This window comes from Entelurus aequoreus, linkage group LG08 (genome assembly GCF_033978785.1).
Source record: "Entelurus aequoreus isolate RoL-2023_Sb linkage group LG08, RoL_Eaeq_v1.1, whole genome shotgun sequence".
Classification (NCBI taxonomy): domain Eukaryota; kingdom Metazoa; phylum Chordata; class Actinopteri; order Syngnathiformes; family Syngnathidae; genus Entelurus; species Entelurus aequoreus.
In genome coordinates, this window is record NC_084738.1 from 41,141,393 (window position 1) to 41,213,481 (window position 72,089).

The window sequence follows — 72,089 nt, forward strand, 5'->3', positions numbered from 1 at the left end:
TTTTCCTTCTGTTCACTACTTTTGTTGTACCTCTCTTTTCGAAATGGGAGTGTTCTGTGCTTTTTATGTTGTGATTATGTAAGGGTTGCGGGGCGTCTTACTGTTTCAACATTCTGTGTGTTTGAGGCTAGCAGTTAGCACTTGGAGTAGCTGTAATGTTGTGAAAAAAAAAGTTTTTTAAGACAACTAGATCCCTTCTTTTGTTATTACATCAACAGATGACACTCCAGACCAGGGGTGCCCGTTACGTCGATCGCGAGCTACCGGTCGATGGTGGAGGGTGTGCCAGTGATCCCATCCAGGCATTAAAAAAATAGACCTAAAAATTAGCTGTAGATCATTTGGTAAAATGACTGTTTTGTTGTTGTAACTTTCGAACACACCACCAGGGTGTGCACATCAGGGAATCAGTTATTACCACTCTCTCATGCAGTGAGAGCAATGTAAAATTGCTGTCCTCCTGAAGTCTTTATTAAAGCCAAGTTATTCCTGCAACTCGGCATGGTTCTTCCTACTGGTAACCACAAACAACAACATGGTGTCAGAGTAGTGGACAAACTTCTCGCCTGTGAGTACTTTTTGTACTAAAATTTGCCGCCGGAGATTTTTTTTCCTGCCGTGCGGTGTACACGCCGATCCCTAATGGCAGACGGGTTTCATCGTCCAGACCCAGTCGTCTTCAACGACAATGTCGCGGAGAACTGGCGCATTTTTGAGCAGGAATATGACATTTTCATTGCTGCTGCTCACTCGGACAAGCCCGCAAAGACCCGTGCATACATCCTATTAAACCTCGCTGGTCCAGAAGCGATCGAGAGGGAGCGCTCGTTTGCGTAAGCGCCAGAGGTGCGTGCCGCCGGCGAGGGCGGTGCTATTCTCGCTCCTGCGGAGTCGCGGGAAGATCCTGAGTACCTGAAGAGGAAGTTCAGAGAAATGTGCAATCCGGGAACGAACAAAACATTGGAAAGGCACAAGTTCCATTCGAGAATTCAAAAGCATGGGGAGAACATGGAATCATTCATCAGTGTTTTGAAGATTAAAGCTAAAACATGTCAATTTGGAGATCTAACTGACGAACTCATATGTGACAAAATTGTGTGTGGCATAACAAACGACTCTCTGAGAAAGACATTATTGAGGGACAGTGAATTGACTCTTGCCAAGGCAATCTCAATCTGCCGCATTCACGAAATGACAGAGGAAAATATCAAAACATTGGCTACACAAGCTACCAATGTTGATGAGATTAAACCCACACAATACAAGCAATTTAAAGGCACACTCCAGAAAATTGCCCAGACTATCACAAAGTGTAACAATTGTGGAGGGAGTCACACAGCAAAAAGGGAAATGTGTCCAGCGTTTGGACAACAATGTCACAACTGCATGAAACAAAATCACTACAAAAAATGCTGCAAGTCAAAGCCACAGAGTCCAAGTTTACCACAAACAAGCGCTATGGACAGTCTGTGCATGATGTGACAATGGATCAACACAGCCAAAGTGAAAATGACACATTCTATGTGGATGGCTTGGAAATTGAAAATTGTGTTGACACCGTAAATCCACAACAAAGAGACCAAGATGAAGGATTTGTCACAGTGTGCATAAATGACGTGCCAACCGAAATTAAAGTGGATACAGGTGCTAAATGCAATGTAATGTCACTGAAGACTTTCAATAGAGTAAACAGCGGCGTGAAACTCGCCAAACAACACAAAAGCACAAATTTGGTTGCTTACGGAGGAGCCAAAATAATCGAGACACAAGGTGAAGCTACACTGACATGCTTTTTAAAGGGACAGCGCCACCTACTGACATTTTTCATAGTGGATAAAAATGTGACATCGCTGTTGGTCTTCCGTGCATGCCTGCGTATGGGGCTAGTCGAGTTGAGTCCCGATGTGCACCATGTCACCACAGAGAACACTGGAGAGTTCAGCACACGGATCCTCACACAATACCAAGATATTTTCAGTGAAGAGCTCGGAGAACTACCAGTTGTTTACACAATGACAGTGGACCCCAATGTGCCGCCTGTTGTTAGGCCGGCCCACCGCATCCCCATAGCGATGCAAGATTGTGTGAAAGCTGAACTTGAACGCATGGAACGCATAGGCGTTATTACTTCAGTCACCGAACCAACAGATTGGGTATCATCCATGGTCGCTGCGCACAAGAAAGGAAAATCGGAAATCAGATTATGCATTAACCCCAAAGATTTAAATGAAGCACTAAAACGGCCCCACCACCCCATGAGAAGTGTGGAGGAGGTAGCAGCACAAATGTCAGGTGCGACAGTGTTTTCGGTGCTAGACGCAAAAAATTCATTCTGGCAGATCCACCTGGAGAAGAAGTCCTCAATGAAGACAACATTCAGTACTCCTTTTGGACGTTACAGATTCCTTCGCATGCCTTTCGGTATTAACTCTGCAAGCGAGGTATTCCAGCGCACAATGGATCAGCTCTTTGCTGGGTATCCATGCTCAGTCATTGTCGATGACATCATCATCGGAGGCCGTGATGTGGCGGAGCACGACGCCAACCTAAAAAAAGTGCTTGAACGTGTGAAGAAATTAAACCTCAAACTCAACTCGCAGAAATACAAGTTTAGACTTGACCAAGTATGCTACGTTGGTCATATCTTCACAAGTAAAGGATTGAAAGCTGACCCCTCCGAAACTGCTGCTATCACAGAGATGCCAGTCCCCACAGATGTCACTTCACTTCAACGTTTCCTGGGAATGGTCAACTATCTTGGCAAGTACATTCCAAACCTCAGTGACATCGCAACGCCACTGAGGAAACTGACTCACAAAGAGACCGCATGGTGCTGGTTCCAGCAACACCAAGATGCTTTCGACCGCCTGAAAGCAAGTCTCTCCTTTCCACCAGTATTGGCCTACTACAATGTCAAAGAGCCAGTCACGCTGACCTGTGACGCGTCATGTTTTGGACTAGGAGCTGCTTGCATGCAAAATGGAAGGCCAGTAGCCTTTGCATCCCGCACCCTTACAGAAACAGAAACTCGATACACTCAAATTGAGACGGAGCTTCTAGCTGTTGTGTTTGCGTGCACCAAGTTCAGAGACTATGTGTATGGCAAGCCCACCATAGTAGAAACTGACCACCAACCATTGGTGACTATCTTGAAGAAACCAATTCACAGTGCCCCTGCCCGTCTTCAGCGGATGCTGCTACGCCTGCAAAGCTATGACATAAGCTTAGTCTACAAAAAAGGAAAGCACATGTACTTAGCTGACACTCTTTCAAGAGCCCCTAATGCAACAGACAGTGAGAGCCCATCTGATAGTGGTTCTTTCGACGTCATGTCGGTGAGCTACATTTCTACAGCCCGCCTGGAAGAGCTCAAGAAACGCACGGAGGAGGAGGAAGTATTGCAGACTCTCAATGCAGTTATCCAGCGTGGATGGCCTGCCAGACAGACTCAGCTGCAGCCTGCCATTGAAGTTTTCTTCCCCTACAGAGACAAACTCACTGTGGAAGATGGTATCGTCATGAAAGGGCAGAAAGCAGTTATTCCCCGGTCACTACAAAAAGAGTACATTAAGATTGTACATAATGGTCACCCAGGCATTGAAGCGACCAAACGCAGAGCAAGAGGTATCATCTTTTGGCCATCAATGTCACGAGACATCACTGAAGAACTACTTTCTTGCACCGTGTGCAACAGCACAAAACCACATCAGTAGAAAGAACCGCTCCATCTCAATCCAGTTCCAGACCTTCCGTGGTCCACAGTTGCTACAGACATTTTTGAATGGCGTGGACAACACTACCAGGTGCTAGTGGATTCCTATTCTGGATGGTTCGAAATCGACCTTCTACAAAACATCACAGCAACAGCTGTAATTTCCAAATTGAAAAGACATTTTTCAGTGCATGGTACACCACATACACTGCTATCTGACAATGCAAGACAGTATAAGTGTGAGCAATTCAGGAAGTTTGCTGAGGAGTGGGACTTCATCCACACCACCAGCAGCCCAGAGTTTCCCCAGTCGAATGGACTCGCGGAAAGAGCTGTCAGGAGTGCCAAGCAACTGATGGAGAAATCCCACCGGGACAAAACTGATGTCTTCCTAAACCTCCTTAACCTCAGAAACATTCCCCGAGATGCAGACCTTGGTTCCCCTGCCGAACGGTTAATGTCAAGACAAACGCGTGCAGCTATCCCAGTGTGTACCAGACTACTACAACCAACAGCAAAAGACTCAAGACAAGTACACGCTCGACTAGTTGACAAGAGAACTACGGTGAAACGTCACTAAGACAAGTCAAGTCGCCCACTGAGTCCCTTGACAGAAGGGCAAGTGATCCGTAAGCAGACTCCTGCTGGACATGACCGACTTGGAATAGTGGAAAAGTCGTGCGAAGAGCCACGTTCCTACATCATCCAATCCGATGGGAGAAGATACAGGAGGAATCGTCGCCACATCCTCCCGGTTCAAGAACGACCACCAATACCGCTCCAGAACGACGAAGCAGACTCTCAGGATGGTAGACATACCATGATGGACTTAGTCCCTCCCACACCACTGAGAGAAGAGACAGTGATTAGGCAAACGGAAAGTGCACCAATTCGACCCAGATTCACGACGCAGACTGACACAGCTTACACAACAAGTGCAGGTCGAGTGTGTAGACCCAATCCAAAGTATGTGCAGTAAGAAAAGAAAAACGTGCGTGTATTTATTTTGAGAGATAGTATTTTTCTACCTGTTCTGTGATGTGTTTAGATATTTCATACAGATAGTTAATTGTTTGTACTCACCCTACACAGTTAAGAATTTTAATCTCAGTTACATATAGAAATTCATTTCACTTATCTGTTTTTGTTTTTTATGAAGGACTCTTAACTAAAAGGGAAGGATGTAGATCATTTGGTAAAATGACTGTTTTGTTGTTGTAACTTTCGAACACACCACCAGGGTGTGCACAACAGGGAATCAGTTATTACCACTCTCTCATGCAGTGCGTATGTAAAATTGCTGTCCTCCTGAAGTCTTTATTAAAGCCAAGTTATTCCTGCAACTCGGCATGGTTCTTCCTACTGGTAACCACAAACAACAACATTAGCCATCATCAATATTCACTAAGACGTCACTTTCGTCTCTTGATTGACATTCACAGCACCCGAGGATCTTGTGAAATGATGCTGGCTGCTGCCAGATCATTATTAAGAAAGGAAGGCAAGAAACACTTTTTATTTACCTGCCGTCAAAACTCTAAAGACCGACTGCACAGTTCCTGTCTTCACAATAAAAGCGCTGCTTCATCCTGCCTGCGCTAACAAAATAAGAGTCTCAGAAAGCTAGCAAGCTACGGAGTTTGCCGCCAATGTATTTCTTGTAAAGTGTTTTAAAACGAGTAACCACAGAACATTATGTGGTTACTTTTTGGTTGGCCAAGCGGACGTGACGACAGGCTGTCCTCACTCAGGTCCGCACGGACCTGGAGGGGGCGTGCCTTAAGTCCGGCTGGAAATCGGGAGAAATTCGGGAGAAAGGTTGTCCCGGGAGATTTTCGGGAGAGGCACTGAAATCCGGGAGTATCCCGGAAAATTCGGGAGGGTTGGCAAGTATGCGCCCCTCTCTCAGCTAGCTAGCTGCTAAGCTAATTAAGCTAGGCTTGTTGTGGCGAAGAGAGCTATGTCCCGAAGGCATCTGCACCCTCACGCTGCGGCCACTTCTCTGAAGACAGCAAGAACTCGACTCGGTGAAAGAAACAAGGTGAGTATGCACTCTTTGTGCACCGTTCTCATGGATAGGTTGGGTCTACTAGAGGACCGTGCCCGCCAACGAGGGCAGAGTAATTTCGTAACTTTAGACGCTGCGGACACATTTGCTAGCGTTAGCTGGAGAAAGCTGACGAGCCCAGGTTATAGCAGCCCTAAGCGGCCTACAAGCCATGGTGAACCGGTTGAGACGCATAATAGATTTTGACCTTTAGCTACTCCTACACCCCAGTCTACCGGGCACCACACCTTAGTCATAGGGAACTCCATCACCCGAAACATACAGCTTAGCAAACCAGCCACAATTAAGTGTATTCCTGGGCCAGAGCACCTGACATTGAAGCTAATATTATGGAGCTAACTTGCAACAGGCCTAGTAAACATGTACGACAGGCTAATCGCACCACTAGCTACGCAAACATAGTTGTACACATTGGCTCCAATGACATTCGGATGAGACAGTCAGAGATTACAAAGAGGAACATAGCTAGGACTTGTAATCTCGCTAGAAAGATGTCCAGGCATCGAGTACTTGTCTCTGGCCCCCCACACAGCAAAAACACTCCGCGGCGGATCCCCCGCGGAGGTATCGCGCTTTCCGGAACGGAACCACGAAACGGAACCGCGAAACGGACCCGCATCGGCGTCCACTTGCTCTCAGGAACGTATCCGCCACGGCGGCGGGTCGTGGATCCGCTCCGCACCCATGATCAAAGCCTTATTTCAGCGGCGGGTGCGCCGTGACGGCGCGCTGCATCCGCTCCGCACCCATGATCAAATCCTAACCTCCCGCCGCGGACCAGCAACGGACTCATAAAAACCCTGGCTCATCTGGCCGTTTTGGACCCCTTTATCTTATTTTCAAAATCCCTTCTGTTCTTGCTGTAGGATAAAATAGGAAACTAAAAAATTCACTAAGCCCTACTACAGCAATATAGGCTCACATATGCATTGCCTTGTATTTTTAAACTAACAATATTGTCAATAGGCAGAAACAGAAAATGGTCAATTCACTCTATAAAGTAAATATATAATATATAAATATATATATAAAAAGTAAATATACGTATATAATCTATTAGGCTACAACTTCAAGGAAACGCTGCTCCATGCACAGCTAACATATCACAAAATTAATAACTGGTGAATGACAAGAAGTCCAATAAAAGGTTGTTTATTTATACATATACATCTCTACTCCTCCTGAGGAGGTGGAAGCGGGACTCGTCTCCTCGTTGCCCGATCCCCCGCCAAGTTGAACCACCTGATGGCGTGTTTGGTGACCTCAGCGTCCGTGGCTGACCTTGTCAACACATTTTTACTCACAGCACCTGTAATCAAACAAGATTACAAGACAGATACGTTTATGTTTATGGTATGTAGCATCCAAAGCCAAGTATGCTTACACAATACAAAATATGTGATAGGTATTAAGGAGATTACATTTGGAAAAAAAACATGACTTAAAGTTACTGGAGGTGGTTAAAATAAGGTGCGTAAACTATGAATTTGTGATCAGGGTATAGGTGTGCAAGACATCCAAAATGTTCAAACAATATCGTTATTTGGTTCCTTGATCAGAGTACTTGTTTGGCTCTGTTGGATGACGGCGGCGGGGGGTTGGGGGTGGGGGGCATAAATAAATATCCATGACCCAACTTTGGGAGGTTGACATTGTTTTCTCATGATATTTATACTATCATTCTATGTTTGTATTCGTGTAGGCCAGGGGTGTCCAAAGTGCGGCCCGGGGGCCATTTGCGGCCTGCAGGTCATTTTTTAACAGCCCCAGGGCACATTTTTAAAAAATACGATCAAAATAAATAAAAAACATTAAAAGTGGTATTTAAAGACCAAACAGGTGAAATGTAACAAGAAAATGTAGCAATGTTTACTCTAATCACACAAAGCTGCCATGTAGGCTGTTTCTTTCTTTAAAAAATAATAATGAATCAAAATCAATGTCATTATGAATTATTGACCTATTCAAGGCTTAAGAAGTTTACCTTCGCAATCAGCTGGTCTTGGCTGCGCTTCATATGTTCCAGCAGGCTAAGGATCTGGGTTACCTCAGGCGCTGTTGACAAACAGCAGTATAAAATTAACATGTTTTAGTGTTTATCCTCATTACTCATAATCCTGACATTAGCTATTGACCTTAGTTAATGACAAAAGTTATTGACAAAGTTTGAAGAAAATATGTGATTGCTTGTGAATTTGAATTTTTTCCAAAATTTGTGGCACAGAATGACCATCCGGTATTTGTCAGTTATTGCTCACCAGAGCAGGAAATGTTGTCGGCCATTCTCCCCCCTCGCCATGTTGGCCTGTAGGCCAGGCTGGATCCAGGCTCCTGTGTCTGCCACATGTTGAGGGCTGCTGGTGAGGGGGGTGGAGGGAGTCGAAGAGGGACTGCCGTTCCTAGTGAGGTGGGCATTGTGAGAGAGCCATCAGTTAACCATGACTGGTAATACCCAAGGGGCCTATCTATACACTAATATTTCAGAGATCAGTCCCTACCTTGTGTAACTCTCTGCATGTTTAATGCAGGTGCTGGTGAAGGCATATGAATGTGTCCTTCCCCATTGTGAGGTGCTAAGGGAGATAAATTGGTATTAAATGATTGTGATCTGTTAACCATGGTTACTGGATGCTGAGATATTATTTCAGAGATCAGTCTTTACCTAGAAAGTTATCTCCAGTTGAGGAGTCGAGTTGACAAGTACTCATGACTCTTGCTGGCACTCGGTGAGACGGTGGAGCTGGGAGAAGGGATACAAGGAGAGGGGAATATCTTTATCACTAAGAATGTTAACCATATCTTTAATATTAATGTGGTGGTTTCGTTTTTTTTTATGTTAAGAGATTATTCCTTACTCTGCCTGTGCAATTGGCTTGCCAACCCCAGAGATGTGAGGTCACTATTTCCCGGGTCTTCTTCGCTATCATCTGAGTCCCCGAGACGATGGCTGTTGGGTAACCATATCATTAGGATTATTGCAATACCAAAATTGCCAAATATACATATAGTACAAGCATCTCTGGTCTATTTTTGAATGCTACCGGAAATAACCTTCCTATTACTGTAGAAACATGACAAAAACAAGACGGAACACACTTACACTGGCTTCCTGTTCCTTTTTTCTGGCAGCTCCTCGTTCTCTGCCTCAGATTGCAGGTCTGAGGTGTCGCAGCCCTTTCCATATTGTTGCATTATTTTTAATGCGTCTTTGTAGTTGTCTAAAATTGAATATGTTAAAATGAACATGAGTTTCCAATTAGCTGTAGAGCTGAACAGAATATTATTATTATTGATGATGATAAATCAGGTCTCTCTCTTACAAGAGACCTGGTCAGAACATAGACACAATAGGTTATTCCAAGCATAAAGAGAAGCAACTATGACGTTATTTTTAAACAAAAAGATTATGAATTTGCATACCACAAGTTCGGACAACAGAAACGTCAAATCTTGGCCAGTTTGGCTCATGCTGCTCCTCATTTAAAGCGGCCCTTTCAATTCTGTCTGTGTTTTTATAGCTGGTCCAGAAACCAATCCTATCATCATACGATCCACTTGGGACAACCGCAATGTCCCTGTTCATTATAAATTTAATCAGATGAAAAGGCACCCTTAATGTAGAAAGAAAGAAAAGGGGTATTTATTCATCGTCAAAGGAACAACGTGGACAAAAGCATGCACAGGTAAGATGAGCTGAGATTTTACCTAAATGGTGCCCCAAGGTGGTAAGAACTATAAGAAAGGTAAAAGTACAGGTCATAATAGTCAGAACTTCAGCTCAATCGTAAAGTAGGGTTTGAAATTATGGGTGTAGTGTATACAGAGATCAGTCCCTACCTTGTGTAACTCTCTGCATGTTTAATGCAGGTGCTGGTGAAGGCATATGAATACATCCTTCCCCATGGTGAGGTGCTAAGGGAGATAAATTGGTATTAAATGGTTGTGATCTGTTAACCATGGTTACTGGATGCTGAGATATTATTTTGGAGATCAGTCTTTACCTAGAAAGTTATCTCCAGTTGAGGAGTCGAGTTGACAAGTACTCATGACTCTTGCTGGCACTCGGCGAGACGGTGGAGCTGGGAGAAGGGATACAAGGAGAGGGGAATATCTTTAGCACTAAGAATGTTAACCATATCTTTAATATTAATGTGGTGGTTTCGTCTACAACGCTAAATATATCCTGTGGTGTACCTCAGGGATCAATATAGGACCTAAATTATTCAATGTCTAGATAAATGACATTTGTAAAGTTACAAAAGATTTATAGTTAGTATTATTTGCGGATGATACAACAGCGTTTTGTTCAGGAGAGAACACACAGAAGATAATACAAATAATAACAGAAGAAATTAACAAATTAAAAAGATGTTTTGACAAAAACAGACTATCTTTGAATCTCAGTAAAACTAAAATAATGCTATTTGGTAACAGTAGAAAAGAAAGTCAAACACAAATACAAATAGACGGAATAGAAATTGAAAGAGTAAATGAAACCAAATTTCTAGGTATAATGATTGATGATAAATTGAACTGGAAATCTCAAGTAAAAAATATACAACATAAAGTAGCAAGAAACACGTCAATAATGAATAAAGCAAAACATGTTCTAGACAAAAAATCACTTCATATTCTCTACTGTTCACTAGTGTTACATATCTGAGTTATTGTGTAGAAATATGGGGAAATAATTACAAAAGTACACTTCATTCATTAACGGTGTTACAAAAAAGATCAGTTAGAATAATATATAATGTTGGATATAGACAACACACAAATCCTTTATTTATTGAATCAAAGATACTGAAATTCCACGACATAGTGAATTTGCAAACAGCTAAAATTATAAACAAAGCAAACTATAACCTGCTACCCAAGAATATACAACAATTCTTCTCAAAAAAAGAGGAGAAAAATAATCTTAGAGAGAAATGTAATTTAAAACATTCGTACGCACGTACAACACTTAAGACCTTCAGTATATCAGTATGTGGAATTAAATTATGGAATGGATTAAGCAAAGCAATCAAACAATGTACTGATATGATCAATTATTTATGCTTACATGTGGAAATAATAATAGTAAATAAAATAATAATAATAAAAAAAGGTAAATAAAGCATAAAATAGTCTCTAATAAATTAATTAAATAAAAAACAGTATATAAAATATATACATCAGCAAATAACAAAAATATAGATCAACAAAAAGGATCCTTAATATGTGCAGCAATTTTTCCCACTCACATCACCTCATTTTATATTTTTTTTCTACAATTAACTACGCCAAAAAACACATAATAGACATACCTTTTTTTTTTTATTGGAAACAAAAACAACAGGGCGTCACACACAGCTAGTCCACAGTAAACAGGATCTCGAGTTCCACTAAAGAACAAAGAAAAAAATAATACACACTCATATTAATAGCAAAGAACGGCTGTTTCCACTCCGTTAACGTTACGTTGTTGACTAACGAATTAAGTAACGTTAGCGACCTGGGCCTAAACAACACTGACAATAAAGTAATACGCTGTCGTTTCAACCAGTTGGAAATATGTGGAATATCGTAGCATGTAACCTACACACATTCACAGCCTCTAACAAAAGATGGCCTAAGTTAACTGTATTGAACTTTTGAAACGTTCATACTCACCGGCTTCACGCGGGAAACTTTCAAATTCTGGAACACAAAACACAGATAAAAGACAATTTTACAATAGCACGGCGAAAAAATGACCGTCGTTGTGTGGGTTTTTTGACGAATAACACTCTTTTCCACTTTTCTTCGCTCTGGCCTCACCTCCCGCGTGCAGCCATTTCGAATTTTCTGGATACGTGACGTCAGACGCACATCCCCATGCAAAGCATTCTGGGAGGCGGCGCTGGAAATAGCCTTTTTTTACAGAATATAAAGTTTTACTGCTAGTCCTAATATCAAACAACGTCATTACAATCATACATAAATGATGATGGAAACACAAAGGCCGATATTTACTGCGAATGTAGCAATAAATCAATAACTCTATACTTACGTTCGTGTTCCAGCAAAGAAAGTCCAGAAATGATGATCTTGGCTCATGCGCGTACACGCTAGTAGGCGCGTCCACGTCTGCGGGTGCAGACATTGCGGCTCAGCGCGCGTAGGCGGAGCCTATAACTCTAGGCGGCGCGCGCCGGTTTAGTTTGTCGCGTCCGCGTATGCGAATCAGACACGAGTCCGCTCAGGATCAGCTGTCTGACCGTACAATTTTCAGAGGCGGAGCTGTATCCTCTAGGCGGAGCCAAAACGAATGTGACAGTAACGCGGGTTGGGCGACTTGAAGGCGGATCCGTATAGGAGTCTTCTGCTGTGTGGGCCCCTGCCTGCGAGAGGCAATGATGAGAGGAATAGCAGATTAGTCTCACTTAACAAGTGGCTGACTAGTTTTTGTAGCGAACAGGGACTAACATTTATTGATGATTGGCCCTCTTTCTGGGGCAAACCGGGCTTGCTGATGAGTTACGGCCATCATCCTGGCTAGGGACATAGATTATTGTTTGAGTCACACTTGACTAACGACACTAGAGCAAGCTCAGACTCAGGCAATTACAGTGTCTGTTAGTCCGGGTGAGGAGTCAGTTAAGCAAGAACTAACCAGCGCCAGGCTGGAAAATTACTGCACACATAGCATTTCTCCTAGAATAATAATTAACTCACATAATGTTGGTTCTATAGTGACTGTGCCAGAGGTGAACATGCATTCTACTGAGGTGGCAAATTAGGAGGCGTTCAATCTATCGCAGCACCAAGCAAATAATCTCAAAATCCCCATCATATCAATTCCTCGATGTGATCGAAATTATTAAGGCGCACTACATAAAATAAACGTAATGTTATTAATATCAGTACTACGGACACCATTAACCAAAATTCCTCAAAACAGCCCACTACCTATAATATAGGCTTTTTAAAGATCAGATCATTGTCTCCCAAAACCTCATTAGAGACAACAATCTTAACGTCATTGGTCTCAGCGAAACCTGGCTAAAACCAGATGAATTTTTCCCGCTTAACGAGGCATCTCCTCCTAACTATACGAGTGCACATATTGCCCGTCCCCTTAAAAGGGGTGGAGGGGTTGCACTAATATTCAATGAAAACCTTAACCTCACCCCTAACCTAAGTAATAAATATAAATAATTTGAGGTGCTTACTATGAGGTCTGTCACACCGCTACGTCTCTATCTGGCTGTTATCTACAGCGCCCCTGGGCCCTATTTGGACTTTATCAGTGAATTTTAAGAGTTTGTTGCTACTCGAGTGACGCACGCAGATAATATAATTGTAATGGAGAATTTTAATATCCATATGAATACACCGTCAGACCCTCCGTGTGTGGCGCGTCAGACTATAATTGATAGCTGTGGTCTTACACAAATAATAAATGAACCCACACATCGCAACAGTAATAAGATAGACCTAGTCCTTGTCCGGGGTGTCACCACCTCCAAAGTTATGGTACTCCCGTATACTAAAGTAATGTCCGATCATTACCTTATAAAATTTGAAGTTCTGACTCATTGTCAACAAGCTGCTAATAATCACTGCTTTAGCAAGCATAACATAAATGCTATCAAAATTTCGACTCTTGCTGGCCAACTGCCTTTGGTAATGGCACCATTCCCAAATTATGTGTGCTCTATTGATAACCTCATTACCAAATTTGATGATGCCCTGCGCAACGCCATTGATAGTATAGCACCGCTAAAGCTTCAGAAGGCCCCTAAAAGGCATACCCCTGAGTTCACAGAAGAAACCAGAGCTCTTAAACTATCATGTAGGAAGCTGGAACGCAAATGGCATTCGACTTAACTTGAGGTTTTCCATCAAGCATCTAATGATAGTTTAATAACTTATAAACGCACGCTTCCCTTAGCTAAAACTAATTACTACTCCAATTTCATCCGCCTCAATAAAAACGATCCTAAATATTTGTTCGGTACAGTTACATCACTCTCCCAACAAGGGACTCCCCCCAGTAGCTCCTACCACTTGGCTGATGACTTTAGTGCTAAATATTAACTTATCACTTTCCACTGGCATTGTTCGCCTAGCATTCAAAAAAGGGGTTATTCATCCTCTGCTCAAAAGACCTAACCTCGATCCTTACCTCATGGTAAACTACTGGCTGGTGTCCCACCTTCCCTTTATCTCGAAAATCCTCAAAAAAAATTGTTGCACAGCAGCTAAATGTATTATTGAACAATTAAACATTAATGAATATAGACACAAAATAAGGCACTCTAATAACAGTTCAATAATACTTAATATAAAATAAAAATACATTAAACACAATCCACATAAAAACAAAACCTTAAAGAGAATACCAATAATATAAAATACAAATTAAAATAGATTATGAACATGCCATCAAAATGGGTTTATTTAAATGAAATCAAAGTTATCTCATGAAGACAATAATTTAAATCTTTATTATAGTCTGAAAAGTTTACCATCCTTTAAAATATTTTATCCTATCAGAGAAATTGGGTTTCACATTGAATAATCTACTTTTATGTATAAAAAAAAAAGCAAGATGGCGCCGTCATGTGTGGCTGGCCGTCTACCGCTCTCAGTCTGGTTTCAGTTTTTGTTGATTTTATCCTACTGCACTAAACAGTTCGAGTCTCTGCTGGTGTATGATCGCCAAGAATTTATGGTTTTTCGACCACCTATCAAAAATAATTTTTCTTTTGATCTTGGTGGTCCAAATGTTTTGCCCCCGTTGCTGTCAGGAATACCAGCTCACCTCTTCCGGGTTCCAGCCCTGAGCTTTCCGCGGAAGCGTCGCCGCGGCACCCGTAGTGGCCGCCGGGTAAAGCAGAGAGTGCTGTTGGCGTGCTCTTCCAGCGCTGCCCGGACGGGAAATGGATTAAGCGGTTCCCTTGTTGCTTGCTGGCCCTCCGTGGATCCATCGGGTTACCCTGTACCGAAAATCGGCCCCGATGAGAGACCCGGGACGCGCCGCGCCCGCACCTGCTCAGCCCGGTGCCGCCAACGTGGGGAATCCCTCCAATTTGAAGTTGCTGTGCCGGGATTCACGGTATGCTGCGACGCCGGTCTTATCTCCTGCCAGTAAACGCCAGATCAGTGGCGAACAAAACGTTTCCACTCAGGGATTTCTTCGAGTCACGCTGTCTGGACTTCATGTGCATAACGGAGACGTGGCTCGGTACCGGTGAGTCCAGTGTTTTCTCCGAACTTCTGCCGGCAGACTGTTGCTATTTTAACTCTCCTCGTGCCTCAGGCCGTGGAGGAGGAACGGCGACACTTTATAAAAATGACTATAAATGTAAGCAATGCTTTCCTTCGTCATTTTTCGCCAGCTTTGAATTGACTTTATTTGAGGAGTGTCGCGCTGACGCGGTGATGTGTGCTGTCATTTACCGCCCGCCCAAATACAATAAGGACTTCATCAATGACTTTTCGGACTTTTTAGCAGGAATTATGCCCCGCTATGATCGTGTCCTCATTGTTGGAGATTTTAATATCCATGTATGCTGTCCCGACAAACCACTGGTGAAGGATTGTTTAAACCTTATGGGTGAGGGCCGACATCCGGGCAACTGAGCTACATACGGGTTCTTCGAGCCATAGCAACCAGACTGGCGTTGAAAACAAACCGTTGCCATTACTCTTTAACCTGTCGACCTACGGTGGCTAAACCCGTCATTCTGCCTCCAAAATGCCGAAAAACTGTGTTGTTTTTGGTTGTGCTAACCACAACTGGAAACAGGGAAAACAAAGGTTGTATTTTGTTCTGCCAAAGCGTGATAAAAGCCCACAGAGACGAGACAAATGGCTCGCAGCTTTACACCGGGAAAACGAGGACGGTTCTCACTGGAGTCCCCCAAAGTCGGCAGGCAGGCAGCATCATGGCGGACAGAGACAGTGGAAGTGAGCAGGGAGGAGCAGCCACGGGCCCAGGCTTCGGTTCCATGCACGCTACAGCAGGAGGGACGGGCTCGGCTTCCGGCCTCCAGCATGAGACGCAGGAGCTGGCGTCCAAGCGAGTTGACATCCAAAACAAACGCTTCTACTTGGACGTCAAGCAGAACGCCAAAGCCCGCTTCTTGAAGATAGCCGAAGTCGGGGCCGGTGGCAACAAGAGCCGCCTCACGCTGTCTATGTCGGTGGCGGTCGAGTTCCGCGACTACTTGGGGGACTTCATTGAACACTACGCCCAGTTGGGTCCCAGCAACCCGTGCATGGTGCAAGATGAGCCGCGGCGGGCCCTGAAAAGCGAGTTCCTAGTGCGGGAGAATCGGAAGTACTACATGGACCTGAAAGAGAACCAGCGGGGACGGTTCTTGAGGATCCGGCAGACCGTGAACAGGGGGCCCGGCTTGGGGTCAGACCATCGCGCTCCCGGGGCAGGGACTTATTGAGTTCCGCGACGCTTTGGCCAAACTTATTGACGATTACGGCGTGGACGAGGATCCCGCGGAGCTGCCGGAGGGCTCGTCGATGACTGTGGACAACAAGCGCTTCTTCTTCAAAGTGGGCTCCAACAAGTACGCCGTGTTCACACAAAGTTGTTGATAACTTCCGCGTCTCTTTCTTAGTAGCGCGCAGGCTAAGCTAACTAGCAAGCTAAGCTAAGCCTGAGAAGCTTTAAAGTTCACTGAGACGAGTCTGACGCAAATAATACATTTTCGTTTTTTCACACGATATGCGAATAAGTAAAAATGCGTAAATGAAGGATTTAACGCCGACTTCCAAGCCACAACGCTCGTTAAATGCTTTTTCTGTCAATGCTGTGTTCGCTGTGAGCTGGTTTGTTTTCAACGAATTCCCGGTTGCTAGTGGATTGGTAGGCGGAAGTGACGTAGGTCCGCCCTCACCCATACGCGCTTCCCGGAAATTTCCCCCTCCATTACTCGACACACGCCTCAAAACCTCGGCCCATTTTGTCCTATCACTAAAAATATGTACATCCATCCATCCATCCATCCATTTTTTACCGCTTGTCCCTTTCGGGGTCGCGAAGGGCGCTGGAGCCTATCTCAGCTGCATTCGGGCGTAAGGCGGGGTACACCTTGGACAAGTCGCCATCTCATCGCAGGGCCAACACAGATAGACAGCATTCACACTCACATTCACACACTAGGGCCGATTGAGTGTTGCCAATCAAAAACCTACTACTCTTAATTATGATTTAATCCTTACCAGAAAAAGGTGAATGAGATAGTCTGCTATTAAGGTGGGAAAAATGTTGAGGTGCTACAAAGGACATTTACAACTCAAGACAAGAGTTATTGAACCTTTGCGGTTGTCTCTTCTAAACAGTGAAGATGGCTAAAGCTTCTGCCAGCTGCTCGGCCAGACTGAAGGTCTGGAATTTTATCAGAATAAAAATAACAGTTCACCGCCGATACCTCCAAAGTCCAACCAGAATTTCGTTACTCCTCTTTACAAAACCCGAGGCGTGTCATTGCATATACTTGTGCTCGAACTCAGACCGGATGTGACGCAATCATCAATATACGCAGGGATGTGGAGACACTCGGTACACGTGTTCGCCGTTTGTGTCTGGCCCCACACATGGACGTGGTCACACGCTTGATCTTGTCCTTTCATATGGTCTACCTGTGTCTAACTTGGACATTTGTGACAATGTGCTTTCAGACCATATGCCTGTCATATTTGAGGCCAGTTTTAACCGCTTGACAGCTGGAGCACGCGCTCCTGCGCGTCTCTGTCGAGTTTTTAACCCTTCCACTGCTGGTCAGTTTATTACTGCTTTTAACCAGGTTTTTTTACCCTTTGACTCTGTTTTTTCTAGCACAGAGTCTGTTTTTTCTGACACTGAGAAACTCAATGTATTGTTTGACTCCACCTGTGACACAGTCTTGAACTCAGTGGCTCCTTTAAAAATCAAAAAGGCCAAAACTAAATCAGAACCCTGGTTTAATGAGAGAAGCCGTGCGATCAGACGTGAGTGCCGCAAAGCTGAACGCAGGTGGAAGAAGGACAAGCTTCAGGTGTCACTCCAGATTTTAAAGGACTGTTGGCATCGATATCAGAGCACAGTAAAAGAGGCAAAAAGAGAACATTTGGCAAACATTATTGCCTCAAATAGTCTTGACCCTCGTGTTTTATTCAAAACCATTGACTCTGTTCTTAATGCCCCTCAGCCTACATGTTTGGAACCCTCCTCTGAATTGTGCAATGCCTTTTTAAAGTATTTTATTGATGAGATTGCCACAACGAGGGCTCTCATCTCTGTTCCGACCTCTGACCCTTCTGTCCCGTTTAACTACTCTGCTGTTTTAATCAGTTTGAGCAAGTGACTCTGCGGCAGTTACAAGAGTTAACTAATCATATGAAGCCCTCAGGTTCCCCCCATGATGCTGTCCCTCCTACATTTTTTAAAGAAGTGTTTTCTTGCATAGGGCAGCCTGTTCTTAACATTTTAAATAGCAGTTTGTTTTCTGGTGTGGTTCCTACCAGTTTTAAACACGCCGTGGTTCAACCGCTTTTAAAGAAACCTGGTCTGGACAGTTCAGTTTTAGCCCATTTTAGACCCATTTCTAAGCTGCCTTTTCTCTCAAAAAACTTGGAGAAGATTGTTTTACCCAGTTAAACACTTTTTTAGAGGACTCTGATATTTTAGAAGTCTTTCAGTCTGGGTTTAAACCCCTCCATAGTACCGAGTCAGCATTAGTAAGGGTTTTTAATGACATCTTTCGAGCAACAGACTTAGGTGATCATGTGATTTTAGTTTTACTTAATCTAACAGCAGCATTTGATACGGTGGACCATAATATTTTAATTAGCCGCCTACAACATCAAGTGGGCATCTGTGGTACTGCCCTGAGATGGCTGAAGTCATATTTGACTAACAGGACCTTCTCTGTAAATGTTGCTGGTTCTGAATCTTCTGTTGCTCCCTTAACATGTGGGGTCCCACAAGGCTCAGTTTTAGGACCACTGCTTTTTTCTATTTATTTTGTTCCCCTGGGCTCAATCCTAAGAAAGCATGGTATTTGTTTTCATTGTTACGCTGATGACACACAAATGTATTTTCCGTTAAAGAAAAATCATGCCTCTTCAATACAGCCATTACTTGCTTGTCTTGATGACATCAAGGCCTGGATGGCCCTAAACTTCTTAAACTTCAATGAAAAGAAGACAGAAGTAATAGTGTTTGGACCTAGTGGTACCTGTGAGCTTCCCCCTGTTGACTTTGGCCCCTTGGCTTTGTACGTTAAGCCCATGATCACCAACCTGGGTTTTCGTATTGACAGTGATTTTAAATTGGACCGTCAGATTGGCACAGTGGTGAAAGACAGCTTTTTTTATTTACGTCAGCTGGCTAAGGTTAAAAACCTTCTTTCTAGGCAACAGTTTGAGACAGTAATCCATGCCTTTATTACATCTCGGCTGGATTACTGTAACGCTTTATATTTTGGAATTAGTCAGTCCTCCCTCTCACGTCTGCAGCTGGTCCAAAATGCAGCTGCCCGACTTTTAACAAACACAAGAAAAAGAGAGCACATTACTCCTGTTTTAGCCTCCCTCCACTGGCTGCCTGTGTCTTTTAGAGTCCATTTTAAAATGATCTTACTTGTTTTTAAATCCTTACATGGTCTTGCCCCACCTTACCTCTCTGAGCTGCTCCACCTCTATGCCCCCACCCGGTCCCTCAGGTCAGCTGATCAGCTGATCCTGGAGGTACCCAAATCCAAGCGTAAGCTCAGGGGGGACAGAGCCTTCTCTGTTGCGGGCCCCAAACTCTGGAATGATCTTCCACTCCATGTGAGACAGGCCCCTTCTTTGGCTATTTTTAAGACCCTTCTTAAAACCCATTTTTATTCACTGGCTTTTAACCCAGCATGAGACTTTAAACTGTTTTTAACTTTTTAACTGCTTTTTATCTAACAAAATTGTTCTTAGGGTAATTTTGTATTTGGTTTTTTAATGTGTATTTTACTTCTGTTTTAAATTTTATTTTTTAGTCTGTCCTTTGCCTTTATTTCTTTGTGGTGTACAGCCCTTTGTTTTTCAACTGCGGTTGTTTTTAAAGGGCTTTATAAATAAAGTTGGTATGGTATGGTATGGTATAAAAAAGAAAAATATTGATAACCTTTTTTAGGTTGCAGTCTTTTGCAAATGTCAAATGTAGTATCTGCTACAGGAAGAAATCATCAGTTCCATAAGTGGTAAGAAAACAGTTTAGAGACACTCTTATGTCGTTTGGCAACCAGATTGAAAGAATACTAATAACAATATTAATACAATGTCACTTTTCACTCATCTATTAGTCTGAAATATTTTAGTGTCCATTAATTTCACACCGTAACACTTTTTTCCACTTCATTGACATTTCTAAACGTACATTTGAAATGACTCCTCTTTATGCTGCTGATGTTTGCATTAGTTTATTTTCAACATGCATACAATTACAGTGTATACATCACATGTCTACTATTTCACATTCCAACATGTCTGAAAAGGAGTAGGAAGAAACAGAGCTTATATTAATACATATACTTAGCTGGAATGAAAACACCAAAAAAATGTAACCTAAAAATGGCGGAAGCATATTAACAAATACACTATATAGCCAAAAGTATTTGGCCACCTGCCTTGACTCACATATGAAGTTGAAGTGCCATCCCATTCCTAACCCATAGGGTTCATTATGATGTCGGTCCACCTTTTGGAGCTATTACAGCTTCAACTCTTCTTGGAAGGCTGTCCACAAGGTTGCGGAGTGTGTTTATAGGAATTTTCGATCACTCTTCCAAAAGCCCCTTCTTTGGCTATTTTTAAGACCCTTCTTAAAACCCATTTTTATTCACTGGCTTTTAACCCAGCATGAGACTTTAAACTGTTTTTAACTTTTTAACTGCTTTTTATCTAACAAAATTGTTCTTAGGGTAATTTTGTATTTGTTTTTTAATGTGTATTTTACTTCTGTTTTAAATTTTATTTTTTAGTCTGTCCTTTGCCTTTATTTCTTTGTGGTGTACAGCCCTTTGTTTTTCAACTGTGGTTGTTTTTAAAGGGCTTTATAAATAAAGTTGGTATGGTATGGTATGGTATAAAAAAGAAAAATATTGATAACCTTTTTTAGGTTGCAGTCTTTTGCAAATGTCAAATGTAGTATCTGCTACAGGAAGAAATCATCAGTTCCATAAGTGGTAAGAAAACAGTTTAGAGACACTCTTATGTCGTTTGGCAACCAGATTGAAAGAATACTAATAACAATATTAATAAAATGTCACTTTTCACTCATCTATTAGTCTGAAATATTTTAGTGTCCATTAATTTCACACCGTAACACTTTTTTCCACTTTATTGACATTTCTAAACGTACATTTGAAATGACTCCTCTTTATGCTGCTGATGTTTGCATTAGTTTATTTTCAACATGCATACAATTACAGTGTATACATCACATGTCTACTATTTCACATTCCAACATGTCTGAAAAGGAGTAGGAAGAAACAGAGCTTATATTAATACATATACTTAGCTGGAATGAAAACACCAAAAAAATGTAACCTAAAAATGGCGGAAGCATATTAACAAATACACTATATAGCCAAAAGTATTTGGCCACCTGCCTTGACTCACATATGAAGTTGAAGTGCCATCCCATTCCTAACCCATAGGGTTCATTATGATGTCGGTCCACCTTTTGGAGCTATTACAGCTTCAACTCTTCTTGGAAGGCTGTCCACAAGGTTGCGGAGTGTGTTTATAGGAATTTTCGATCACCATTCCAAAAGCGCATTGGTGAGGTCACACACTGACGTTGGTCGAGAAGGCCTGGCTCTCAATCTCCGTTGTAATTCATCCCAAAGGTGTTCTATTGGGGTCAGGTCAGGACTCTGTGCAGGCCAGTCAAGCTCATCTACACCAGACTCTGTCATCCATGTATTTATGGTCCTTGCTTTGTGCACCGGTGCACAGTCATGTTGGAAGGGGAAGGGGCCCGCTCCAAACTGTTCCCACAAGGTTGGGAGCATGGAATTGTCCAAAATGTTTTGGTATCCTGGAGCATTCAAAGTTCCTTTCACTGGAACTAACTCCAACTCCTGAAAAACAACCCCACACCATAATTCCTCCTCCACCCAATTTCACACTCGGCACCATGCAGTCCGAAATGTAGAGTTCTCCTGGGAACCTCTAAACCCAGACTCGTCCATCAGATTGCCAGATGGAAAAGCGTGATTCATCACTCCAGAGAAGGCGTCTCCACTGCTCTATTGTCCAGTGGCGACGTGCTTTACACCACTGCATCCGACGCTTTGCATTGGACTTGGTGATGTATGGCTTAGATGCAGCTGCTCGGCCATGGAAACCCATTCCATGAAGCTCTCTGTGTACAGTATGTGGGCTAATTGGAAGGCCACATGAAGTTTGGAGCACTGTAGCAACTGACTGTGCAGGAAGTCGGCGACCTCTATGCACTATGCTCTTCAGCATCCGCTGACCCCTCTCTGTCAGTTTACATGGCCTACCACTTGGTGGCTGAGTTGCTGTTGTTCCAAACTCTTCCATTTTCTTATGATAAAGCCGACAGTTGACTTTGGAATATTTAGGAGGACGAGGGACTTTCACGACTGGATTTGTTGCACAGGTGGCATCCTATGACAGTTCCACGCTGGAAGTCACTGAGCTCCTGAGAGCGGCCCATTCTTTCACAAATGTTTGTAGAAACAGTCTCTATGCCTAAGTGCTTGATTTTTGTGGCCAGGCCAAGTAATTAGGACACCTGATTCTCATCATTTGGATGGGTGGCCAAATACTTTTGGCAATATAGTGTATGTGCTAGTGTTGTTACACAAGTTCTGTAAGTTTATTTCAAATCATGCAGCTTCATTTGCTGCTGCTGTTCTCACCAGCACACGTGTGTTTCTTACACTGGTACTCGTAAGAGAATCTTTCCCCACACACACTGCAACTCAACGATTTCTCTCCAGTGTGTGTTCTCATGTGTACTACTAGGGTTCTTTGTTGACAAAAGCTCTTGTTGCAGTTTATACATGTATAAGGCTTTTCACTAGTGTGTGTTCTCATGTGTATTTTAAAATCGCCAGTTCGTGTAAAACCTCTATTACAGATTGAACAAGAAAACGTTTTTTCACCACTGTGTATTCTCTTGTGTGTTTTCATATCACTAATCCGTGTAAAACCTTTACCGCAGATTGAACAGAAAAAAGGTTTTTCTCCAGTATGTATCCTCATGTGTATTTTTAAATCACAAGTTCGTGTAAAACTTTTACCACATACTGAACAAGAAAAAGGTTTTTCTCCAGCATGTATTCTCATGTGTACTTTTAAATAGCAAGTTTGTGTAAAATCTTTACCACATACTGAACAAGAAATTGTTTTTTCTCCAGTGTGCATTCTCATGTGTCTTTTCAAATCATTAGCTCGTGTAAAACCTTTACAACATACTGAGCAGGAAAAGGGGTTTTCTCCAGTGTGCCTTGTCATGTGTGTTTTCAAATGTTGCCTTAGAGTAAAATCTTTACCGCACATTGAACAAGAAAAAGGTTTTTCTCCAGTGTGTATTCTCATGTGTTCTTTCAGCATACATTTATGAGCAAATCCCTTACTACATTCTGTGCACGAAAAAGGTTTTTTTTCAGTGTGTGTTACCATGTGTGTTTTCAAATTGTATTTTTGAGTAAAATCTTTAGCACAGATTGAACAGGAAAAAGGTTTTTCTCCAGTGTGTGTTCTCATGTGTGTTTTCAGACGACAATGGTGATTGAAAGTTTTGTCACAGTAAGAACATTTAAAGCGTGTGTTGTCAGTGGGACATGTCTTATCAGCTTTAGAGTCTTCATCATCAGTGTCAGGAGAGTGTGACGTTGTGTCGTCACTATCTGATAGTGGAGCTAAGAGCTTGTCTGCTTGTGATCCTCCACAGTGGTCTTCTGTTGTCATGTGTTGAGTTGAGCTGCTGCTTGAAGAATGCACCTCTCTCTTCTCCTCACTTTCACTTTTGACTTCATCATCTTCACTCTTCACAATCACACCAGTCACTGGCATCTTGGTGACATGAACCTCCTCCAGTCCTTCAACATGCTCTCCCTCCTGACTGATGCGGTGTTCCTCCTCTTCTTCTTTAATGTGAGCGGAGCTATGACTCCTCTTTCTCTGTACTGTGAAGGAGGGCTGTGACTCCTTTTCCTCCTTAATGTAAAATGTATGTGGCTCATCCTCCTCTTTAATGCGGGGCTGCTTTGGCTCCTCCTCTTCCCCTTTAATATGGCGGTACTGCGGCTCCTCCTCTTCCTCTTTTATTTGTGAGGGCTCCTCTTCTTTCACTTTTATATAGAGGGGCTGGGACTCATCCTGCTCCATCCTTGAGGTCTACTATTACTGCTCAAGAAGATGTTCTTCACAGATGTCTGCAGGACATAAGAAGAAAAACATGCTTTAGAAACATCCAGCCTTACTCAGTCACACGAGACATTGTCCTGCATATGTTCTGATAAAGTCATTGAAGATCTCATCAGTCACCACGCTGACATTCAAGATGTCATAACCATACCGTACATCAGTGAATCACAGAAGCAATAAAATGAGTCATGAAAAAAGACAAAGTAACACCAGCAGTAAAACCTTTCATACAAATATGACAGCTGCTTGTACACCAGAAGCAGAACATAAAACAGGACAAAAAAATTAAAACCTACATTTTTAAGAATCCTGAAGCCTGGCTAGCCTGTTTGTAATAGTGGTTTAAGATAATAGATGTAACAAATCAATGTTTATATTTGCCACATTTACAAGTTCAACATGTGTTTTACTTTTGTTGCTGTATGTTGTAATGGCTCTACTGAAGTGGGACCTGTTTGCATCAGCTCTGTGCTATTTCAAAGGGGAACTGAACTTATGTTTTTTTAATTGTGTCTATCATTAATAATCCTTATGAGAAACAAGAATACATATGATCATTTTTTGCATTCTAATTTGTAACAATCGGCTCTTTCTTGGTGGATAGCAATGCAGTTAATAGAAGTTATCCATTCTGTCTCTAAGAACGCATCCAAAAAACGGCAACAATACTCCATTTACATCTTGAGACCTGAATATTAAAGGCCTACTGAAACCCACTACTACCGACCACGCAGTCTGATAGTTTATATATCAATGATGAAATCTTAACATTGCAACACATGCCAATACGGCCGGGTTAACTTATAAAGTGCAATTTTAAATTTCCCGCTAAACTTCCGGTTGAAAAACTCCTTTGGATATGACGTATGCGCGTGACGTCACGACGGCAACGGAAGTATTCGTACCCAATGTGTCACCATACAAACTGCTCTGTTTTCATCGAACAATTCCACAGTATTCTGGACATCTGTGTTGGTGAATCTTTTGCAATTTGTTTAATGAGCAATGGAGATTGCAAAGAAGAAAGTTGTAGGTGGGATCGGTGTATTAGCGGCTGGCTCTAGCAACACAACCAGGAGGACTTACTTGGATAGCAGACGCCTAGCCGATGCTAGCCGCCAATCGCACGGATGATCGGGTGAAGTCCTTCGTCGCGCCGTCGATCGCTGGAATGCAGGTGAGCACGGGTGTTGATGAGCAGATGAGGGCTGGCTGGCGTAGGTGGAGCGCTAATGTTTTTATAATAGCTCTGTGAGGTCCGGTTGCTAAGTTAGCTTCAGCATCGTTAGCAACAGCATTGTTAAGCTTTGCCAGGCTGAGAATTATTAACCGTGTAGTTACATGTACATGGTTTAATAGTATTGTTGATCTTCTGTCTATCCTTCCAGTCAGGGATTTATTTATTTTGTTTCTATCTGCATTTGAACCAGATGCTATCACATTAGCTCAGTAGCTAAAGAGCTTTGCTGATGTATTGTCGTGGAGATAAAAGTCACTGTGAATGTCCATTTCGCGTCCTCGACTCTCATTTTCAAGAGGATATAGTATCCGAGGTGGTTTATAATACAAATCCGTGATCGACAATAGAAAAAGGAGTGTGTGTGGAATCCAATGAGCCAGCTTGTACCTAAGTTACGGTCAGAGCGAAAAAAGATACACCCTGCACTACCTCTCTAGTTCTTCACTCTAACGTTCCTCATCCACGAATCTTTCATCCTCGCTCAAATTAATGGGGTAATCGTCGCTTTCTCGGTCCGAATCTCTCTCGCTCCATTGTAAACAACGGGGAATTGTGAGGAATCCTACCTCCTGTGACGTCACGCTATTTCCGGTATAGGCAAGGCTTTTTTTTTTTATCAGCGACCAAAAGTTGCGAACTTTATCGTCGTTCTATACTAAATCCTTTCAGCAAAAATATGGCAATATCGCGAAATGATCAAGTATGACACATAGAATGGATCTGCTATCCCCGTTTAAATAAAAAAAATTCATTTCAGTAGGCCTTTAAGCATGTGTTAGCAATATTGTTATTCTAAGCACTTATGCAGACAAACTACTTTTAGCCATGATCACAGAGAGCTAGCTAGCTTGTGCAGCTAGTGAGCTACAGTGTTGACATAGCCTACTGAGCTGGAAAGATGGTGCTTCTTGATTGCCTCTAAATTGGTAAAAGTCAATTCTAGATTATAAATGTCTCTCACCTGCAGGGTTGCCCCTTAAAATAATTGATTGTGACGGCCCGCCACGGCTAAGTAAAAGCCAACACACTTTAAAAATGAGGGTTTTTTTAAATTTGCACGTTAAATATAACGTGATGTCGCCTCCAAAAGAAGTCACACAATGTCAGACGCTCTTCCTAATTGTTATTGCCAATCTTTTGCTAATTCCAATTCTAACATGTATTTCCTCTCGTGCACACACTCTTGTCTACTTCACTCCCAGACACACAACAACACTTCCTCATTCTTCGCCAATCACCTTTCACAGACACTGTGTTCACGGATTGATTGTGCAATGTGCACATATTAAGAAGACTTTTAAGGAAAAAAATGCAGTTGAAGCAGCAACAATATCACTATACTGATTTTAAACAAAGTACACACGACACATGATTGTACATGTAATATATCACTGTATTGATTTTAAATATGAGGTACACATGATTTTACATGTAATATATCATTATATTGATTTTAAATATAATGTACACATAGGGTGTCTCAAGGCGATGATGACGAATGCCGTGTTTGCAACAAGACATGGACTGCCAAGTATTTCTTTACATAAATTAAAGGTAAAGCCGTGTGCTTAATGTGTGGTACACAGGTTGCTGTGTTTAAAGAATATAATTTGAATCGCCACTACACGACGAAGCACGAGGAAAAATACCGGAATCTGTCTGATGAAGCGCGCGCATGGGAGGCTGATGCGTTGATGGTAAAACTGCAAACCCAACAAGGACTTTTTGCCAAATTTCACACCCCCAGAGACGCAGCCGTCAGGACAAGTTTCGTAATTTCTCACAAAATCGCCAGAAAAAGTAAGGCGTTTTCTGACGGAGAGTTTATTAAGGAGTGCTTATTGGACTCTGTTGCGCTGATATGGCCCGAGACTTTGACTGTTTTTCGCTGGCTTTGGATGAGAGCTGAAATGTACGTGACACCGCCCAGCTGCTCATCTTCTTACGTGGGATAACTACAGACTTTCAAATCACGAAGGAGCTGGCAGCCATGCAGTCAATTAAAGAGACAACCACAGGTAATGACTTGTTCACATAGGTAAATGCGTGTTTAGACATGAAATGGGACAAGCTGGCAGGTGTGACAATCCAATCCAATCCACTTTATTTATATAGCACATTTAAACAACAAAATGTTTCCAAAGTGCTGCACAACAATATTAAAAACAATATTCAAATATTATCCTTAGCTCCACCAATGACTGAATAAAAACAAAAAATAATTACATATAAAACCAATATAAAAAACAATATAAAATAAATATGATTAAAAACAATTTTTAACAACAGATGGTTGTCCAAATCTGACGGGGAAAAATGTTGGATAATGCAGGATAAAGTGACAGAAATTAACCCTGTGCAGAAATGGACATTTTTGTATCGTATTATACATCAGGAAGTGTTGTGTAAGACAGTGTTAAAAATAAAACCATCAAAAGCAATCTGCTTTTGTATAAAGTTAAGTTAGGTTAAATGAAATGATTATTATTAATTATTATTATTATTCATCTTACGGTATATCAAAAATAATATTGAGCAAAATTTAATTGAGATATTGTCGGTGTGGCCCTCCAGCAGTGCTCGGGTTGCTTATGCGGCCCCCGGTAAAAATTAATTGCCCACCCCTGGCTTACACCATGGTTCAGATTTTCCTGCATGTCCAACACATGTTGAAAAATTACAATAAAGATGACTGACTCAAAATAGAGTAAATATATCTATTGCTATAGCGTCTCGTGAGGCTTCCTCATTAACTCGTCAAATGGCTCAGGAATCTCTGTGAGATTGATACTATTTTAATCAAATATATTTATTTGCAAACTTTGGAAGTCTTTTGGCGTCATAAATCAGAAATATATGATAATAGCTTCAGTATAGAGGCAACTTGTTTTTCCACTCTACTGCTACTTTAAAAACAGATATTATGGTGGTTAACATGATTCTTACACGTACGTTTACTTCATGTGGGTTCGCTCACAATTAGGCCTGCGCCGATATTCGATAAGACAATTAAAATACAAATAAAAATTTAGTCTAAGATTTCCTGCATCGATAAATCGTCATGTGCATGCTTCAAGAGCATTCACGCTTTTCGTCGCTTTCAGCAGCTATGTGTGTTTGTAGCATAGCGGAATGAAAAAAAGGGGGTGAATTATCTCGTCCTCATTAAGTGTCTTTAACCATGTGTACATGGACAACATATATTTAATCTGATCATCATTGGGATTAGAATGTTACTGTGTACATGGACCCTGGAAAATAATATTTGATTATGACGTGCATTTTAATGCATCATGATGAATAAACAAAGTCAACAGTATATAATGCTACTTGTGTACATGTTGAATAAACTAAGTCAACAGTATATAACACAAATTGTGTACATGTTGAATAAACTAACAGTATATAACACTACTTGTGTGCATGTTGAATAAACAGTATATAACACTACTTGTGTACATGTTGAATAAACAGTATATAACACTACTTGTGTACATGTTGAATAAACAAAGTCAACAGTATATAACGCTACTTGTGTACATGTTGAATAAACAAACAGTATATAACTCTACTTGTGTACATGTTGAATAAACAAACAGTATATAAACCTACTTGTGTACATGTTGAATAAACTAACATTATTTAACACAACTTACAGATTGTACATGTTGAATAAACAGTATATAACACTACTTGAGCACATGTTGAATAAACAAAGTCAACAGTATACAATGCTACTTGTGTACATGTTGAATAAACAAACAGTATATGATACTACTTGTGCACATGTTGAATAAACAAAGTCAACGGTATATAATGCTACTTGTGTACATGTTGAATAAACAAACAGTATATGATACTACTTGTGTACATGTTGAATAAACAAACAGTATATAACACTACATGTGTACATGTTGAATAAACAAACAGTATATAGCACTACTTGTGTACATGTTGAATAAACTAACAGTATATAACACTACTTGTGTACATGTTGAATAAACCATATTTCACACTACTTGTGTACATGCTGAATAAACAAACAGTATATAACACTACTTGTGTACATGTTGAATAAATAACAGTATATAACACTACTTGTGTACATGTTGAATAAATAACAGTATATAACACTACTTGTGTACCTATGTTGAAACAAAGCCAAGAGTATATAACACAAATTAAAGGCCTACTGAAATGAATTTTTTTTATTTAAAAACGGGGATAGCAGTTCCATTCTATGTGTCATACTTGATCATTTTGCGATATTGCCATATTTTTGCTGAAAGGATTTAGTAGAGAACATCAACGATAAAGTTCGCAACTTTTGGTCCCTGATAAAAAAAGCCTTGCCTGTACCGGAAGTAGCGTGACGTCGCAGGTGGAACGGCTCCTCACATTTCCCCATTGTTTACACCAGCAGCGAGAGCGATTCGGACCGAGAAAGCGACGATTACCCCATTAATTTGAGCGAGGATGAAAGATTTGTGGATGAGGAACGTGAGAGTGAAGGACTAGAGTGCAGTGCAGGACGTATCTTTTTTCGCTCTGACCGTAACTTAGGTAAAAGGGCTCATTGGATTCCACACTTTCTCCTTTTTCTATTGTGGATCACGGATTTGTATTTTAAACCACCTCGGATACTATCCTCTTGAAAATGAGAGTCGAGAACGCGAAATGGACATTCACAGTGACTTTTATCTCCACGACAATACATCGGTGAAGCACTTTAGCTACGGAGCTAACGTGATAGCATCGTGCTTAAATGCAGATAGAAACAAAAGAAATAAGCCCCTGACTGGAAGAATAGACAGAAGATCAACAATACTACTATCAGGAGACACCGAACCAAACACTGGACCTGTAACTACACGGATAATGCTGTGCCGCCTGTCGAAGCCTAGCAATGCTGTTGCTAACGACGCCATTGAAGCTAACTTAGCTACGGGACCTCGTCAGAGCTATGATAAAAACATTAGAGCTCCACCTACGCCAGCCCTCATCTGCTCATCAACACCCGTGCTCACCTGCGTTCCAGCGATCGACGGCGCGACAAAGGACTTCACCCGATCATCGATGCGGTCGGCGGTTAGCATCGGATAGCGCGTCTGCTATCCAAGTCAAAGTCCTCCTGGTTGTGTTGCTGCAGCCAGCCGCTAATACACCAAACCCACCTACAGCTTTCTTCTTTGCAGTCTCCATTGTTCATTAAACAAAGTGCAAAAGATTCACCAACACGGATGTCCAGAATACTGTGGAATTTTGCGATGAAAACAGAGCTGTTTGTATTGTGATATAATGTGTCCGAATACTTCCGTTTCAACCATTGACGTCACGCGCAAACGTCATCATACATAGACGTTTTCAACCGGAAGTTCCTCTGGAAATTTTAAATTGAAACCCACTACTACCGACCACGCAGTCTGATAGTTCATATATCAATGATGAAATCTTAACATTGCAACACATGCCAATACGGCCGGGTTAGATTAGTAAAGTCCAATTTTAAATTTCCCGCGAAATATTCTGCTGAAAACGTCTCGTATGATGACGTTTGCGCGTGACGTCACGGATTGTGCGGACATATTGGGACACCATTGTGGCCAGCTATTAAGTCGTCTGTTTTCATAGCAAAATTCCACAGTATTCTGGACATCTGTGTTGGTAAATCTTTTGCAATTTGTTTAATGAACAATGAAGACAGCAAAGAAGAAAGCTGTAGGTGGGATCGGTGTATTAGCGGCTGGCTACAGCAACACAACCAGGAGGACTTTGAGTTGGATAGCAGACGCGCTACCGTGAGTACGCAGCTTTGGCTTCCAAACATTTGATCGCTTGCCCGTACGTGCGTGCCGCTATGTGCATGTCACGTACGTAACTTTGGGGAAATATATGTGCTGTATGAACTTTACGGAGGTGAACAGTACTTTGGGCTGTGGGATTGAGTGTGTTGTGCGGGTGTTTGAGTTGTATTGGTGGGTTATATGGACGGGAGGGGGGAGGTGTTTGTTATGCGGATTAATTTGTGGCATATTAAATAAAAGCCTGGTTGTGTTGTGGCTAATAGAGCAGTGTTTCCCACACATTCATTTATTTGTGGCGGCCCGCCACGAAAGAATTACGTCCGCCACAAATAAAAAATAAAAAAGTTGTTTTATTTTTTTTGTCCTGTCCAGCTTCTCAGGCAAATCATATAGTTGATGTAGATGCCCATATCGGCTGTTTAGATTTACTTTACAAAAGAGAAGTGTAGGATACTGCTCTTGTTGCCTTATTTGTATTTGACTTTATTAAATGTATTTATATTATCATATGGTGCAGCCGGGCCGGAACAGGAGGGGATAGAAAGAGAGAAAAAAGAAGACAGAGGGGGAAATTGTGGGGACAAGAGGGGGATTACACAGAGACAAAAACAACAACAGCAAACACAACAACAACAACAACAACAATAGAGCAACATCAGCAAATACGACATGTACAAATATGATGGTAAAAGTAATAGCAAATAAGCAGCTAGCGACAATAAAAAACAATACAGAAATGACAATGAGCATTATTACACTACAAATGGAGCAATACAAATACCAATAGAAATAGCGCTATTGATAATGAACAATACCAATACTTTACCTTTATTATCAACAATACAGTTGTTCAAATGCAACAATACATGTACCTGTACGTAGGGATGATACTCGAAACCGGTTTTCCCGGTTGTTCGATAAGAAAATAACCGAGTCCTCGGACTCGAATCCATTTTTGAGAACCGGTACCCGTTATCGAGACCACTATAGTAAAGAAAAAGAGTTGCTTATTTATTCGAATCCCTCGGAAAGAATCCAGTCCCGACCAGAAATGCTCCGTGTGACATCACAATAAATCAGTCACGTAGCTCAGTCATTAGGCGCAGATAGCGAAAGCAGGAAAACAATGGATGGGAAAAAGCGCTCCAAGGCGTAATAAAGTTCAAAACAAAAGGTATAATCCAATGAATAACTTTACTGAGAGATTTGAGCAGGGTACAAACTCATGAAGAACACTTTTACGACCCACCGGAAACATAGCAACCAGGCTAGCAACGCACCTCCTTTACGGCAGCTGGCGCAACGTTCTTAAAGCAACCGCAGCACATATATATATATACAACACATCTCCCTTTTTTAACTTTTGTTTTTCACACTGTATATGTGTTGTCTGTCTAATTATAAATAATGCAGACGAGGCGTGTTGGCTGAGTTCTTGACGTTTACTTTCACGGGTGACGACATGCAACAACATTTTTCGGGGCTACCGCGCATGCTCGTCACTCCCGTTGCATGATGGGTAGTGTAGTTGTTATATTCCCTAGCTCGTAACATCTTTCCCCCTATAAAGAAATAATGCTAACTCAATAAAGTGTATTTCTTTTTTTAGCTTTAACTTTTCATTTTTTAGCATTGTAACCACATTTGCAAACAACTTTTCTCTTCATAGAATTTTCTTTCTTTCTTTAAAGTGCAAAAATGTCAAAGCATCATAAACAGTTATGTCAAATAGCAGCAGAATTGCACTTTTTGGAGAGCTGTATTATTTCCAGTTTTGTGCCCAAGGCACTGATTTTATTTAACACTATATTATTATTTATACACCTATTGTGATCACAGAGACAGGTTGTTTTTGTGTTACTGAATATATTTGTTTTTCTGAAAAATCCCACTTAATATACTTTGGGTAACAACAGTCAATGTTTATTTATTTTATTTTATTTTTTTAGGGGGGTAACAGTCAATATTTATTTATTTATTAGATTAAATTGTTTTCTTATATAATAAAAGTGAGCTTTTGTTAAACCAAATATTGTGTGTTTTTTTCCATATACAACAACCTATCTGGACTCGATAAGAGAATCGATAAGGAATCGGTTCGATAAGAGGATTCGATAATAGACTCGAACTCGATAATTTCTTATCAAACATCATCCCTACCTGTACGTAATGATAACTTGAGATACGAAAGAATGCAGAAAAATGGAGGGGAAGAAAGAGAAGCAACCTACATTAACCTTGTAGATTGTTATAGTAACAATAGGTTAAGCTTTGTCAGTGTGCCATGTGTTACCCAGTTTAACCTAGGGCAACAACGTTAATATATGTTTGATGAAACGTGATTATGTGCATGAGAGTATGTATGCATATGTACTTGTATATGTACAGTATGTATATATGTATGTTTGTACAGTGAATGTATATGTACAGTATGTGTATATGTATGTTTGTACAGTGAATGTATATGTACAGTATGTATATATGTATGTTTGTACAGTGAATGTATATGTACAGTATGTGTATGTGTATGTTTGAATATTTAGTATGCACTAATTAAAGGGGCAGAGCTTTAAGAGACATTTTAGCTTTTATATTTTATAAGATATATTTTTTGTAAGAACCACAATTAATAAATATATTTCAGTGAATAACTTATTGTTCAAATCTGTATATAAATATGTACATAAAGTGTTGTAATTATATTGTAAAATGGATGGATGGATGGATGGATGGACGTTTAAAACAAAACTGTTATTATTAATTAGTAAGTATACATTTTTTGAGCCTTTTTAGAGAAAATCATATCATTGTAATAAATTATGCAAATTATTCGATGATGTCATGGTGACCACGCCCATAGCCACGCCCCCACCGCCACAGGTATCTTGGGAAACACTGTAGACTAGAGTATATATATATATGTCTTGTGTTTATTTACTGTTTTAGTCATTCCCAGCTGAATATCAGGTCTCACACGCCTCCCACAGCATCTTCCCTATCTGAATCGCTTCCACTGCCCTCTAGTCCTTCACTCTCACTTTCCTCATCCACGAATCTTTCATCCTCGCTCAAATTAATGGGGTAATCGTCGCTTTCTCGGTCCGAATCGCTCTCGCTGCTGGTGGCCATGATTGTAAACAAAGTTGCGAACTTTATCGTCGATGTTCTCTACTAAATCCTTTCAGCAAAAATATGGCAATATCGCGAAATGATCAAGTATGACACATAGAATGGACCTGCTATCCCCGTTTAAATAAGAAAATTTCATTTCAGTAGGCCTTTAAGTACATGTTGAATAAACAAAGTCAACAGTATGTAACACTTCTTGTGTACATGCTGAATAAACCGTCAACAGTACATAACAATACTTGTGTACATGTTGAATAAACAAAGTCAACAGTATATAATACTTGTCGTGCCTGAATAATATAGGCTATATATCCATTCTTACAACATATTACTGTACTTTACTTTGTTTCCACGTTAAAAAAAATTCTCATTTTAAAGGTGTGGCGGCTTCAATTTAGTCGTGGCGTCGCACCACAATCGGATAAATCATGGGGAAACCCTGCTTTTTAAACATCAAATGGTTGGCTGTCAAATAAAACAAAAATAGTAGAAAACACACAGTAAGGTGTATATTTATAATTCATCTCCAGTCACATTGTTTGAAGTTGAGATACCTTTTTTTCAACTTATTTGCTAGATTTATTAAAGCTATTTCACATAGTGCAATTAAATACAGTTTTGCTCCTGTTTAATATAGATGCTAACTATCCACCGGGAAGCGAACTACGAGCAGAAAAAGGTTGTGACCTAAAGGCAGCTTTGGATTAGCAAGAGTCTTTTTTCAAGAAACCTGCGAAAAAGTCACAAATAGCAATTGATGCCTCATTTACAATTTTTTAAATAAAGAACAAGGCATTTTCAAACATGCCTTCAAACTGCTACTGCTAAACTAACACACAAAAGTGAGCTGCTGCGCTCTATGGGCGCTGACGTCACACGTCACTAGGCAACAAGCTTGCCTTTTAAAGACAGTCGGTACGTGTCCATGCACTAAATTAGTCCGATTTCTCGAATAGTTCGGCTCTAAATGAGACTCCTACAGCCCATGGAAACACCTTAATCCGATCATGTTCGGTTTTTGAAAAGTCGAACTAACACACCTGGATTATGCGATTGGAAACCAGATCTGTCAAAGGGGGATTTGCAGCCGGGGGCCCCTCTGTGTCACGCATATGCCAGCCTCAAAGCGCGGGATATAACCCGGCAGCAGATGCCATTCAATTAAAATGTAGCAACAATAGTTATGAAGATGAGACTGTATATTTGCTTCAGAACAGAACAGTTTCTAGTGCATCAATGGTAGAAAAAAGATAACTAAGGCAATGTTGAATGCCGGCTTAATACAGACTCCCGAACAAAATATGAAAGAGAATGAAGCACGTATTATAAATTACATGGAGAATAATAAATCTGACACCAGTGTTTCCCACACATTTATTTGTGGCGGCTCGCTACGAAAGAATTACGTCCGCCACAAATAATTTTTTTTTTTTTTTTTTTGTCCTGTCCAGCTTCTCAGGCAAATCATATAGTTGATGTACATGCCCATATAGGCTGTTCAGATTTACTTTACAAAAGAGAAGTGTAGGATACTTCTTTGTTGCCTTATTTGTATTTGACCACTACTGTTTTCTGTTTATTTGTTACTGACTGTGGCAGGACACCTCTGCCTCTGTTTCACTTTATGTTGCTGGTAAATAATATGGTTGTAGTAGTAGGCTAAAGTTAAATTATTTAGTATGCACTAATTAAAGGGGCAGAGCTTTAAGAGACATTTTAGCTTTTATATTTTATAAGATATATTTTTTGTAAGAACCACAATTAATAAATATATTTCAGTGAATAACTTATTGTTCAAATCTGTATATAAATATGTACATAAAGTGTTGTAATTATATTGTAAAATGGATGGATGGATGGATGGATGTATGGACGTTTAAAACAAAACTGTTATTATTAATTAGTAAGTATACATTTTTTGAGCCTTTTTAGAGAAAATCATATCATTGTAGTAAATTATGCAAATTACTCGATGATGTCATGGTGACCACGCCCATAACCACGCCCCCACCGCCACAGGTATCTTGGCAGTTTATGGGAAACACTGCACCGACCTCTTCACGCAACATTTCTAAACTAATGATCAATAAAGTAATCCACACAACTGGCAAAATAGTCCAGAAAAATAGAAACCAAGGTAATCCCCAGTCGCGGCACAATCTGTCTTTTCCTTCGGATTTAAAACTCCTTCCATCAATCCACAGAGCCTTTGCTGCATTATGAATGAACTCAGAAACATTCAAAAGTTTTGTTTTCATGATTCTCTGTCCTAAAATTGTTTGTTTTTTAAACTCTCTGCCGTCTGTCTTTCTTTACTTCGGACCTGCCACCAACTGATACATTCTTTGTTGTAGCGTCATGTTTGTAGTGCAATCCAAGATCATATCTTGATGCTGTTTTCTATCTACCATCTACGCATTACAGACGTGATATTTCTAATCTGTCCAAATATTACAGCGGACATCACAACATAGCTAGGCTCTTAACTTGTTAGACGCCACAGACGCCGAGTGAGACGTCATATAGGTCAAAGAAATGAGCCGCCCCTTGTACGGGAGGCACATGACGTGTGACCAATAGTCGCATTAGAGAAAGTGCATGGACACTTGGACTTCACACGCAGGTGTGAAAATACAAAAAAACTTACTATTTGAGACACCAGACTAATTTAGTGCATGTAAACGTAGTGACTCACACACTCTCTACCCAAATTTGGTACATATCTCAAATACATCAGTTAATGAAAGACTAAATTCTTTAGTAATTCAATTAATGTTTTGTTATGTAGCAAGACACTATAACTAATTAAAATAATTTACCACCACTAAGATGGGTGAATGAAAAAAAAAGCATGCGTTTATTCACTTGACTTTCTAAAGCTATAGACTTCTTCATATTTTGCTTATTTATTTGCATACAATGTATAATACCATATTGGCCCTGCGATGAGGCGGAGACTTGTGCAGGGTGTACCCCGCCTTTTGCCCGAATACAGCTGAGATAGGCTCCAGCACCCCCCGTGACCCCAAAAGGGGCAAGCAGTAGAAAATGGATGGATGGATGGATGGATGGTGGTATAATACTATATTTTATTAATTCTATTAAAGACAGAAGTTTTAAGTTTTCACTATTAATCTCAATGTTGGAGATAATTATTTGCATGCATCCATCCATCCATCCATCTTCAACCGCTTATCCGGAATCGGGTCGCGGGGACAGCAGCTCCAGCAAAGACCCCCAGACTTCCCTCTCCAGAGCAACATTTGCGACTTCCTCCTGGGGAATCCCGAAGCGTTCCCAGGCCAGAGAGGAGATGTAATCCCCCCATCTGGTCCTTGGCCTGCCGCGGGGCCTCCTCCCAGTGGGACGTGCAACGAGGACCTCCCTAGGGAGACGCTCGTGAGGCATCCGCACGAGATGCCCGAACCACCTAAGCTGGCTCCTTTCCAAGCGAAGGAGCAGCGGCTCTACTCCGAGTCTCTCTCGGGTGACTGCACTTCTCACCCTATCTCTAAGGGAGATGCCAGCCACCCTTCTGAGGAAACTCATTTCGGCCGCTTGTATCCGCGATCTTATTCTTTCGGTCATTACCCACACTTCATGACCATAGGTGAGAGTAGGAATGTAGATAGCTCGGTAGGCCGAGAGCTTTGCCTTCTGGCTCAGCTCCCGTTTCGTCACAACAGTGCGGCAGAGAGACTGCAATACTGCCCCAGCTGCTCCGATTCTCCGGCTGATTTCCTTCTCCATCTTGCATGCAATGTGCAATATTACATTTTTGTTAACAGAAGTATTTTATTCAAGTCTGTTATTTTTGTTTTTTGAAAATTATTCCCTACAAAGTACAATTTATATCTGGTCTAAAAAGAACAACATTATTTCAATTAGAATTCTGCTAAAAGTAAAATGCAGTATAATTTCAATATACTAGTTTTTGATCAAATACAAGAAAAAACCATTTTGAATTCAGACTATCTTTGAATCTCAGTAAAACTAAAATAATGCTATTTGGTAACAGTAGAAAAGAGCATCATACACGAACACAAATAGACAGTGTAGATATTGAAAGGGTAAAAGAAACCTGATTTTTGGGAGTATTAAAGGCCTACTGAAATGAATTTTTTTTATTTAAACGGGGATAGCAGATCCATTCTATGTGTCATACTTGATCATTTCGCGATATTGCCATATTTTTAATGAAAGGATTTAGTATAGAACAACGACGATAAAGTTCGCAACTTTTGATCTCTGATAAAAAAAAAAAGCCTTGCCTGTACCGGAAGTAGCGTGACAATATTTTCCTATTGTTTTCAACGCAGCTAGAGCGATTCGGACCGAGAAAGCGACGATTACCCCATTAATTTGAGCGAGGATGAAAGATTTGTGGATGAGGAACGTTAAGAGTGACGGACTAGAATGCAGTGAAAGACATATCTTTTTTCGCTCTGACCGTAACTTAGTATTTTAAACCACCTCGGATACTATATCCTCTTGAAAATGAGAGTCGAGAACGCGAAATGGACATTCACAGTGACTTTTATCTCCACGACAATACATCGGCGAAGCTCTTTAGCTACTGAGCTAACCTGATAGCATCTGGCTCAAATGCAGATAGAAACAAAATAAATAAATCCCTGACTGGAAGGATAGACAGAAGATCAACAATACTATTAAACCATGTACATGTAACTACACGGTTAATAATTCTGAGCCTGGCAAAGCTTAATAATGCTGTTGCTAACGACGCTGAAGCTAACTTAGCAACCGGACCTCACAGAGCTATGATAAAAACATTAGCGCTCCACCTACGCCAGCCAGCCTTCATCTGCTCATCAACACCCGTGCTCACCTGCGTTCCAGCGATCGACGGCGCGACGAAGGACTTCACCCGATCACAGATGCGGTTGGCGGCTAGCATCGGCTAGCGCGTCTGCTATCCAAGTAAGTCCTCCTGGTTGTGTTGCTACAGCCAGCTGCTAATACACCGATCCCACCTACAACTTTCTTCTTTGCAATCTCCATTGTTCATTAAACAAATTGCAAAAGATTCACCAACACAGATGTCCAGAATACTGTGGAATTATGAAATGAAAACAGAGTTTTTTGTATTGGCTTCAATGGGCTACCGATACTCCTGTTTCACTGGCTACGTCACGCGCATACGTCATCATCCAAAGGCGTTTTCAACCGGAAGTTTAGCGGGAAATTTAAAATTGCACTTAATAAGTTAACCCGGCCGTATTGGCATGTGTTGCAATGTTAAGATTTCATCATTGATATATAAACTATCAGACTGCGTGGTCGGTAGTAGTGGGTTTCAGTAGGCCTTTAAGATGATAAAATGAACTAGAAACCTCATATTCAAAATATACAACATAAGGTGGCAAGAAACATTTCAATAATGAATAAAGCAAAATACGCTCTGGGCCTAAAAACACTTCATATTCTCTACTGCTCGCTAGTGTTAGCATATCTGAGTTATTGTGCAGAAATATGGGGAAATAACTACAAATGTGCGCTACATTCACGAACGGTGTTACAAAAAAGATCAGTTAGAATAATACATAATGTTGGATATAGAGAACATACAAACACTTTATTGAGTCAAAAATATTAAAGTGAAATGATTTGGTAAAATTGCAATCAGCTAAAATTATGTACAAAGCAAACTACAACCTGCTACCAAATAATGTACAACAATTCTTCTCAATTAAAGAGGAGAAATATAACCTTAGAGGAAAATCTAATTGAAAAAATTTGTATGCACATACAACACTTAGAACCTTTAGCATATCAGTATGTGGAATTAAATTATGGAATGGATTAAGTAAAGAAGTTAAACAATGTACTGATATGATCCAGTTTAAGAGGTTGTTCAAATTAATAGTGCTTACAAAGTACAAAGAAGAATACTTATGAGAAACACTTCCAACCTGATTGAAAATAAGGTATTCTTCATCTCAGTATGTGTATCATGACTGACTTAACTATATATTACAAAACTGCTGTATTACTCATTCACGGATGTCATTTTGCTATATAAAAAAAAAAGAGTCTGTAAATGAATGTATATATTTGTAAACGCTCTGAAGTGGGAAAGGGGTAGGATTAAATAAGCTTTGCTTCTTCCTACTCCTTTTCGGACATGATGTAAAGTGAAATAATATGAAATTGTGTGATGTATTATGCTGTAAGTGTGTTCATGTTCGAAATAAACTAAAGAAAGAAAGAAATAAATAATTATCCCTGTCAAATCGTAAATCGTAATGCTCGTCAAACTTGTCATAAAACGTTCCTATTAATGAAAATAGACATTTGTGTGATTATCACCGTGCACCAACCTGAGAAGCAGCTAAATGGTATGGAATGACGAACCAAAGACGTTCCTTTTTCCGACATCCATCCGGCGAAGAAACGGAAGTTCCCTCAACCATAGAAGTCCGGCGTGCGCGGCACGCGCTAAAACATTTGGTTCCGTTTCCCCGGATTAATGTTTTGTTTCACACCAAATATTACAATAATTACTCCGGGTCCTCACAACAATATTAGACCGTAGAGCTGCGTGATATACCGGTATTATAGTTAATACCAGTATATTTTGTAAATCGATAAGTTGATTGGCAACACTAATGGCCCTAGTGTGTGAATGTGAGCGTGAATGTTGTCGGTCTATCTGTGTTGGCCTTGTGATGAGGTGGCGACTTGTCCAGGGTGTACCCTGCCTTCCGCCCGATTGTAGCTGAGATAGGCTCCAGCACCCCCCGCGACGCCGAAAGGGATAAGCGGTAGGAAATGGATGGATGGATATGTATTAGGGACAGTATCGCTATACCGGCATATAATATATGTTCACGCTACATTACAGCCGCTTGCTGTCCTCGCGCCTGACAGGCCTGTTTATTGATGCTTTTTTAATTTTTTAATTTAATTATTATCATTATTATTATTTTTGTTTGTTTGTTTATTGACGCTTCTATGTGATTCACTATGACACGCAGGACGTGCTACGCCTGCGCATCATTTTTTTTTCTTTTTCTAAGTGACGGTGCGGTTCCGACTTCGAGTCCAGACCTAAAGAAGATATTAACAGGGGCGTCACTAGCTGTTAAGGACAGGGGGGGCTTAACAGGATGCGAGCGAACGTAGCGCACGAGCACAAAACTTCACAAACGGCTAACAAAGACTTAGAAATTATTCATTATTATTATTATTATTTCAGTCGGTTTATTTTCAATCTGTGTGCAGTACAACAACAAACATGGGTTTGCACGGTGACGTTTTGTTTACAGCAGGGGTGGGCAATTAATTTTTACCGGGGGCCGCATGAGCTACCCGAGCACTGCTGGAGGGCCACATCGACAATATTTCAATTAAATTTTGCTCAATATTATTTTTGATGTATACCGTAAGATAAATAATAATAATAATAATAATAATAATAGTAATACTTCAACATAGTGTGTGTAACAGCATTCCATGACTAATATATATAAATTAACATTAATAATAAATGACAGTAAAATAAGCACACGTATGACTGAGGAGTCATAGTGTAACTTTGTGTGGTGTTTGAGTTGTCCGACTTTTTGTGTGGCCTTAAACGCACCAGTGGTTTAGTGCTATGCGTGTTGGTGACAGATGACAAGTTGGTTTTGGCCTGGTTTGTACGGCAGAAAATGACTAATTTTTCGAGATAGAATTGTTTTACTCATGTTTTTGGTGTGGTTATGTCCGAATATAAACAGTTTTGTTCAATAAAGTGATCGATATAATTCCTGTCCTCGAAGCATCTCGATAGACGTTACAATAATTGAACGGTGTTCAATTGAACGGTGTTGACGAACACCATTAGGGCCGCTTGTTGTCACTGTCACTCAAAGTTGCATTGCAAAATTCCATAGAATAAATATGTTTATTTTGTTTAGAATTCAGATGGGATTTGATTTGGTGCGCGGCATATACTTGCTGCGCGCAGCGGACGCTTGAGCAGTGCGCAATTGCGCAGGCACGCACCTTAGGTGAGGGGACGTTGCTTTGCAGTTCATGTGTTGTTGAAAACACGGCATTCCTCATCAACTTTTCTCTTTTTGGCGTCTCGGGTGTAAACCGTGCATCACTTGTCGCTGCATGTGCACCTTCACTCGCAGGTTACACACGGACACACGCCCATAAATAATACTTTTCAAAATAAAAGCAGCACAGTTGTATTGCGCGCAGGACATAGATGTTTTTTCAACTTTATTTTGTAATTGCAGTTGTTCACATTCACTCACAATCACGCATACGTCCACACAGAAGTAATACAAATAACGATTTTCAAAACAAAAGCAGCACCATTGTATTGCACACTCGACATAGATACTTTTTAAAATTTATTTTGTAATTTATAATTGGCCTCACGCGGGCCGGACAGGGACGCACAAAGGGCCGGATGCGGCCCGCGGGCCGCAGAATGCCCAGGTCTGGTGTACACCATGATGTTGTCTAAAAACGTTTCCTCAATCCATTGTTCTATCTGGTAACTATTTAAATTTCTATTCTTTAGTAATTGCATGTTTACATTTGGGTTTTCATACATCCACGGTGGTATTGCAGGGATTGGTACTGTAGGGCTAATTTTAATATTATCAATTTGAGCTTTATTACATATGTCTCCTATTATCCACCCGAAACTATTCATTTTTTTTCTTCTCTTTTTCTTGGCAGTTTAGTAGCACTTGATGGGTTGGGTGTCCTTGCTTGGACCCTTTTAAGTTTGCCCAATAAACTGCTGACAGTTGATCTCTCCTCATATCTAAAGGTTTTTCATTCATCTCTACTTGAAATGCTGCAACTGGGGTTGATTTTGTAGCTCCACAACATAACATTAAAGCCTGTGATTGGATCCTGTCTATTTTCCCAAGTAATGTTTTTGAAGCAGATTGATAAATAATGCATCCATAATCAATAACAGATCGAATTAAAGTGATATATATTGCTTTCAATGTCTGCCTATCAGCCCCCCAGTCTTTACCCCTCAAAGCCCTCATTATATTTAACACCTTTTTACTTTTCTCCTCTATTTTGCTGATGTGGGTTGACCAGTTAATATTTTTATCAAACCATATACCCAAATATTTAAATACTTGTACCTCTTCTATATTTTCTCCATAGAGTTTAATTTGGAGCTTGTTTTGTACTTTCCTCTTTGTAAAATGTATGACTTTTGTCTTTCCAACAGAGAATCTTAAACCCCAAGCCGTTCCCCATTCTTGAACATTATTTACCGCTTTTTGAATCTTCTTTTCTATATGATTAGTATTTCTACCTCTCTTCCACATCACTCCATCATCAGAAAACAGTGCCACATCCACTAACCCTTCCACTTCACTAAAAACGTCATTTATCATTATTGAAAATAATACTGGACTTATTATACTCCATTGCGGGCTCCCATTTTCCACTTCATATACTCTGCTGTATTCAGTCTCTATTTTTACTAATATTGTTCTACTTGTTAAGAAGTCTTTTATCCATCTATACATTTTCCCTCCAATCCCAATTTTATTTAGTTTTATCAGCAACCCCTGTTTCCACAACATATCATAAGCTTTCTCTATATCAAAAAAATACTGCAATTATACTTTCTTTCTTTATTTGTCCCTTTCTAATTTCCTCTTCCAGCTGCACTGCTGGGTCGTTTGTGTTTCTTGCTTTGCGAAATCCACTTTGGTAGTTTTTTGTTATTTCTTTTGACTCTAAATAATATACTAGTCTTTCATTAATCATTTTTTTCATTACTTTGCCCAAATTTGAGGTCAATGCTATCGGCCTATAATTACCTGCCTCTTCCGGGTCTTTCCCTGGTTTGCATATTGGAATTATTACAGCTTCTTTCCACTCTGCTGGTAATTTTCCTTCTTCATATATCATATTATATAATTTCAAGACCACTTCTTTGCCAATGCTACTTAAGTTTTTGATCATCCGATAACTCACCTGGTCTTTTCCTGGTGTTGTATTTTTAACCTTTTTCAATATTCAAACCATTTCATTCAAAGAAAATTGTATATCTATAGTGTTGGTTAAACTGTTATCATTGTCTTCCATCATTTCCCCAATATTTAAACTAATTGTTTCTTCTCTCTTTTGTTTTTCTACATTTCTCAAATTATCATTACTGTGCACTTTAACAAATGTCTTTGCTAAAAGTTCTGCTTTTTCTTTATTTTCTACCACACACCGTGTCCCATCTTTCATCACATGATTTTTATGTTCATTTCTGATCCCTGACATTTTCTTGATCATTCCCCACACTTGGCCTAAAGGAGTAGTTCTATTTAATGATTCACAAAATGTTCTCCAATAGTGTTTTCTTGTCTTTTTAATAACGTACCTTACTTTAGCTTGGTGCCTTTTATATTGGATCATATCTTGGAAATTATGTGTTCTTCTCAATATTCTAAATGCTCTATTCCGTTCTTTTATTGCGTCTGTGCACGCTTGTGTCCACCACGGCACTATCTTCCTTCTTTTCCCATACTACTCCTTGGTATACTCTTTTTGGCTGCTTCCATTATGCACTTTGTAATATCTGTATTCAGTTGTTCAATATCTTGATTTATATCCACTTCCTTTAATGTCATGTCGGTACTTTCCCTAAATTGTCCCCAATCACCGTGATTATACTTCCATCTTCCTTCTATTTTAGTGCTTTCTGCCCTTTGGTTTATGTTTATGTGAATGAAGATTGGGTAGTGATCACTTCCTATAGTGCTGACTTTATTTACTTCCCACTCTACCTTTCCTGCTAACCCTTGTGACACTAGTGTTAAATCTATTGCTGTTTCTTTACCCGTAACTACATCTAGCCTTGTTCCCGTTTAACACTTTGTATCTTTCTTTATTATTCCATACTTCTACTCCTACTATTTCTAGTTCTTGTTTTTCTTTTAATATTGTATAATGCATGTCTTCTTTAATAAATATGGCACATCCTCCTCCTTGCCCATCATTCTTATCTTTACGTATTGTTATGTATCCTTTTATTATAAAGCTCAATTTTGGCTTCAGCCAGGTTTCTTGAATACATAGTATATGTAGTTTAGTTTTCATATTATTAATATATCCCTTTAGTTCCTGCCTGTTTGCTATTAAACTTCTGGCATTCCACTGAACAATTAACATGGCGTTGGATTGTGGTAACATGACTCTGTCTCATCTACTCTCTGTAGTTCACCTTGTACCTGTTCCCAAGATAGTTCTTTTAAATTTAAGAACTTTGCTGCTGCTTTGACAATTATTTTGATCTTCTCAGTTTTATTTCTTGCCTGTTCTGTGCAGTTTATTACATATGCCAGGAACACAACTGTCCATGGAAAGTCCTGTATTTGCTGCCTCTTGTTTTTTTTTTCTTGAACTATTGTCACTTCTGTCTTGTTCTGAACTATTCTCACTTCTATCTTGTTCTGCACTTTCTTGATTTCTTACTTTAACTGCCTCTGCGTATGTAATATTTCTTTCTACTCTGATTTGCTGTACTTCTGTTGCCTGTTTCCTAATGACACATCCCCCATACGCTGCTGTGTGATTCCCGCCACAGTTACAACACTTGACCAGTTCATTATCTCCACATTGTCCATATTCATGCTCCCCTCCACACCTTCCACATCTCAACTTAGCATGGCACACACTAGCTATGTGCCCATAGCGTTGGCACTTGAAGCAGCGTACTGGGGGTGGGACGTAAGCTCTAACGTAAAAGCTTAAAAACCCAATCATAATTCTTTGCGGGAGGACTTCCTCGACAAACTGTATTAGTACAGATTCACTCTCCGTCTTTTCTCCATTTCTGAATGCCATCATTCTTGTCATCATTTTGACAGTACCCCCTTTTATTTGTCTTTTCAATTCTTCAAAATTTTCACCTCTTGGGATTCCTGTCACTACTCCACTTGCCCCCTTTCGTTCTCCCACTTACATTTTTTCCTTTATTATCTTATTGCACAGTTTTTGCAACCGCATTGCTTTACTCTTTTGCTCTCCATTTTTGCATTTAATCAAAAGTCGTCCGTCCCTGAGCACCTTCGCTATCTCCACCTCTCCGATGTCCTTCTTTAACCCCTTAACCAGTGTCATCAAACTTATGTCATTCATGTCTTGACTTGATTTAAATGTATATATGATCCTGTAATTATCTTCCATAGTCTTTTTCCTCTTTTCTACTTCTTCATCTTCTTTGTGTATTATTTTAGCACTCGATTTTCCTTCATACCCTCCACTCCCCTTCTTTCCTCTCTCCCCTCTAATCCTATCCACGTCCATACCTTCCTCATACATCCCGTCACTATCCCCTTCCATCTCGGTCCAGTCACAAAACAGCTTATGCACAACCGCCAAGAAGATTTGGATACTCTCACTTGTTTAGCCACCGCTCCTTGGTTTACTTCCGCCTTCCACTTTCCTCTCTTCGTGTCCGCTAAAACATTTGGTTCCGTTTCCCCGTATTAATGTTTTGTTTCACACCAAATATTACAATAATTACTCCGGGTCCTCACAACAATATTAGACCGTAGAGCTGCGCGATATACTGGTATTACAGTTAATACCAGTATATTTTGTAAAGCGATAAGTTGATTGGCAACACTAATGGCCCTAGTGTGTGAATGTGAGTGTGAATGTTGTCTGTCTATCTGTGTTGGCCCTGTGATGAGGTGGCAACTTGTCCAGGGTGTACCCTGCCTTCCGCCCGATTGTAGCTGAGATAGGCTCCAGCACCCCCCGCGACCCCGAAAGGGATCAGCGGTAGGAAATGGATGAATGGATATGTATTTGGGACAGTATCGCTTTACCGGCATGTAATATATTTTCACGCTACATTACAGCCGCTTGCTGTCCTCGCCCCTTGTATGTTTATTGACGCTTTTTTAATTTAATTACATTTTTTTTTATTTTGTTTTGTTTTTTTGTTTATTGACTCTTCTATGTGATTCACTATGATGCGCAGGACGTGCTGCGCCTGCGCATCATACTTCTTTTTTTTTTTTTTAAGTGACCTAAATAAGATATTAAAATAGTCATTTTTTATAATCCATGCAATAACCTCACACAGGAAACCTTTAACACCATTTCTAAGGAAAAGGCGGACTTAGTTGGGAAGAAGTTTGCAGATATAGGCCTACATTGTGGTGGTCATTTGGATCCAACCCACAACCAACACAAAGAGGAAATAATAAGAAATAATACAGAAGTAGTCCAGAAAAGGCCAAGAGAGGGAACCGCACTCGACATGGGTTTTACTATCCATGAACTTAAAAAAGAATTGCACGGAAGTGGGTTTTCAGCACCAGGACAAGATCACTTAACTTAAAAAAGCCTTGCACGGAAGTGGGTTTTCAGCACCAGGACAAGATCACTTATGTTACGTCATGTTTAAACACCTACCTGAAGAAGCAATGATTGTTGTACTTAACTTGTTTAATAAGATATGGAGTGAAGGAGAAATGCCAGCCAGTTGGAAAAGCGCCCTGATTTTACCATTCAGTAAGCCAGGCAAAGACACAGCAGATGCAGGAAATTATCGGCCATTACGACCAACTTCTCCATCCATCCATCCATCCATCTTCTTCCGCTTATCCGAGGTCGGGTCGCGGGGGCAGCAGCCTAAGCAGGGAAGCCCAGACTTCCCTCTCCCCAACCACTTCGTCCAGCTCTTGCCGGGAGATCCCGAGGCGTTCCCAGGCCAGCCGGGAGACATAGTCTTCCCAACGTGTCCTGGGTCTTCCCCGTGGCCTCCTACTGGTCGGACGTGCCTTAAACACCTACCGAGGGAGGCGTTCGGGTGGCATCCTGACCGGATGCCCGAACCACCTCATCTGGCTCCTCTCGATGTGGAGTAGTAGCGGCTTTACTTTGAGCTCCTCCCGGATGGCAGAGCTTCTCACCCTATCTCTAAGGGAGAGCCCCACCACCCGGCGGATGAAACTAATTTCGGCCGTGTCATGTCTGTGTTCATGTTTTTGTTTGGCCATGTGCTGTTTTGTTTTTTGGACACTTCCTTAGTTCCTGGTTTCACTTCCTGGTTTTGTTTTGTTTCCATGGTTACTCATTAGTTTCACCTGTTCCACGTTTGGACTCACACACACCTGTCTCACGTTTTCACATTGTCATGTCACGCACCTGTTCACAGTTAGTCACGCACCTGTTTTCACTTATCATGTCACTATATAGGCTTTTCTGTTTCTGTTGTTCGTCCTGGCGACATCACACATTCATGCCATGTTCACAGTTCCTTGTCACGTAAGTTTTTGTTTGTTTAATGTTCATAGTTCTCCGCCATTGTGCGCGCCTTTTGTTTTTTCCTAGTGAAGTTTTTTTACCTCCGCTGTGAGCGCCTTTTGTTTGTACCCTTTTGTTTGTACTTTGTAGTTTATAGTTATAATTAAACTATGTCTTTACCTGCACGCCACGTCCGTTCCATTTCTTTTGCACCACGGGAGAGCAAACCACGCCAAAGACCAAGTCGTGACAGATGTCGCCAGCACGAAAGCTCTCCCGCAAAAAAATGGGACAATTTTGACGAGGTAACGTGGGAGGTCCTGCGCGCCATGGAAGCCGAGACACTCCGCCATTCCCCCATGGAGCGCAGGGATCTCATGTGGGGTCCGACCGGCAAACTGGTGCCGATCAGCTCCCTTTGGTCCGAGGATGGCGCTGCGTCACCGCAGTCCCGGAAGCGCCGCTCCCAACGAAGGACGTCAGGGAGGGCTTCCACAAGCATTGGAAAGGACGCATCGTTCCCGCAAGCTCCTCCCCCTCCGGGCGGAAACGAGCTGCAGCCAGCCCGGCTTCCCCAGGACGACGTCACGCCGCTGCCAGTGGGTGACGTCATGGATTTTTTTCCCCTGAACTCTTTTTCTTGTCAGCCACATCCAACCAAAGACTCTAAATCCATGATTAAATATTACCAAGACATGTTTTTAGAAATCAGATCCTGTCAATCACAGTCACCCAATTTTCATGCCCCGCCCCCCAGGACTCATGCCACACCCAAGTCAGAAATTTTTTTTTCACCCACAAAAGCCCAGGTGGGGGGGAACGAAAGACCTTTTGGACAATTTAGAGGGGAGGATTCTGCCCTCCTCCTGAACCCCCTCCGCCCACCCCAAAAGACGGTTCCAGACCGCGGGGAGCGCGTCTGGGATCCGCTCCTTGAGGGGGGGGCTAGGGCTGGGAATTGTTCAGGTGGGGTGGGTCAGCATCGTCACGCCAAGCCACAGCCTCCAGCACGACCACCACCACCTGTCTTTCGACCTGCCAAGCCACAGCCACCAGCACGACCCCCACCACCAGTCTTTCGTCACGCCAAGCCACAGCCTCCAGCACGACCCCCACCACCTGTCTTTCGACCTGCCAAGCCACAGCCACCAGCACGACCCCCACCACCAGTCTTTCGACCTGCCAAGCCACAGCCACCAGCACGACCACCACCACCAGTTTTTCGACCATGCCAAGATCTACCTGCTCCACGCCAAGCGCCGCCAGTACCTGCTCCACGCCAAGCGCCGCCAGTACCTGCTCCACGCCAAGCGCCGCCAGTACCTGCTCCACGCCAAGCGCCGCCAGTACCTGCTCCACGCCAAGCGCCGCCAGTACCTGCTCCACGCCAAGCGCCGCCAGTACCTGCTCCACGCCAAGCGCCGCCAGTACCTGCTCCACGCCAAGCGCCGCCAGTACCTGCTCCACGCCGCCAAGTGCCGCCCGTCGCAGCCCCACGCCGCCAAGTGCCGCCCGTGGCTGCCCCACGCCGCCAAGTGCCGCCCGTGGCTGCCCCACGCCGCCAAGTGCCGCCCGTGGCTGCCCCACGCCGCCAAGTGCCGCCCGTGGCTGCCCCACGCCGCCAAGTGCCGCCCGTGGCTGCCCCACGCCGCCAAGTGCCGCCCGTGGCTGCCCCACGCCGCCAAGTGCCGCCCGTGGCTGCCCCACGCCGCCAAGTGCCGCCCGTGGCTGCCCCACGCCGCCAAGTGCCGCCCGTGGCTGCCCCACGCCAAGACCAAAGCCAAGACCAAGACCCGCCAAGTGACCAAGACCAAGACCCGCCAAGTGACCAAGACCAAGACCCGCCAAGGGACCAAGACCAAGAACCGCCAAGGGACCAAGACCAAGAACCGCCAAGTGACCAAGACCAAGACCCGCCAAGTGACCAAGACCAAGACCCGCCAAGTGACCAAGACCAAGACCCGCCAAGTGACCAAGACCAAGACCAAGTCCAAGCACCGCCACGCCAAGACCAACCACGCCAAGTCCAGGACCAAGACCAACCATGCCAAGTCCAGGACCAAGACCAACCATGCCAAGACCAAGACCATGACCCACGCTGCCAAGACCAAGACCGCCAAGACAAAGACCCCCCACGCCAAGCTTCGCCGCCTGACGCACCACGCCAAGCTTCGCTGCCTGCCACGACAACGCGCCAAGCTTCGCTGCCTGCCACGACAACGCGCCCACCTCCTCGTCGGCCAAGGATGTGGCCATTCCATGGGCGTCCGCCACGCCAGGTGCGCCGACCTCCTCGTCTGCCACGAATGTGGCCATTCCCAGGTCGCCCACCTCGTCAGGTTCAGCGGCGGTCTACCCGCCGTCGCCACCTGACTCTGCCCCGGTGGATTCGGGGACACCTGGTCTGGCGATCCACCGCCATGTCCCCCTCCCCCCCTCCCATGACTCTTGACCCTGTTTTTTGTTTTTGGACATCTGGGATCTGTCCGTAAGGGGGGGGTTCTGTCATGTCTGTGTTCATGTTTTTGTTTGGCCATGTGCTGTTTTGTTTTTTGGACACTTCCTTAGTTCCTGGTTTCACTTCCTGGTTTTGTTTTGTTTCCATGGTTACTCATTAGTTTCACCTGTTCCACGTTTGGACTCACACACACCTGTCTCACGTTTTCACATTGTCATGTCACGCACCTGTTCACAGTTAGTCACGCACCTGTTTTCACTTATCATGTCACTATATAGGCTTTTCTGTTTCTGTTGTTCGTCCTGGCGACATCACACATTCATGCCATGTTCACAGTTCCTTGTCACGTAAGTTTTTGTTTGTTTAATGTTCATAGTTCTCCGCCATTGTGCGCGCCTTTTGTTTTTTCCTAGTGAAGTTTTTTTTACCTCCGCTGTGAGCGCCTTTTGTTTGTACCCTTTTGTTTGTACTTTGTAGTTTATAGTTATAATTAAACTATGTCTTTACCTGCACGCCACGTCTGTTCCATTTCTTTTGCACCACGGGAGAGCAAACCACGCCAAAGACCAAGTCGTGACAGGCCGCTTGTACCCGTGATCTTGTCCTTTCGGTCATAACCCAAAGCTCATGACCATAGGTGAGGATGGGAACGTAGATATACCGGTAAATTGAGAGCTTTGCCTTCCGGCTCAACTCCTTCTTCACCACAACGGATCGATACAGCGTCCGCATCACGTAATTTATAATGTCTCATAAAAAAGCCATAAATAAACGTTATCCATATATTTAAAGACAACTATTAGTTTTTTGTTTATCAATAGTATCAACCGTCATCTTTTTCTCATTACATGATGCCTTTATCTCTATTTTTACATTTTGATAGAGGGAGGTATTTTTTTTAATGTTATGTACATTTATATGTACATGTAGATGCTTTATGGGGATAGCTCCATCAAGAGTTTGAGTATAAATATGTAGTATAGGAATTAACTATACACAATAAAACATTAACAAAATGCTACGTCACATGAGTGGTTTTTAAAATAATAACAACACAAGTAATGTAAAACAAAACCACGGTGTTTACTTTTTGATATCAATATAAAACATAGCAGTTTGGCTATTGAAGATAAAGTCTAATAAACAAATGTTGTTCTTCTCCAACACCACCTCCCTGTGATTCAGTACAACAATTTGTCCGACAAAAAAAAACAGGAGTCATACCTCCAACATCGAATACACAATCTTCACAGCCTGCGTTCAATTTGATGAGATGACAAAACATTATAGCTAGCATGGAACTGAAGACCACCAACTTCTCATCTAGCCTAATGGATGGAAAAGGGAATTGTAAACAGGTTGTCATATTATCTATAACAGAAAGGATTGCTTGACCCTTGTCAAAGTGGCTTTAGAAAAGGAAGGTCAACAGGTGCACTTATTAAAGTTAGTAATGTAGCGGAGAAGGCAGTTAACAATAAACAAGCAATGATATTAGTTTATTTTGACATAGAGAAAGCATACGACTCAATGTGGACAGAAGGTCTGCTTATTAAACTAGAAAAGATGGGCATGAAGAGGAGATTATATAACTGGATACATTTCGAGTCAAAGTGGGAGAGAGGAGTACAGCATTTCAAATGGAATCCCACGAGGTAGCTCAATTGGTCCAATACTGTTTAATATAATGTTAAATGACATATTTGTGAATGTGGGCAGAGATATTGGATCATCACTATATGCAGATGATGACAAATTGTAAGATCTATGCAGGATGCAATTGATAAAGTGGAAGACTGGTCATATATGTAGGGTTTTAAAATGTCTGTATGCAAGACATTCTTCATGATTATAACAAGGAAACGCAAGATCTGTGACGTCAACCTGACAATATATGGACAAAACATTAAGAGAGATAAATAATTTAATTATTTTGGACTGTGGTTTGATGAAAGATGTGTCTGGAAGATACATATAAATAAAATTGGGACAAGAAGGTACTGAATCTCATGAGGTCAGTCTCAAGCTACAACTGGGGAGCAGCTAAACAGTCGTTTATAGGGCACTGATCCAGGCATGTATGGACAATGGGTGTATTGTTTGAGGAGCAGCGGCTAAGACAATGTTAGGAAAAATAGACAGAATACAATACAGAGCAATTATAATTAGTATTGGTGCAGTTAAAACAAGTCCCACAAATGCCATCTTATTTGAAGCAAATGAGCTCCCTCTAAATTTAAGAAGAAACAAACTATATTTGGTGTACTGGTCAAAACTAAAGGCTTCTGGGGTGGAACAACCAGCAACAAATGTTTTGGTGGACTGCTGGGAATACAGACAAAAACAAAAGTGTAAAGGTTTTGGATGGACCACTGAAAGTGCATCAGTTTTTGCACTGATTTATTTTGACTGTAACGTAATGTTTGCATGCAAAAATAGTTTTGTAAACAAAATAAAAAGTAAACAGGAAGTGACGTAACCTTGCAGTGTGTGCATGAATATAGATGGATACAGTTGTGGTCAAAAGTTTACATACACTTGTAAAGAACATAATGTCATGGCTGTCTTGAGTTTCCAATAATTTCTACAACTCTTATTTTTTTGTGATAGAGTGATTGGAGCACATACTTGTTGGTCACAAAAAACATTCATGAAGTTTGGTTCTTTTATGAATTTTTTATGGGTCTACTGAAAATGTGACCAAATCTGCAGGGTCAAAAGTATACATACAGCAATAAGTTATTATTTGGTTACATGTCCCTTGGCAAGTTTCACTGCAATAAGGCACTTTTGGTAGCCATCCACAAGCTTCTGGCAAGCTTCTGGTTGAATTTTTGACCACTCCTCTTGACAAAATTGGTGCAGTTGAGCTAAATGTGTTGGTTTTCTGACATGGACTTGTTTCTTCAGCATTGTCCACACGTTTAAGTCAGGACTTTGGGAAGGCCATTCTAAAACCATAATTCGAGCCTGATTTAGCCATTCCTTTACCACTTTTGACGTGTGTTTGGGGTCATTGTCCTGTTGGAACACCCAACTACGCCCAAGACCCAACCTCCGGGCTGATGATTTTAGGTTGTCCTGAAGAATTTGGAGGTAATCCTCCTTTTTCATTGTCCCATTTACTCTCTGTAAAGCACCAGTTCCATTGGCAGCAAAATAGGCCCAGACCATAATACTACCACCACCATGCTTGACGGTAGGGTGGTGTTCCTGGGATTAAAGGACTCACCTTTGTTCCTCCAATCATATTGTTGGGTATTGTGGCCAAACAGCTACATTTTTGTTTCATCTGACATCTCATGGACAAAGATAAGACCTTCTGGAGGAAAGTTCTGTGGTCAGATGAAACAAAAAATATTATGCTCTTGGCCTGTTTTGCTGCCAATGGAACTGGTGCTTTACAGAGAGTAAATGATACAATGAAAATGGAGGATTACCTTCAAATTCTTCAGGACAACCTAAAATCATCAGCCCGGAGGCTTTGCACATAAAAGTTTGATGAGAAAACACATTAGAATACACACTGGAGAAAAAACATTTCCCTGTTCAATCTGCGGTAAAGATTTTACTTAAAGGCAACATTTGAAAATGCACATCAGAATACACACTGGAGAATAACCTTTTTCCTGCACAATCTGTGGTAAAGGTTTTGCACAAACTCAATATTTGAAAGTACATTTAAGAACACACTGGTGATAAACCATATTCCTGCTCAAACTGCAGCAAACGCTTTGCTGACCGATCAGCACTTGTAAAACACATAAGAACACACACTGGACAGAAAGTGTTGAGTTGCAGTGTGTGTGTTGAAAGATTCTCTTACAAGTACCAGTGTAAGAAACACACGTGTGCTGGTGAGAACAGCAGCAGCAAATGAAGCTGCACGATTTGAAATAAACTGTTATCGCTGACTTTCTAACATCAGCACATATAACATGTGTGACATTATTAGCTTTGTGCACATGGACACATTTAATCGGATTAAAAGACTGAGTGGAACAAAAATGCTTCATGTAAACTTGATTACACACGTTCGAATAAAAATGTTATTCCGATCCCGACGGGTGGTTTATGCCCAAAGTAACTCGTAATGAAGTGCATGAAAACACATCGTCCGAAATTCGGGTTAGAATGATCTTTACTGCGCATGTCTTTGATGTCAGCTTTACTTTGGTGGTGGAGGAAGACTCAATTTAATAGTCTCAGAATTAAGTGATTGTCTTGCTGACGTCTCCCCCATTCAACATGTACAGAAGTAACCTTATGTACTGTTGAGTTTGTTGCTTTAATTCAATGAATAGCATCTACTTCTTTTCAACACTGTCCTTCACACTCACTTTCTTCCTTCCCACGGTTGGAAAACAAAGTTATGTCCGTGTCTTGCTATAGGCTAATTAGGGATGTCACGCTATGAAAATGTCTTATCACGGTTATAGTGATCAAAATGATCACGGTTATCATTATTATTGCAATATTTTTAAATGTGCTCAAATTTTCAAAACGTACTGTAATCTTTTGTCAGGTTCAAAAGTACAACTTTAGCACAATTGATAATAACTATAGCAATGGCCTTTAAGCATAAGAGTTTATTTTTATTTTTATAAAAACACAAACAACACATTCAAAATGATTTCCTTTGTGGAATAAACGTTATTGTAGATAAAAACACAGTTTCATGGACCTCAAGTAGAATTTGAATGTGCATATGAAAGCAACAAAAGCATTATAAACAAAGTAATGTGGCAGAAGCAAAATAGTAATATAAATGACTAAAATAAATGTGAAAATTGTGCAAGATAGCATTAAAAAAAAATAAAACAACTGTAAAAAATCTGAAAGATGGCACCTGATGAAAACGTAACTGCATTTTTTGTCCATATCGATACAAATAATGTTCATGTATGAGATTTAGTCTTATACATAGTAATAATGAGATAATTTTTTTATCAATACTGAAATCACGATTATTGATTGTTAGGTAAAACAGAGTTGGGGCGGGGCATGAACGTGACGCCATCATGTAATTTATAATGTGTCATAAAAAAGCCATAAATAAACGTTATCCATATATTTGAAGAAAACTATTAGTTTTCTGTTTATCAATAGTATCAACGTGTCATCTTTTTCTCATTACATGATGCCTTTATCTCTATTTTTACATTTTGATAAGAGAGGTATTTTTTTAAAGTTATGTACATTCATATGTACATGTAGATGCTTTATGGGGACAAATCCATCAAGAGTTTGAGCATAAATATGTAGTATAGGAATTAACTATACACAATAAAACATTAACAAAATGCTATGTCACATGAGTGGTTTTTAAAATAATAACAACACAAGTAGTGTAAAAAAAAACATGGTGCTTACTTTTTGATATCAATATAAAACATAGCAGTTTGGCTAATGAAGATAAAGTCTAATAAACACATTGTGTTCTTCTCTAACACCACCTCCCCGTGATTCAGTACAACAATTTGGCTGCCAAAAAAAACAGGAGTGATACCTCCAACATCGAATATACAATCTTCACAGCCTGCGTTCAATTTGATGAGATGACAAAACATTATAGCTAACATTGATGTTATTGGAACACTGATAAAGGTTGCAATTAAATAAAGTAAATCCCAGTAAACAACCTAAGACTTTATAAACAAGTTGTGGCAACGTTCACGATACATCGCCTGCTGCATGTTTCCTCACCTCATCAACTCTCAGTCAGCAGCTGATGGACGCTGTATTGAGAAAGTAAAAGCAACATCAAATCGTTTTCTCCTTCGCTGTATATTTTTAGTGTGAGACAGATGCGTCTGTCTCCAATAACGTCAACACCTGTCGCCATCTAAAAATAACAGTGCTCTCCTTAACGCACGCCGAGACTGCACAGAAATGAAGCGAGGGAAAATGAAGTCGAACCAAGCGCTTGGCTCTGTCTACACCGAGGGGAAATCTCAGTCGCAAAGTCTATATAGTTGAGTTCCGCCATTTTTTTTTCAAGCCGAACGATGCCCTAACTCTGTATCCAGGAAATAAGCAGTGTTGCCTAAAAGCATTAATAAATGACGTTTTTTTTGTAATCAAAATTATTTATGTATTCTAACCGTCAGGAATTTTACCGCGGGTTATCATTACAGCGTTTACCGTTAAATCCCTAAAGCTCGTGAGTAAGACCGGATGTTTTGCAGGGATCTTACGGAGTTCACTGTGGCCTCGTAACTCAAATCTTTGCTCGCAACTTACAGCGTAACAATTAGCCAAGAAACAGCTCTTATCTCAAAACACTCTCAAGTTGGGGCACTCTTAAGTCAAGGTATCTTTAAAACCAGTGCACACATACACGAAGCAGAGTAAACATCCTGACGTTCTTTTGCTTCCTGAGATCAGATAGTGTAAGTGCAATAATGTAAACGTTTAGTTGTTTTTTTTACCCATTGCACTGTTTATTATTAGGTCATAAGATCCAGGAAAAAGTGAGTGCCATTAAAAGATGGTTAAAAGTATTCATGGAGTTAATTGCCAATACTGGTGGTGACGTGTATGGTCAAATCTGCAATACAAAAGCTTTTTTTTTTTTTTTTTTCACAGGAAGGCTCTTGACTTCCTGTTAAGTCACTGAAATGTGAAGAACTTGAAATCGATGGATATACTGCAAAGCATCAATAAATAATAAAACAGCTATAAAACCAAACAAATATAAAGGCAGACATACAAACTAAGCTGATAATTAGGAATGAGTTCAAACTATTGCAAAGACAGTTTTCATCAGGCATCCTCTCACTCCTGATGGGCAATACAAATCAAGTATGTACACAATAACACATTTTATACAGTCAAAACAAAAGGAGTGGAAATGGAGTGGATCCGTGAATCTGTGCTTTGTTATTTCTGCCTTTCAGGACCAATGTAACAGTTCCCCACCAGAGCACAGTGTCAGCCAATCACCGGCAGTCTTTTTGGATGTTACAGGAAGAGGTTGCCCCTTTTTCCCTGCTGTCATATCTCCGTCAGCGTCACCTTGTAGGCGTCGGCGTGGCTCTCCATGTGCAGGATGAAGGTGTCCTCGTTGGAATAATGCTCAATGATGTTGTCGTCCATGTTGACCAGGATGCTGGAACAGGAACGTGTTAACCTTTCACATTAAAAAGACACTTAAGAGAAAGTTGTTTACAGTATATCCCCTCTCACCCTTTTTTGCTTTTCTTGTACACTTTGGCGATCTTTTCGGCCACCACTCCGTATTTCTCCGATATCTAAAAATATAAGAATATAACATGCTGACTCGTCCTTGTTGCCCGGGTTTAAGCGACACGGGCCGCCACTCACCGCATCTGTGAGGCCGTGGAGTGTTGGAGACTTGAGCATCAACGCGTCAAACACCTCGTCTGTCTCTTTGCGGACGTACAACAACACTGCAAGGAGAGGGAGGTGTGATATTGTATATACTGGCAACAATATTAGGTACACCTGCACAATCTGCTTTGCTCGACACTATCAGAGAGGCGTTATTTCAACAATATGCTCATTAGTTAGAGTGTCCGCCCTGAGATCGGTAGGTTGTGAGTTCAAACCCCGGCCGAGTCATACCAAAGACTATAAAAATGGGACCCATTACCTCCCTGCTTGGCACTCAGCATCAAGGGATGGAATTGGGGGTAAAATCACCAAAAATGATTTCCGGGCGTGGCCACCGCTGCTGCTCACTGCTCCCCTCACCTCCCAGGGGGTGATCAAGGGTGATGGGTCAAATGCAGAGAATAATTTCGCCACACCTAGTGTGTGTGTGACAATCATGGGTACTTTAACTTTAATTATTAAAAGTGCACTGCATCATACTCAGAGCTGTTTTTAATTTTGTGACCCTTTTTATGTCGCTAAAAAAGGTCAAATTCACATTAAAAAGATGCTAAAAAAATGTAGGGGAATTAAATGACCCGTGCAGTACGCTTTTATGGCCAATATGTTTTTATTTGTCCTAAGCTCTGTAGGAAGCAACCTGCGGCCCCCTGTTCAATTCTTCAAAACAAAAAAAACCTAAAACAAAAGCAAAACATGTTGAGAATCTAGACCAAAGATCACTCTATATTCTCTTCTGCTCGCTAGTGTTACCATATCTGAGTTATTGTGCAGACATATGGGGAAATAACTACAAAAGTACTCTTCATTCATTAACTGTATTACAAAAAAGATTAGTTAGAATAATACATAATGTTGGATATAGAGAACATACAAACCCTTTATTCATTGAATCGAAAATACTGAAATTCCACGACATAGTGAATTTGCAAACAGCTAAAATTATACACAAAGCAAACTATAACCTGCTACTTACAATTCTTTTCAACAAAAAAGGACAAATATAATCTTAGAGAAAAATGTAATTTAAAACATTTGTATGCACGTACAACACTTAAGACCTTCAGTATATCAGTATGTGGAATTAAATTATGGAATGGATTAAGCAAAGAAATCAAACAATGTACTATCATATTAGTAACTAATATGATCCACTTCAAGAAACTCTTCAAACTTTAAGTGTTTACCAAAGTACAAAGAAGAAGAACCATGATAAACATTCAGAATTTAATTTATCCATCCATTAATGTTCTTGATAATCTTACTCATCTCACCATATGAAATATAACTTACTTCACTAATTATTGTTTATTTATTTTTATTGTTATTACTTATGGAGTATATTGTGAATAAATTGAGACCAGGAAGTAAACAAAAGTTTTAGCAACTGCTAGGTAAAGGAAAAAGGGTAGGATTAAATAAGCTCTGCTTCTTCCTACTCCTCTTTGAACAAGTTGAATAGAGAAACTGGAAATTGTGATGTATCATGTTGTATGCATGCATGTTCAAAATAGACACAAACTCAAACTGAAATTCAAAACAGCAAAACACTTAACCCAGAAATGCTTATAATCTCTACTGTAAGCATTTGTTCCATCACCACATCATGTTTTACATAAAGTTACTATGGCTGCTGATAGCAAAAAACTAATTGCTGTAAAATTATTGGCACTGTTTTTTTATTACAAACCACTGCAATTTTTGGAGAAAAAAACCTAATTGCAATTATTCCCTCCAAAATTGTGATTGCGATTCGATTTACAATTTTTATATTTTATACATAAAAATGCATAAAAACTGAAAATAACAAGTGAAGGATAGCATGTTACTTTTAGACTGTCAATCAACATATTCTTGTTTCAAGAACACAATATGTAATAATCTCATTTAAAAATATTTGGCTTTATGCAGACAGACTCAGATCTTTTGTCCACAGTAGACCTGGGCAAAATACGGCCCGTTAAAATGTTCAATCCAGCCCGCCACACATTTTCAAATAATTGTTATCATCTTTTAACATCGAAACTGTAGCCGCCATTGTGATGTGCAGGGCTGTTTTATAATTATAGTAAGTATAGAACATACTAGGGGGCCGCATTGGGCTAAAAGCCGACAACATGCAAAGTAACTATATATATATATATATATATATATATATATATATATATATATATATATATATATATATATATATATATATATATATATATATATGTACACATGCATATATATATATATATATATATATGTATATATATGTACATATATACACATATATATATAAATATATATATATATACACATACTGTGCATATATACTGAATATATATATATATATATTATATATTATATATATATATATATATATATATATATATATATATATATATATATATATATATATATATATATATATATATATATATATATATATATATATATATAAAAACTTGGTACTAGCATTTACTACTTTGTTGGCTAGAAGACTCGTTGTGCTAAATTGGAAGGCTGCAGCCCCATCCGCCACACCCGCTGGATTAGAGATATTCTTTATTTTCTCAAACTGGAGAAAATTAGGCTGATATTGAACAGTTGTTCTGTGAAGTTTCAGGAAGTATGGGGTGGTTTCCTAAAACATGTAAAGGAGACTGATCATCAACCCCGATTGAAGAGTAATTAAAGGGTAGATAATTGATGAGCCTTTTGTCTGCTTTTGTGTGTTGCTGCACCGTGTTAGGGACCCTCAGGAGTGCAGTTGTCTGTGCCTTCATGTCAATGTTTGCCTGTACTTACTTGAATCATGCATGTTTTTCCCCCTAGTTTATTAATTTAAATTTTTTTTAAATATATATTATAATTGTGGGTTACTCGGGGAAGGGGGGGCTGGGGGTTAATTTGACAAGTGTTGAATTGAATTTCTGGACTGTATCACGTGATCACGGCATTCTCACTTGTCCGTCCGTGTTGATGGCTAATATTGCTCATCCGATTTAAAGCTGAAATATTTCCACAACGAGACATTTGGCTTTGTAATCACATTTCTTCCTCCTAATTTTGTTACTTGGGGAACTTGTTACTGGCGAGTTAAGTTGCAAGGCTCTCTGTCGGTCGTGCTTCCTCTGTGTGTAAAGCCGGCGCCCTGCTCAAGATTGTGAATGACTGAAAAGAGGGCTCAATGTGTTCAAATAATTCTACTGTAAAATAAACACGCTCAGGTGCTGAGCGCGATGCACAGAGTGAAGCCTCTTTCTCCCTGTTTAAAGCGAGAGACAAACGCAAGGCTCAACAATTCTGATTGGCGAACATGTTTGTCACTCAAATGCCGGTGACGACAGAGAAAAAAAAAACTCTGCCTCTTGCGGATACGTTATCCCACTACCGTATTTTCCGGACTATAAGGCGCACTGAAAATCCTTTTTTTTCCTTAAAACTCGACAGTGCGCCTTATAACCCGGTGCGCCTAATGTAAGGAATAAGTTTGGTCGAGCTTTCCCACCTTGAAGCAATTTCATTTGGTACATGTTGTAATGATAAGTGTGACCAGTAGATGGCAGTCAAACATAAGCAACATGTGTAGTAGGCTGCACCGTTTGATGTGCTTCAACCTAGGAGTTTTATTAATGTGTGTGTAAAAAGTAAGACCTTATCTGGCGTTTTGATTCGCAATATTATGCAAAAGCCACAGTCGATAAGGTTCTTCTTTTTCTTTATTTTCTTGTTAAGGGGCATTCATCTTCTTACTTATATCTGTCAGTAAACTCATCATGAAAGCGCTAAAACATAATGGTGTAGTGAGTTTGCATTATTCACCCTAGGAACTTTAGTTATTAGAGTTCCGGTCGGACGGTTTTTCACGGGACACATTGTTGTTGTTTACGGATGAGGAGATGCTGCTCCGTTATTGATTTAAGTAAAGTCTGAATGTCATTCAAACAGTTAGCTCCATCTTTTGACACTTCTTCCACTCCCGTCCTTGCACGCTACACCGCTACAACAAAAATGACAGGGAGAAGACGCTGCCGAAAGTGAACCACGAAAATAAGACCGCCCACAAAACGGCGCATCCGGAAGCGACTGTCAGAAAGCGGCTTGAAGATGATCTGTAAAACATCATCTATGCAACATATTGACCAAAAAAACACCATTACATGTTATGTAGACAACAAGGAAGTGTTTTACATTTAGAAAAAAATAATACTAATATGACTCCTTTAATGCGCCCTATAATCCGGTGCGCCTTATATATGAAAATAGATCATTCATCGACAGTGCACTTTATAATCCGGTACGCCCTATGGTCCGGAAAATACAGTAATTATAAATAACCTGATGATTAATTGTGCAGCCCTACTGCAAACTACAATTAGTATGAAGTTTTTTAAATGGCCAGTTTTTAAAGGGAATTCTTGAGATAGCAGTGCAGGTGTGCCTAATGAAGTGGCCATTGAGCGTTGGGTACTCCCATCTGTCTCTCTTGTACCTCTCTTGTGCGTCTCCTCCTTGATCTGTTTCTGCGGCGACGGACACAAGTCTTCATCCGACGGCCTGAACATCCTCTTCACCAGCACGCTCCTGAGAAAGAAGATATAGTATGTATTAAAAGAAAACAAATTGTATAATTGCCCATTTTGGTAGCATTTGCGTGTATGCCGCTTCCTGCCCATGCACGGTCTTTTTGCATAGCTGCTATTTGTTTGATGTAAATGACACTTTCTGTTTGGGCGCACACTCACCCTTCTCGCTCAATCTCCTCTGCGTTGAAGGTGAACACCTTAAAACAACAACAACAACAAGTTAAGAGCACAAATAAAAGCTATTCCTATTGACCCTATTTTTCCTTGATCTGTTTTAACTCTTTTGAAATGACTGATATACATAAATTCATCAATTGTAAATAAAGCAAAAAGGGATTTAAATAAATCACCCGGAAATATGTAAAATTGTGTATGCATAGTAAAAATATGACCAATAAATTTGATAGTTCATTATTTTCTAATTTAATTTCTTAATGGAGGAAAGCGGGCCATGTAATATGGTTCCTAACCAAATAAAAGACAACTATTGTCTTATTTTGATTTTAAATGTGTCTTTAATTTGAATACAACTATTGTCTTTTATTTTGATTTCACGTGTCTTCACTTTTTATGCTATTTTACTGAAAACCCTTTCTTTTAAAATACTTTGACTTTCTGTTTTTAACACATTTTTTAAATGTACGTATAATATTTTTTGTGATTTCAAATGTTTAAATAGTATTTTAACTGCTGTATTTTTTGTATTATTATTATTTTCATAATCATGTGTACCTGTCCGGCCCTCTGCAGGTTGCCAAAGTGGACGTCAGGAATGAAGAGGACGGGCTGTGCTTCCAGGTCAGTCATAATCTTGAAATATGTTACGTCTGACTTTTTGGGGACTGTTATCACACCTCCATCTTTACCTGGGAAATGAAATGATCAAGCATGTCATATTAATCAATAAATAGCTTATACGTGATGCTGAATTGAGCTAAATTTAACTGAAAAAAAAAGAGCTGTCAGACCTTTCGACTTCTTGCGCAGCAGTTTTCTCTCCTCGTCTCTTATCTTGCGCTCAGCTCCCTGAGAAAGAGAGAAAAAAAGGTGTAAATGAAAATTTACTAAGTAATGCGAGTGCAAATACATTGTGCAGGTACCACCGCTAGAGGGAGCACTTGTTATGTTTATGCCAAAGCTCTGGTTTATGCATACTCAACCTTACACTTACACACTTACATACTTACACTTTATGGACAAAAGTATTGGTTTGGGACTATTAATCAACCCCCTCCAATAGATATGCCAATACTGTACATTGATTATGTATGGATCTATGCACTCCAGGTCGGGGATGACTTGCCTTATCACAGAAAACCTTGATCTGCGAGTAGGCCCTGTGCAGCGGCTTGTTGCTGCGGTTGTTGTAGCTGTACGTGTCTATCTGGATCATCAGAGGAAGACCCTTAACGCCTTTCTGCGACGAGAAGTCCGTGCTCAGGCAGTTGACCGTGATGAAGATCTGAAGAGGAGGGGGGAGATGTCACGGTAAACTTGTGTAATTGATAATATATACAGTGCATATTGATTTATTCTTAACTATATGCGTTGGTTCTGTTTGTTTGGTTTTATTTTTTTATATTCACTATTACATACACAATTTTTTTTATTTACCATGTAAAGTGTCTTTGAGTTTTTCAGAAGTGCTTTAAAAAATAAATGATTATTAATATTTAATATGTATTATTATGGCTTGGCTATATTTTTCACATATACCAACCAAAAAATATGCCAAATATTTAATGTTAAATTATAATTTATTTTCAATGGCAATGCAATAATAACCCTATTCATTTGGATTTTTTTTAAAACATGGAGTGAGGTCAAAGGTCAAACTGTTATTCTGCTTTTGATTTTGAATTATATGAAGCAATACATCATCATTGTGCAAAAAGCTAAATATAATAAAACAATACCTATCAAACATTTAATTTCTAAAAATCTTTTTGTAAAAGAAAATGTAAAACCTCAAACTCCTTCTGTATTTAAATATGATCGGTCAAAATGGTTTATTGTGAACTGTAGATTTTTTTTTTTTAAATACAGTAATAATGTTTTTAATTTGATTTTGTGCTTTTTTTAGGTTTAATTTTGTTTTAATTTTTTTTAATGCATAGTCACACCTTTACATTGCAGTTTCTCATTACAACAGGTCTGAAAATGAGAATCACAGTCACACACTCCTCCTTCCTTTATATCCATATTGGATACGGAACAGATTATAATCTTTTTCAAGTAATTATTACAAGTAATTTAAGACAAATAACACCCACAAAAGGGGGCTATAAATTGTACCAGCTATGATCAATAACTATAACAAATTAATAAAACCTATATTTTATTTGTTTAGTAGAATATTTGGAACAAATGCTTGTGCTATTAGGAGGGCAGCTAATCCACCTGCAGTTTAAAAGAGAAAAGGAGCAATGTGTATGGAAGGAAAAAAAAGATGTAGAGCCAGGAAAAGTAAATATTGTCCCAGAGAAGTGCGCTTGGATTTCCTCCAGCTACTCTTTGTCCCCTCATTGCAATAAAAGAGCCACGTAATACACACTCGCACACTCACACTGGCATTCACACAGAAACGAGGGCAAAACAAACAAGACAGGGTGGGGACGGAGGTTAGTGTGTGTGTGTGCGTGTGTGTGTGTGTGTGTGTGTGTGTGTGTGTGTGTGTGTGTGTGTGTGTGTGTGTGTGTGTGTGTGTGTGTGTGTGTGTGTGTGTGTGTGTGTGTGTGTGTGTGTGTGTGTGTTGGCCCTTGGGGGCCCCTGGAGTTCAAACGGCAAGCTTGCTCCAGTTTAAGGAGCGGTTACAAAGGAGTGGGCTATACACACCCACAAACACACACATCGAAGACAAAGGAGAAAAGTACAGGACATACACATTTAAGGGTATCACGTTGAAGCTGTCATTACCGGGACGCGAAAACACCTCAGAATTAAGATAAATACTCATTTCAATATACAGCATTAATACATTAATTTGATTATTTAACTTATTGTGTCATCTTTTTTGATACTCTGGTAAACAGGAAGTGATGTTTTTCTCTTCCTCTTATTATTGTTTGGCGGTCATTGAAGTCTAAAATATAACAATTGGGTTTTATCTTTAAAAATGTACACATTACATACTCGTCTCTTTTGTCTCATGATGTAAATAAGACAAAAATATTGTTGTTCACCTCAATGACTTTATATCCTCTTTAGCTAGGGACAATAAAAAATTTTGCTTGACGATGTTATTTACCAAGAAATGAATGCCGATAAACGATATTATTGACATTATTTTTATGAGACCAAATTAACCATTGATTTAATGATAATACACACTAATAATGCAAGTATATCCTTTCAAATGCAATAAACTTGTGTTTCTAGTGTATTTTCACGTTGCAACTGAAATGAAAACGTTTATAATAAAAAAATTTAAAAAACATACAAGCAATAATAAAATAGACTTTGTTAGCAAAATCTTGCACTTGAACAAACATTACAACTAAAAGCAACAATATATTTTAAGGAGGGGATGAGGGTGCGGGGGGCTCGAATATACACAACCATAACAATAAATAAAATAGCTAAATAAAGTGTTGACAAAGTTGCACTTCAATATTGAACATGCAGGCAGAGGTTGAGTAGTACATTACTTAACTGACAATCAGGTCAGGACCTTCTTAAACAAAAGTGCAGAGTAACAATATAAAGACCACAGTTTAAACAGATGTATTAACAGCTCATTTGCAAAACAAAATTAAGTTTGGCAGATTCCGAGTGAGGAACACCGACATGACATGACAACATGACAGCACTTTTAAAAAATACTAGTTTTATAGCAGTAATAAATGACAGCATGTCTTTGGCGATGTATTTAACCGCACACCATTTTGCACTGTTTTGGTGCGGTGGCATTTGGTTTTGTGATCATTTTGTCCATCTTAGCTGCTACATGCTAACTGGTTGCACTGTGTGATGCTAACGGGCCAGGGCCCCCGCGTCGCTTCACAAAGGCCCCGTTCACACTGCACACCAAATCGGATTTTTCCGCCCTCAAGTGACACAGATCTGATTTTTTTTGCCAGTCTAAACGCTCCAAAGTGCTTCAAATCTGATCTTTTGGCATCTGATTCAGGCCACATCAGGAGGTACTCCTGAATCCCATTGGAATCTGATTCAAATGTGACTTCAGTCTAAATGCAATGCGACTTTATTGTGACCTGCATGTGATTTTAATCGTCAGCTTTGGGCGAGCTACGTCATTCGTGTGCGCCGGAAAGACGCAGTCGCCAGCTGAAATGGATCGGCATTTGCTTACATGTGAGTTGAAAAATAAAGCTCCCGTAGATCCAAGCTGATGTCCGTGTCTCCCCTACTTAACAGCCATAAAAAGATTACAACCCTCCCAAGTATTTTACACTATATACACCCATTCATACATTATATCACTTTCATTTACTTTCACGGAAAAAAGATGTTGCGACTTTTTATTTTGTAGTAATAGCGACTTCCTCTCAGTCAACTTCCTTTGTTTTCCATCCATCCCATCCATTTTCTACCGCTTGTCCCTTTTGGGGTCACGGGGGGTGCTGGAGCCTATCTCAGCTGCATTCGGGCGGAAGGCAGCGTACACCTTGGACAAGTCGCCACCTCATCACAGGGCCAACACAGATAGACAGACAACATTCACACTCACATTCACACACTAGGGACAATTTAGTGTTGCCAATCAACCTATCCCCAGGTGCATGTCTTTGGAGGTGGGAGGAAGCCGGAGTACCCGGAGGGAAGCCACGCAGTCACGGGGAGAACATGCAAACTCCACACAGAAAGATCCCAAGCCCGGGATTGAACTCAGGACTACTCAGGACCTTCGTATTGTGAGGCACATGCACTAACCCCTGTACTACCGTGCTGCCTCCTTTGTTTTCACTTTATTAAATTTGACGTCGAGGCCACATTGGGGCGTGTGCACGTTTATGTGATAAAAATTATATTTTACTTGCAGTGAACAGTCAGCTTGAAAAAAATCTGATCTCAAAAAAATCTGATTTGGGCCACTTTGGCCTGCAGTGTAAACATAGTATTTAGTCAAAGACACTTAATGAGGGCAAGATAATTCACCCCCTTCTGTTTTTTCCGCTATGGTAGAAACGCGTAGAACTGCTAAAAGGAACGATACCGTAGTTGAGGGGCGCAGGGGAGACGTATATGTACTTCGGGGCTAACAACCTTACCTTTACCCGGCAGTGGGTCTTTACAGCTGAGGGTGAATGACGAGGCCGGCGGTTTGTTGCAACTTTGTGACTTTATTGGACGCAGCCATCCACCAAGCTAGAGCACCTGCACGCACTCACTGTCGCCGGTCCCTCACTTCTCTCGCCCACTCACTCACTGACGTCACTCAGCTCACATGCTGTCATATCTTAAAGGGCCACACACACACACACACACACACACATACGCTACTCTCATAACAACTAACAAGACATCATGGCGAAGCCAGAAGTCGAGTTTTTTAACATGGAGACATTCTCAATACTTTTCTTTTGTCGAGCACAAAGAAAATAACATTTTAGTTAAATGTAAGTTGTGTCTTGTATCAAAGATCCTATCTACTTAAAGTTAAAGTTAAAGTGCCATTATGTTGCAGCTATTTAAAATAGTTTTGTCAATTTGTTCTGGCCTGAAATAAATTGGCCCTTTGAAACATATCTTTGGCTTTGTGTGTTGTATGTAGACCACATTGCTTAGCAGAGTTCAGTGATGCAAATGCATGTCAAGTTGATCAACACATTGTATTATTCTCCAGTGCAATAACAGTACTGAAATGAAGGCTAAAAGGGCATTAATGGGAGCCTTAAAAAAAGGGGGGGGGGAAGAAGTAACTAAATAGTTACTTTTCACAGTAACGCATTACTTTTTGGTGTAAGTAACTGAGTTAGTGACTGAGTTACTTTTGAAATCAAGTAACTAGTAACTGTAACTAGTTACTGGTTTTCAGTAACTAACCCAACACTGGTGATGGGTCAAATGCAGAGAATAATTTCGCCACACCTAGTGTGTGTGTGACTATCATTGGTACTTTAACTTAACTTAACTTACTTATCGAATATCGGCCCTGGACTATCTTTAGCCTCAAGCTAATGCTAATAGTAGTCGCTAACAATGTTTCGAAGTGAAATTTTACCATTTTGTTGTCCAAGATGATTGATTTATAAAGTGTATTATTGAATTTATTATGTTTGCGGGTGTTTTTTGTAGACTAGAAGGCTATTGAGATTAGATAGATAGATAGATAGATAGATAGATAGATAGATAGATAGATAGATAGATAGATAGATAGATAGATAGATAGATAGATAGATAGATAGATAGATAGATAGATAGATAGATAGATAGATAGATAGATAGATAGATAGTACTTTATTGATTCCTTCAGGAGAGTTCCGTCAGGAAAATTAAAATTAAATTATGCTAGCATGCTTAAGCTAATAGCCGTTGATAACAACTGCTTGATATCTGACCATTTTTGTCAGAAAAGCTGGAGTAAATGGTGAATTATCATCAAGTGCAATGAATATTCTCATTAAGTTTGGCAAGTGTCGTGTTGTTTAATTTGTCCACTTTGCGCTTGTTTGCCAACAACTGAATCAGAAACAAAAACAAAAAAAACCCCTCTTCATCTTATCATTGTGGCTGTCATTGAAGCTTAAAATGTAAAAAATGGGTTTTTCCTTAAAAAAAAATCACCTTAAATACTCTATGTTGTCTCACGATGAAAATAAAACAAAAAAATGTATTGTATTTCAGGCGGGTTTGTTCACCTCAATGAACATTCTGTCTTCTTTAGCCACAAGCTAATGCTAAAAGCAGCCGTTAACATTGTTTTGAAGTGAAATGTTACCTTGTTGAATGAAGTTGTCCAAGATGATTGATTTGTAAAGTGTATTATTGAATTTATTATCTTTGCGGGTGTTTTTTTGTAGACAAGGAGATTATGCTAGCATGCTAACGCTCATAACCGTTGATAACAACTGTTGGCTAGCTGACGATTCTAGTCAGAAAAGCTGGAGTAAATGCTGAATTAACTATCATTAAGTGGAATTAATATTCTCTAGTTGTTTTAATTAATTCATTTTGTATGTACAATCCTATCAGTTGTCATGGTTCATTTGTCCGCTTTGTGCTTGTTTGCAAACAACTGAATCAGCAAAAAACCCTCTTGCTCTTATTATTGAATTGTAACATGTAGTAATAATAATAATACTAAAAATGTATTGTATTCCGGGTAAATTTGTTCACTTTAATAAGATTTATTTATTTATTAGCTACAAGCTAATGCTAATGGGCCGCCTACTATGTTTTTAAATTATATGTAATCTTTGTTCCAGAAAGATTAAAAAAGTGCAAGATGATGAATTTATTAAATGCATTGAGTCTATTATTTTTGCGAGTGTTTTTCGTAGACTATGACGCTTGTGAGATTATGCTAGCATGCTAACCCTCATAACAGTTAACAACTGTTTGCTATCTGGCGATTGCAGTCAGAAAAGCTTGACTCTAATGTGAATTATCATCAAGTGTAATTAACATGAAGTGTTTCTGGCTAGTTGTCTTGATTCATCACGTTTCACAAGCGTTGTGTTGTTTGTACAATTCTATCAGTTGTCAGGATTCATTTGTCCACTTTGCGCTTGTTTGCCAACAACTGAATCAGCAAAAAAGACAAAAAACCCGTCCCACTGCTTTCCCGTTTACGACACGCCTCTGGCAAGAGTAAACATAACCGACCGGTTTCTGGGAAAAAATGTACAGTAAATTTCCTACCTTGGCCTCTTCGTTGACGTCCCAGGTGAAGGAGATGGCGTTGTAGGCGATTTCCTCGATGTTGCCGATCGTGTTGAAGCTCTCCTTGTAATCGGCTGCAAATGGGATGCGCAGAAAACAAAAACCACGTGAAGACAGATGCAAAGGCCCGGCCTTTAAATCGAGGCAGGTAGCCATTGTTTGGCGAGATAAGCAAATCAAACGGCACACTTCAGTTTCATAAAGATAAAAGCTTATCTTGGCTTGGACAAACAAAAGTATTTGGCTTCAAAAGGCTGTAAGAGGAAATAGAGGAGGCTATTTGGCTCTTTGGAGATTTTTAATGGTCGGGTGGAAAACAGGAGGGGTCCCCATGCCCACTAGGCCAGGGGTCAGCAACCTGCGGCTCTTTACCACCGCCCTAGTGGCTCCCTGGACCTCTTCCAGAGATGTGTGAAAATGGAAAAAGATGAAGAAAAAAAAAAACTTTTGTTTTAATATATTTTCTGTAGGAGGACAAACATGACACAAACCTTCTTAATTGTGAGAAATCCCATTGTTTATGTTATACATGCTTCACTGATGAGAGTATTTGGCGAGCACCGTTTTGTCCTACTAATTTCAGCTATCCTTGAACTCATCGTAGTTTGTTTACATGTACAAATTTCTCCGATGCTGCCACAGAAAGACGTGTTTTATGCCACTCCTTCTTTGTCTCATTTTGTCCACCAAACGTTTTATGCTGTGTGTGAATGCAAAAAGGTGAGTTTTGTTGATTTTATTGATTTGCTGGAGTGCTTATCAGGCGTATTTGGTCAATCCATGACTGCAAGCTAATCGATGCTAACAGGCTATTTAGGCTAGCTGTCATGCACCTGGGGATAGGTTGATTGGCAACACTAAATGGTCCCTAGTGTGTGAATGTGAATGTTGTCTGTCTATCTGTGTTGGTCCTGTGATGAGGTGGCGACTTGTCCAGGGTGTACCCCGCCTTCCGCCCGAATGCAGCTGAGATAGGCTCCAGCACCCCCCGCGACCCCAAAAGGGACAAGTGGTAGAAAATGGATGGATGGATGGATGTACATATTGCATCATTATGCCTCGTTTGTGGGTATATTTGAGCTCAATGGATTTCCTTTACTTATGTCCTTTAATTTACATTTGCATGTCTCATGACACATTATCTATATGTAATATTGGCTACATTTCTCATAGTTGTTTGTGTGCCATGTTGTTCCAGACCACAGCAAACATTACCCAGCTTGCCAAAAATGTTAA

The 72,089-nt window shown here is 40.4% G+C and overlaps 2 protein-coding genes, 1 long non-coding RNA gene and 1 pseudogene across 4 annotated transcripts in view; 1 reads left to right on the top strand and 3 right to left on the bottom strand.

Moving 5' to 3' along the window:
- Positions 1 to 9,493: 9,493 nt before the first annotated feature.
- LOC133655093 (uncharacterized) lies at positions 9,494 to 9,939 on the bottom strand. Its single transcript, XR_009826946.1, has 3 exons — positions 9,782 to 9,939; positions 9,618 to 9,692; positions 9,494 to 9,512 (listed from the first exon to the last, which is right to left on the bottom strand). It is a non-coding gene; the product is annotated as an uncharacterized LOC133655093 (long non-coding RNA).
- A 5,646-nt stretch (positions 9,940 to 15,585) lies between these two features.
- Positions 15,586 to 17,492, top strand: LOC133656392 (transcriptional activator protein Pur-alpha-like; annotated as a pseudogene).
- Positions 17,493 to 21,179: 3,687 nt separating this feature from the next.
- LOC133655094 (zinc finger protein OZF-like) lies at positions 21,180 to 40,789 on the bottom strand. Its single transcript, XM_062055006.1, has 2 exons — positions 40,706 to 40,789; positions 21,180 to 24,199 (listed from the first exon to the last, which is right to left on the bottom strand). The coding sequence occupies exon 2, from the start codon at positions 24,150 to 24,152 to the stop codon at positions 22,656 to 22,658; it is 1,497 nt and encodes a 498-aa protein (XP_061910990.1). The 5' UTR covers positions 24,153 to 24,199; positions 40,706 to 40,789; the 3' UTR covers positions 21,180 to 22,655.
- Positions 40,790 to 57,274: 16,485 nt separating this feature from the next.
- Positions 57,275 to 72,089, bottom strand: part of grhl2b (grainyhead-like transcription factor 2b) — a 39,331-nt gene continuing 24,516 nt past the window's right edge. The window contains exons 8-16 of one of the 2 annotated variants that reach the window (XM_062055007.1): positions 70,833 to 70,927; positions 64,312 to 64,470; positions 63,977 to 64,034; positions 63,741 to 63,874; positions 63,168 to 63,205; positions 62,915 to 63,006; positions 58,405 to 58,490; positions 58,267 to 58,331; positions 57,275 to 58,189 (exon numbers count right to left, since the gene is read on the bottom strand). In XM_062055007.1, coding sequence (XP_061910991.1) covers positions 58,075 to 58,189; positions 58,267 to 58,331; positions 58,405 to 58,490; positions 62,915 to 63,006; positions 63,168 to 63,205; positions 63,741 to 63,874; positions 63,977 to 64,034; positions 64,312 to 64,470; positions 70,833 to 70,927 — 842 coding nt within the window. In that variant the 3' untranslated portion in view covers positions 57,275 to 58,074. The remainder of the gene's footprint in view (positions 58,190 to 58,266; positions 58,332 to 58,404; positions 58,491 to 62,914; positions 63,007 to 63,167; positions 63,206 to 63,740; positions 63,875 to 63,976; positions 64,035 to 64,311; positions 64,471 to 70,832; positions 70,928 to 72,089) is intronic. The other variant, XM_062055008.1, reaches the window with a different exon arrangement.

Excerpts from the sequence above, each read along its gene's own strand:
- LOC133655094 (XM_062055006.1), bottom strand. The coding sequence starts at position 24,152 with ATGGAGCAGGATGAGTCCCAGCCCCTCTATATAAAAGTGAAAGAAGAG.